This window comes from Saccostrea echinata, unplaced genomic scaffold (assembly GCF_033153115.1).
Source record: "Saccostrea echinata isolate AGI-Se365-2 ecotype Australia unplaced genomic scaffold, CSIRO_AGI_Sech_v1 ptg000057l, whole genome shotgun sequence".
NCBI lineage: Eukaryota > Metazoa > Mollusca > Bivalvia > Ostreida > Ostreidae > Saccostrea > Saccostrea echinata.
Window position 1 is genome coordinate 6548629 of NW_026889806.1, and position 61422 is coordinate 6610050.

Consider the following 61422-nt stretch of genomic DNA (forward strand, 5'->3'; position numbering starts at 1 on the left):
AGCTATTGACAAATAAGTTGATGATACGATGATATTAACAGTCCCGTCTAAAGTCTACATTTCTCAAATTCTATGGTCGATAAAATGACCTTGTTAGCAAATACAATCTATTGTTAAGTCGAATATTTAAAACTAATGTTTTTCATACAAATTGTTAAGCCATTATTTTCACACTGAATTGTCTACAGATTTTTCCGTGTACCCGATCATGATAAGGAGCGCACGGCGGTTGTGAGCGGTCGACAGGGGATGCTTACTCCTCCATGGCACCTTATCAAACCTCTGATGTTATTAGAGGTCTGTGTTTCCTCTCCTCACAATTTGTATACTATTATTGCGATTGACTTTTGAGCTTGATAACTATTCTTATCTGACGTGTCATCCAAGCACCCATACCCTTGCCGTAGGATAAAAGAGCGTAAATTTCCATTCCTACCTTTTATATATATATATATATATATATATATATATATATATATATATATATATATATATATATATATATATATATATATATATATATATCAATGGCAGGGTTGAGAGATATTACCAAATCAAGAGACACCAAATTCAAGGAATGAATTCATTCTAATGATTTTCATTTTTTTTTTTTTTTTTTTGTTATCAAAAAACAACAATATCACAGACTTATATGGAGAAGTTATATAGCTAGGTTTTCAATAAATAGACCTAATTAAAATATAACTAAAACGTAGTAGAGAAAACAGTCACCGTGTACTACTAGTATATTTTTCCAAATAAGTATGTAGAAATTATTTTAGAAGTTCAAATGGTGTTAAAATGTTAATCTAAATGAAATAATTATTTTGGTGGGAAAACGTTGTTTTCGAAATCTCCAAGCATATTACCGGGCGGGCGATAACTTCCGCACACAAAAACGGTACAGCCGTCTGCAGACTTCGCCTTACCGAACCCGACTTCTGTGGTTCCCTTCCAAACAACTTGAGTAAAATGACCTGAAAGAAACCAAATTGTTGATATATATTTCATTTTTTCTCAGTCTGGAATGTCATGTGAACGGCAACACAATCATGTTACCAATGCTAGTAATATATCTCTACTACAATCAACATTTTGAAGGTGTACCTGGCAGCGATTTTGAAAGTAGGGCGGCAAATTATACTTCTGACTCAAATTTATATTGGTTTTGTATATGAATTTATGTTTTAAAACCTTAAACAATCTCTTCTCGTACTGTGGCTCTGATTTCTTTGTAACTCCGTGTAAGTTTAATGGCTCGGATCTTAGAAGTTTATTATATCAATTTATTCTCAGTGAGGGATTACAACTAACCAATTTTACAGTAAAAGTTCCTAATGTGCTACATGTAGCCATTAAGTTATTTATTCCTTTTTACATTAAATCAATATATTTAATGAAATGTTTAAGAAAAAGGACCTAGGATTTGGTGACAATCAATGAAAGAATAAATGCATTTTCTGTTTCCTATTGGGTTCCATTCAATTTCTCTAATCTCTTGTACAGTTATTCTGATTTAGTGTTTTTAAATTCTAAATGACCTTGTTTGAAGAATTGAAGCTATTTTAACCTAAGTGTTATTCTTTAATTAAATATTATCCAAAAAGTCATTACAGTGGGGAGTTTAAATTCTCTTGTTCAACACGTCCATTTACTAAAATACAGAACTTTACACGTTTGGTTTTGCAGACTTGAATATCGATTATCCATTTTGAGGGCTTGTTAAGGTCTTCCGTTTCCAACGGAAGACCTTCTACTGATTGTGATGATTAAGCTTATTAAGGTCTTCCGTTTCCAACGGAAGACCTTCTACTGATTCTGATGGTTAAGATTATTCTTATTATTCTTTTTTTTTTCCCTAGACGCCAACTTTGAAGCTTCATATCTTCCTCATTTCTGAACGGATTTTGTTCAAATTTTCAGAGTTTTTAGACTTTGCAAAACACTCTTAGAATACTGTAATACAATTCGGAAATTACCTTCTGTTCACGAGTTATTCCCCTTTGATTGAAATTTTTATGCCTCTTGTTTCCAGACAAAGGCTCTGAGACTGTAATAACTGGAGCACAAAACCCTTTGAAATTGAAAAGAAGAAGCATTGAAGTTGTGCACATCGGTTTTTGTTTTTTGATTTTTGCATTAAAAAGGGCGCTAGAGAGGGGTCAAAAGTTAGAACGCGGAAAAGAGCAAAAATTTTGACATATTTTCCTTTATATCTTTAAAACTAGAAATATTTTGTTAAAACATGTAGAATAAAAGTTGTGCATAATAGCAAGAGCTTTCATTTGATATCATTTAAAAGGGGCTGGCCCCTAAAATTAGGGATCTAGGGCCCTTGAAAGTTTTCGCTTTATAACTCAAAAACGGTAAATATTTCGATATGGCTTTTGGAATTAAAGTTGTTCTTTAACACCTTATTGATCTCATACAAATGTTGTTTTGTTCGAGTATTGCGTAATATGTCGTAAAATGTAGGTAAAAAGCAGGTCCCGTAAACAGGTAAGCGTTTTCATTCGGCAAGTAAATCGGAACTCTTCATGTGTATAACTTCAACAAACTTGCAATAAATTATATACCCTACTGTATTTAATGCTAATTTTCTTCTAAATAAGGTTTTAAACGTGTTCTGTGGTTCACTCATAAATTATTCTTTACAACTTTCTTTTCTTTTTTAATTTAGATTTAAAGGGAACACGTCTTCAAATAAAGGAAGGAATTAAATGTATCTATATAACTATATAAGTAATATTAAACTTTAAGCATCGAATAATTAATGATCATTAACAGTACGCATTTCTCCATGCTCACCTAAATGTTTTTAGTTATGTAACACAACCCGCGATCCCACGTTGCCGAGGTCACCATCGACCAGCCACCTGCGGTCATAAACCATGTAAACAAAACAAATATCTGTGAAGACTGTGATCACGTTTTAAATCCATCGTGTAGAAACAACAACTAATGAAACATTGTGTTTTTTAAATTTATATTGAATCTTTAAGATAACTTAATCTCATCTTTGATTTAATCTTAATTTCAAACACTAGTGCATAAAATCATTTCGAATTTTAATCGCTTTTACCGGCCTGTTCACTGTCGACACAGCAATACGATTTAAAAAAAAAAAAAAAAAAAAAAAAAAAAAAAATTTATTTCTCTGTCCCGTGTAATTGCATCTTTGATTTAGTCTTAATTTCAAACACTAGTGCATAAAATCATTTCGAATTTTAATCGCTTTTACCGGCCTGTTCACTGTCGACACAGAAATACGATTTAAAAAAACAAACAAACAATTTATTTCTCTGTCCCGTGTAATTGTATTCTATTTCAATTGTAATTGAAAAGGTGCTAAGGCAAATAATTGCAATTAGTGATGGAAGTATTAAGTATTAATACTTGTGTAAAGTATAATTTTTACTATCAGTCTCTTAATTGTTTCTTCATTTAATTTTTCATTAAATATTAAACTACATGTATATACATCAAATAATACTTTTAAACATACAATAATTCACGCCTTCTTACAGCACAGTTTACATTCTGCTCTGTCGCTTTGTAACCCAGTCTTCGTGCACACGTGGCCGCAGAGAGCCGGGGTCATATCGGTATTAAAATACATTGTGTACTCATAGCGATTAATGGAAAATTGGGTTTGAAATCATTTCGAATCTTACATATTATTTTATTTTACTCTATCTCACGCTTATTTTTATCAATCCTTACCGCCCGTGCATTTATTCATTTCAAGTTTTACGCATTTTAATTGCCGACTTAACCATTAAGTTTGCAACAATTTATTTTTCTGTCTCGTGTTTTAAACTGCATGTACACATGCATGATAATTGTAAGTGGAGGTGACTTTTTCAATTCTCGGCATCCTCACATGTGATTTCGGAACCTTAATTGACATTGTGAGGATGAATTCTCGGGAAAATCGAAAAGTTTTACGGATACATACATACATACATACATACATACATGCATGCAAGTACAGAACATGCTCTTTTTATAAGCACGATCATGAATTCGAATGTACAAGTGTACATGTATATGCAAGAGCGCCCCAAATGTACGCATATCGAGTGTTTAAAATACAGAGAAATACAAAATCCCCGGTCTCTGTTTTACATTATCTTTGCAACAAAATATTGGTTAATCTGAAATCAATTTTATTGATCTATAGCTTATTTTGAAGTAAATTATCGGTCCACTGAGTTGATAATGAGTTGTTTTTATAACGAGTACATTTAGAGTATTCCGAATCACTTTTTACATTTTGACGGTAAACGATTTTATTAACAAGTTTATAAATGGTTGGTTGGTATTAAAGGAAAGCCAATTCAATGAAAAATCAAATCTACATTACACGGCGAGTCTATCTACGATACAGCGGCCTTGACAGGGGTTATATTTACATCACCTTTTTAGTGTATTGCAGGTCACTTCCGGGTATTTCGAATCACCTGGTAAATGGCTAAAAACAGTCAGATAACAACATTATAATTAATGAATTAGTTGGTATTGTTTACCAAAAGTATCAAAAAATAAAAAGAATTATTTTCTTGTTGAATGTTGTTGGTTTTTTTATTAAGTTATTAAAGCCCCCCCCCCCTTCTGTAGACAACACTATAAAACAGCGTTCTCAGAGGCGGATCATGCAGAAAAGCAAACACCAACAGAATATTTACTTTCTGAAATTACCTGATTGTAAATTGTTGTCCTGTAAATATAATCATGATAATTATGTAATTTTTTTTTACCTATGTGATTTTTTTTAATGCAAATAATTAACATTGAACTGTCATAATTCTACGAGTAGGCTACCAAATAATGATATAATGATGATAAAAAAAAATTGTGAAAAGAAATTAAACCAACTCATGTTTAGATTTCATGATTATCAAGAATGACGTATATCACTGCATACGTGTACTCGTACATATCAACATTGATCAACACTGATCAAGTGTATACCGGGACCCGGGATAGTCTTATTATAGCTCTTGCTTTGTCAAATCATTACTTTCATACCCCTTGCATTTAAGAAAAACAATGTTATAAAAAAAAATAATAATCTGACATATAACAAGTATACATGTAGCGTGTGCAATTTATTTGGCTAGGGGCATGTACACACGTGGTTCGAAACTATAGGGGGCTACAAATGCGGCCATAACTAGTATATTTTTGAGTTGTTATAAAAAAACAAATAATACTCACAAAAACTTATAAAATTGCCGTTCTATCGATACCTTATATGCCATGTTTCATCCACCAACAACGCCTAGACATCGATGAGAAATACCATGCAACGTTTCCTTCGAAAAGGGTAGGAAGTTAATGAATTAAAATAATTAATTCTTTTAGTTAACGCATTATGTTTACCTCTTTATTTGTTGTATGCAATAAGTATAGACCTTACTAATAATGACTGTTTGGTTGTCACACCTGTGCAGGTGTCGTGCGAGGTACAGCGGTAAGGTAAATTACCGAGAGTCGCGATATGCGGGGTGATTCGGAATACCCTAAATGATCTAACATGGGCCCACATAATACGACTAAATTCGTTTCATGAATGAACTGGTTCTTAACAAATATATGTACAGTATACAATATCTTTTCTTTAGATCTGTTTGTTTATTATTTTCAACCACAATCTGCAGTTATATCACCGAGCAAAATTAACATTTTTGAAATAAATAACTCTTTAAATATATTTTACTAAATTTGGACATTTATCTGTTAAATTCTCTGTCTATTATCATTATGTGTCTATTATTTAGTTGATTGAATCTCATTCTCTTTGAAACAGGATTAAGACATTCCAATTGACTTTAAGTGACGTGTCAAAAGAATTGATACTCGTTAGGTGTAAATGCCTCAGGACCTGTTAATCTAATATCAATAACTTTGTTTATATAATTATTTAGCAATGTCTTTTATGTCCATTCCATCAAAGAAACACACCTGTCTATCAATTAACTCAGCTAGTGTCATAATTCAATTATTGTTTACTCTCTATCTTACAAAAAGCTATGTCCATTATACCTTCTTTAGTTTGGAGGCCCGATGCTCTACCGGCCACATCCAACTCGGTTAAGACTATTGTTGAAATTTATGATGATTGTTATTTACCATCGTCTATAATAAATTTGGAAACCTAATTTTACCAGTTCTTGGACTTTATATTGGAAGACCATAAGGAATACGGCACCTTTCTCGTTTGCATTGTATTACGGCCCCATAGCGCCGCTACTGTATTACCCGCCAACATTCCTTCTTCCCCGTTTACGCTAAAACAACGGATATAGTCCAGGAATTACTTTTATAACTTTATAACCAAAATCTAACTGGTTATAGTTACACGAAATCCATGCACAACGGCGTGTGCATGGATTTCGATCAAATCAATCAAAATCACTCGATATATTGTGAACTCAGTCTGGTGTTACGGCAGCATTTCCGAAGTGATTCAAAATATTCTATCGGCTAATTCTAATTTTTCGCGTTGAATAATAATAATTTGGAACAAAGTTGGAATTAAGGCTGGAGCTGCATGCTGTGAATTTATCACACCTGCAGTCTGCAGTCTATGTATATGAAGCATCTGTTGAGTAATGAATCAGAGAGCATAATATGCGGAACAAGTTTGATTGAGATTTTTACTTTTCCTTTAAGATAAAATGATTAATAACATAATTTATGCATCTAATAGATACATATCAATGTACATGTGTAGCTTTTTAAAAACAAGAATCTGTAATTGAAAATGTGAAAGTGAAGAGTTTAGGTAATAGTTCTTAACCAAAATTTAATGACAGTTCATTCCTTCCTAGTCTCTATATAACTTTTAATTACGGCCGTGCCCTCTCCCCTTCAATTGATGTCTTATACATGCTTTTAAATTCTGTTTATGTATCAAGAAATTTCCACAGGTACTTGTGGACAGGACCCCCCCCCCCCCAAATTCAACCCCGATGTTTGTTGGACATTTTTTTCCACAAATTATATTTATTTCACTTATTCATCATGTGTACCATAGGAAAAAATCGAGTACAAGTACCTGTGGAAATTTCTATTTGCCCCCCTCCCTCCAAAAAAAATGAAATTGCTTTCTACGGGCTTGACAAAAGGTACTTGTGGACAGACCCCCCCCCCCCCGATATTCAACCCCGGGGCTTGTTGGACATTTTTTCCACAAATTATATTTATTGCACTTACTCATCATGTGTACCATATGAAAAAATCGTGAAAACCCCATTTGATAATCGTTCCACACAAAAAATGCCTCACTGTGTATAGTTAAAACATTAATTTTTCATATTTCTTGATGAAATTAACATTAAAAAAAGCAACACAAAATTAATACCGGATTACATATCACTTGAATTTATCATAAAGCAGAAAATCTGTTCTGCGGGCTTCAAGGCCAGCTCAGGAACCTAAAGATGTCTTCATTTTCCAAGTCCAGTACAGAACGTAAAATAAATGAAATAAATCACACGATCACTGGGATGAACTCAAAGAAAGAAGACTCTTGAGGAAAAGATATTTTGATTCGACTTATAGACTGAAATAAACCGATATTCTCTTTTTGCCACTCTTTCCTGGTGCCCTGGGACTCTGAATGTAGGATCAGTATTTTTTTCACAGGTCCGTTGTACGGATTGTACCGGGGGGGGGGGGGGGGGAGACCTTCTGAAAATAGTCTTTTGCTGTAGTTTTAATATGTAAATTTTGATTTAGTTGCTGCTTGCACCCTCCCCACTCTTTGTTTCTCTATGGTCATACATAGGCGAATCCCAGCAAAAATGTAATGACCCCCCCCCCCTCCAACACACACTTTCTTTTAAATATGTATTGCGATAGGACTTAAAATAGGAAAACATTTTCTGCATATCTCTACATCGAAAAATATAAAACAAATATTTTTTTTTATATTTTCTTTTTAAAACAACATAGATAATTATGCATAGCTAATTAGATACTGAATTAAATATTTATCTTTGCAGACAATATGCTCTGGGTTATAGAACATGATGTGAAAGCGTATCGTAATGCACCTTGTAATCCTTTGGATTTTCAGATTTAAGGCCAATGCGAAAACCCAAAGACGCCGACCATTTTTTTTATGCTACTGTAATCGAAGATCCGGGGGGCAAACAGTTTTTGTCCTGTCCACCTGTATATTTGTCTGTTAGACTGTGTTAGCCTCTTTGTCCGCAAAAAACTATGCCCATAAAATTTGATTGGTTGGAACTACTGCTTTCATATTTCTTATGTGTATTCCTAGTAACAAGGACTTCCTTCAGGTACCAACATATTTGACCTCTTGACCTTGAACTTGGAGTTTGATCCTCTTTCGCAAAATTTTACCAAACTATAACCTTGGCCAAAACATTTGAACAGTTGGTGCTATGGCTTTTATACTTCACATCTGTATCCCTTGTGATAAGTCTCCTCCTTGGGTATAAATATGTTTGACCATTTGACCTTGATCTTGGAGTTTGACCAACTTTTAAACAGCTTTAGCCTTGACAATAACTTTTGAATGACTAGTACTAGGGCTTTTATATTACATAGGTAATTTTCTTGTGACAAGGCCTGTCATTGTATACCTTTAATTTTGACCATTTTACCATGACCTTTGAGTATGTCCTACTTTTGAAAAACTTTAACCTTGGTTTTAACTTTTGAACAGTTGGTGCTAAGGCTTTTTTAAAACCATATGTGTATTCCTTGTAACAATTAAGACCTTCCCTCAAGTACAAACAATTATGATCCCTTGACCTTGGAGTTTGACCTTTTAAAGAAATTAACCTTGGCAATAACTTTTAAACTGTTACTGCTATACTAGTATATATTTCACAGTATATTCTTTGTTCAAGACCTTTATTTGGGTAATAACATTTTTTTTATCTTTTGATCTTGACCATGGAGTTTGACTTGCATTTGAGAAACTTTAACTTTTGCCATAAGATGCCATATGGGGGCATCAGTGTTTCAAAAATCACACGTTGTTCAGTATCCAAATCGGGCATAAAACATTTACAATGATCCTTTAAAGCAGTGAGTTGAACCTAATAAATTACGACTATAGAAATTATGATAATTTATTTCGATGTATGGTCTAAAAAAACGTTTATTATACCTCTGTGAAAACTAGCTTACAAGTGAAAAATCACTAGTAAAATAGAATTTGATTGGCCGAGAAAGTCACGTGTCCATCATGTTTGCCCTGCAACAAAACGTCGTGTTTCACGATTGTGACGTCACAATTAAACGAGTGAGGAGTTAGATTGTTTATAGCGACGCTGCTAACTTCGTTCGCGCGGTAACAACAACTAAAAATTCACCCCAAAAAATCACCTTAATTAATGGAATTGCATACAGATAGTAGATTAAACGTTCTTTGTTAAAATGTTTGCACTTTTCAAAATTCGTTTATGGAAGTACAGCTAACATACGTCATGAGACGTCACAGTCTAGACGTTCCAAATGTCTCGTGCTGTTTGAAGAGGCGGATCTTAAAATTAAGTGAACAATGCACTCGCCCAACGGTCGCACCGTCAACATATTATCGTTGATTGATTGTGTCGATTTAAATGTGTAAAAATGTAATGGTGTTTGAATGTTACTGGTGTGATCACACAAACTTGTCACGTAGGAATTTTTTTTAATGAAACGAGGCTATTGGTGTACCTGTAACTTACATCTCTTTCATATCGTTCTCATCAAATGCATGTTTGCTTTATTCATTGGATCTCCTTTGTAATTCCTGCATTTTGGTTAATTCGGTATTATAAACAATTTATTGCATAATAGAGACATAAAGATTTCTTCGCAAATGAAAAATCATATTTCCCTCGGGCGTTGCCTTCGGGGAGTATGATTTTTCATGGGCGAAGAAATCTTCATGTTACCCTCGCGGAATATGATTTTTCATGGGCGAAGAAATCTTCATGTCTCCCTCACTATCATGCAATAAATGCAAACTGTGAACTTGTCAAGTCCGAAACACACAAAAGGGTATCGCTGATATCATACAGAGTGTATCATTGCCTTGATCAGGCACATAGGAAACAAATTCAGTTTTTTTTTTTTTTTTTGGGGGGGGGGGGGAGGGGGCACAGCCATACATTTTCAGTTGACAGTTGAGGGGGCACTACTACCATAAATTTCCTGACAAGCAAATAAAAAAGGTCACCAACTACCAAATATTCCTTGACAAGCAAAAAAAAAAGAAGGTTATCAGACGTTTTTATTGAGGTGGCACAAGCTATAGTATCTATGTCTACTATTGTAATCTATATATCGGCAAAATTATTGGGGGGCACGCCCCCCTCGGTTCCTACGGCCATGCTGATTAAATTTAGGGTCACTAAGGAAAGAATGTTTTGACTGGATGAATGGTCTGAAAGAACATGTGTTAACTTGTCGAGTCGGTTACACATAGATGGGGTTTTCTTATAACCAGAGTGTGTCATGGTTTGATGCAAGGTCATTTGAACGAGTTCAAGGTCATCAACGGAGAAACAACATTCCTTAACTGTCTTTCTACTGGTGAGACATTGCAAGTTGATACCCCTTACAAGATTGCTTATATCCTTAGAATGTGGCATGACCTTGACTCAAGGTCACTTCTTCCTGTTCGCAGCTCCAACGGAAGACCTACTCGTTGCTTTGCAACGAGCTCTGCTCTAGTTCTTATTATTCTTTTTTTTTTCCTAGACGCCAACTTTGACGCTTCATATCTTCCTCATTTTTAAACAGATTTTGTTCAAATTTTCAGAGATTTAGACTTTACAAAACACTGTCAGAATACCGTAATACAATTCGGAAATTACCTTCTGTTCACGAGTTATTCCCCTTTGATTGAATTTTGCATGCCTCCGATTTCCAGACAAAGGCTCAGAAATGGTTATAATTGGAGCACAAAACCCTTTGAAATTGAAAAGAGGAAGCATTGAAGTTGTGCACATCGGTTTTTGTTTTTTTTTATTTTTGCATTAAAAATGGCACTAGAGAGGGGTCAAAAGTTAGAACGCGGAAAACAGCAAAAAATTTGACATATTTTCCTTTATATCTTGAAAACTAGAAATATTTTGTTAAGACATGTAGAACAAAAGTTGTGCATAATTGCAAGGGCTTTCATATTATACTACTTAAAAGGGGCTGGCCCCTATGATTAGGGATCTTGGGCCCTTAAAAGTTTTTGCTTTATAGCTCAAAAACGGTAAATATTTCGATCTGGATCTTGGGAACAAAATTGTTCTTTTACACCTTTTTGATCTAATGAAAATGTTGTTTTGTTCGAGTATACCATGGGTATTGCGTAATACGTATTAGAAAGCAGGCCAGGTAAACAGGTAACGTTTTTCATTCGGCAAGGAAATCAGACCTCTTCATGTGTATAACTTAAACAGACTTGCTATCAATAATATACCCTGCGGTATTTAATGTTAATTTTCTTTTTAATAAGGTTTAAAACGTGGTTTATTGTTCACTATTAAATTATTTATTACAACTAGTCTTTCTTTTCTTCTTTTTTAAATTAGGTTAATAGTGTTCAAAAGTGGAGAATATTAAATCTATCTTTCTACGTTTATTATTACAACAAACTTTGTAAGTGATTTTAAACTGTATGCATTGAATAATTCACGATCATTAGCTGTATGCATATTACGGTCTCCATGTTCAGCTCGATGTTTAGTTATGTAACCCGACGCACGAATCCCACGCTGTTGATCGAGGTCACCAGTGTACTAGCCACCTGTGGCCATAAACAAAGCTAGTATTTGTAATCGCATATAATGTCAATTTTGTTCAAAGAGCTATTAATTAATGGAAAGTTATGTTTTTAATTATATCGAATCAGTAAGATTACTTTACCGATCTTTTATAATCTTAATTCCAAACACTGATGCATAAAAATCATTTTGAATTTTAATCGCTGTTTTTGTCTGTTCACGCAACAATACATTTAAAAAAAGTATTGCTCTATCCCGTGTTGTTGTATTTTAATTCATCTGCAATTGTAATTGAATGGGGGTAAATAATTGTAATTACTACGCATGCTACGCACATATTATTTTTACCAACACTCTTGTGAATGTCCATTTATTATTTATAGAATTAAATAAACATTAACATAAATAAAAATTCCTTCAAATATACATGTACTATAATTCAAGTCTTTGTAATATAGCAAACAGTTTCATCCATCTCTGCCGCTTTGTGTCTTTAAGTATTGTAGTCCAGTCCTCGTTTACATACACGTGGCCACAGAGAGCCGCGGGCACCTCGATGTTGAAATACATTGTGTACTCTGATAGTTGCTCTACACCGCACAAACAACTAACGTGTACATGCAGTGTAGTAATTGGCAAAGATTGTTTGAAAAATATAAACTCGCATGTGTTCGCTACGAAGCATTCATTTTAAAATTTTATTTACACGTAGATACCTTAAAAGAACAAAATAAAGTAAATGTATAACACCTAGAACAATGTTTAAAAATTAAAATACAAATATCGTGTGCTCGGAAGGGAAGATGGCTTGAAAGGGTGTGTCTGTGAATGCTTAGATCTAGCAACACACTTCGCAAAGTTAAGCATACTTGCGTCCAAATCCTTTAAAAGTGGGGGCAATCCCCAATCCTCGCACCCCTCCTTTTTGAATCTAAAAATATATACCATACTGAGAGTTGTATATAGAGCGGGAATGTTATTTTATTAGTCCTTAAAGGCACAACTTAAGAAATGACTTATAATTTTTTTTTTAGATAAGATTGTTTCGCGATACAGCTGTGATAAATCTTAGGAACTTCTAAAGTTATAACTTATAGGCATATCTTAAGATAACTTAGGAAACGTTTTTGAAAAAGGCATGTCAAGCATTCAGTCAGATCTATTACGACGTCCATATTACCATATAAGAGAATGAAATTTTGTTTTGTATATAAAGTGGTTATTACAAATATGCGTGTTACAAAAATGTATGTTGAAATCTCCAAAAGCTATCGAATTATTTGCATACGTGTACTCGTACATATGAACATTGATCAACACTGATCAAGTGTATACCGGGACCCGGGATAGTCTTATTATAGCTCTTGCTTTGTCAAATCATTACTTTCATACCCCTTGCATTTAAGAAAAACAATGTTATAAAAAAAAATAATAATCTGACATATAACAAGTATACATGTAGCGTGTGCAAGTTATTTGGCTAGGGGCATGTACACACGTGGTTCGAAACTGTAGGGGGCTACAAATGCGGCCATAACTAGTATATTTTTGAGGTGTTATAAAAAACAAATAATACTCACAAAAGCTTATAAAATTGCCGTTCTATCGATACCTTATATGCCATGTTTCATCCACCAACAACGCCACGACATCGATGAGAAATACGTTTCTACACGGGCATTTTCTTCGAAAAGGATAGGAAGTTAATGAATTAAAATAATTAATTCTTTTAGTTAACGCATTATGTTTACCTCTTTATTTGTTGTATGCAATAAGCATAGACCTTACTAATAATGACTGTTTGGTTGTCACACCTGTGCATGTGTCGTGCGAGGTACAGCGGTAAGGTAAATTACCGAGAGTCGCGATGTGCTGGGTGATTCGGAATACCCTAAATGACTGTGGTCCATTGAATTTCTACTAGTAAATCAACCTGTCAAATCTAACATGGGCCCACATAATACGACTAAATTCGTTTCATGAATGAACTGGTTCTTAACAAATATATTTACAGTATACAATATCTTTTCTTTAGATCTGTTTGTTTATTATTTTCAACCACAATCTGCAGTACATGTATAGTTACACGAAATCCATGCAAAACGGCGCTACACCTGTCAATCAAAATCACTCGATATATTGTGAACTCAGTCTGGTGTTACGGCAGCATTTCCGAAGTGATTCAAAATATTCTATCGGCTAATTCTAATTTTTCGCGTTGAATAATAATATTTTGGAACAAAGTTGGAATTAAGGCTGGAGCTGCATGCTGTGAATTTATCACACCTGCAGTCTGCAGTCTTCCCTTCTTACATGTATATGAAGCATCTGTTGAGTAACGAATCAGAGAGCATAATATGCGGAACAAGTTTGATTGAGATTTTTACTTTTTCTTTAAGATAAAATGATTAATAACATAATTTATGCATCTAATATATACATATAAATGTACATGTATAGCTTTTTAAAAACAAGAATCTGTAATTGAAAATGTGAAAGTGAAGAGTTTAGGTAATAGTTCTTAACCAAAATTTAATGACAGTTCATTCTTTCCTAGTCTCCATATAACTTTTAATTACGGCCGTGCCCTCTCCCCATCAAAAGATGTCTAATACATGCTTTTAAATTCTGTTTATGTATCAAGAAATTTCCACAGGTACTTGTGGACAGGATCCCCCCCCCCCCAAATTCAACCCCAATGTTTGTTGGACATTTTTTTCCACAAGTTATATTTATTACACTTATTCATCATGTGTACCATAGGAAAAAATCGAGTACAAGTACCTGTGGAAATTTCTATTTGCCCCCCCCCCCTTTCCCAAAAAACTGAAATTGTTTTCTACGGGCTTGACAACAGGTACTTGTGGACAGACACCCCCTCCCCCCCGATATTCAACCCCGGGGCTTGTTGGACATTTTTTCCACAAATTATATTTATTGCACTTACTCATCATGTGTACCATATGAAAAAATCGTGAAAACCCCAAAATAATCGTTCCACACAAAAAATGCCTCACTATGTATAGTTAAAACATTAATTTTTCATATTTCTTGATGAAATTAACATTAATAAAATCAACACAAAATTATTACCGAATTACATATCACTTGAATTTATCATAAAGCAGAAAATCTGTTCTGTGGGCTTCAAGGCCAGCTCAGGAACCTAAAGATGTCCTCATTTTCCAAGTCCAGTACAGAACGTAAATTAAATGAAATAAATCACACGATCACTGGGAAGAACTCAAAAAAAGAAGACTCTTGAGAAAAAGATATTTTGATTCGACTTATAGACTGAAATAAACCGATATTCTCTTTTTGCCACTCTTTCCTGGTGCCCTGGGACTCTGAAAGTAGAATCAGTATTTTTCTCACAGGTCCGTTGTACGGATTGTACGGGGGGGGGGGGGGCAGACCTTCTGAAAATAGTCTTTTGTTGTAGTTTTAATATGTAAATTTTGATTTAGTTGCTGCTTGCACCCTCCCCACTCTTTGTTTCTCTATGGTCATACATAGGCGAATCCCAGCAAAAATGTAATGACCCCCCCTCCAACACACATTTTTTTTTGTTGAAAATGTGTATTTCGATAGGACTTAAAATTGGAAAACATTTTCTGTATATCTCTACATCGAAAAATATAAAACAAATATTTTTTTTTAATATTTCCTTTATAAAACAACATAGATAATTATGCATAGCTAATTAGATACTGAATTAAATATTTATCTTTGCAGACAATATGCTCTGGGTTATAGAACATGATGTGAAAGCGTATCGTAATGCACCTTGTAATCCTTTGGATTTTCAGATTTAAGGCCAATGCGAAAACCCAAAGACGCCGATATTTTATTATGCTACTGTAATCGAAGATCCGGGGGGCATACAGTTTTTGTCCTGTCCACCTGTCTATTTGTCTGTTAGACTGTGTTAGCCTCTTTGTCCGCAAAAACTTTAACTATGCCCATAAAATTTGATTGGTTGGAACTACTGCTTTCATATTTCTTATGTGTATTCCTAGTAACAAGGACTTCCTTCAGGTACCAACATAATTGACCTCTTGACCTTGAACTTGGAGTTTGATCCTCTTTCGCAAAATTTTACCAAACTATAACCTTGGCCAAAACTTTTGAACAGTTGGTGCTATGGCTTTTATACTTCACATCTGTATCCCTTGTGATAAGTCTCCTCCTTGGGTATAAATATGTTTGACCATTTGACCTTGACCTTGGAGTTTGACCAACTTTTAAACAACTTTAGCCTTGACAATAACTTTTGAATGACTAGTACTAGGGCTTTTATATTACATAGGTAATTTTCTTGTGACAAGGCCTGTCATTGTATACCTTTAATTTTGACCATTTTACCTTGACCTTTGAGTATGTCCTACTTTTGAAAAACTTTAACCTTGGTTTTAACTTTTGAACAGTTGGTGCTAAGGCTTTTTTAATACCACATGTGTATTCCTTGTAACAATTAAGACCTTCCCTCAAGTACAAACAATTATGCTCCCTTGACCTTGGAGTTTGACCTTTTAAAGAAATTAACCTTGGCCATAACTTTTAAACTGTTGCTGCTGTGGCTTTCATACTAGTATATATTTCACAGTATATTCTTTGTTCAAGACCTTTATTTGGGTAATAACATTTTTCTTTATCTTTTGATCTTGACCATGGAGTTTGACTTGCATTTGAGAAACTTTTAACTTTTGCCATAAGATGCCATATGGGGGCATCAGTGTTTCAAAAATCACACGTTGTTCAGTATCCAAATCGGGCATAAAACATTTACAATGATCCTTTAAAGCAGTGAGTTGAACCTAATAAATTACGACTATAGAAATTATGATAATTTATTTCGATGTATGGTCTAAAAAAACGTTTATTATACCTCTGTGAAAACTAGCTTACAAGTGAAAAATCACTAGTAAAATAGAATTTGATTGGCCGAGAAAGTCACGTGTCCACGTGTTTCACGATTGTGACGTCACAATTAAACGAGTGAGGAGTTAGATTGTTTATAGCGACGCTGCTAACTTCGTTCGCGCGGTAACAACAACTAAAAATTCACTCCAAAAAATCACCTTAATTAATGGAATTGCATACAGATAGTAGATTAAACGTTCTTTGTTAAAATGTTTGCACTTTTCAACATTCGTTTATGGAAATACAGCTAACATACGTCATGAGACGTCACAGTCTAGACGTTCCAAATGTCTCGTGCTGTTTGAAGAGGCGGATCTTAAAATTAAGTGAACAATGAACGGTCGCACCGTCAACATAATATCGTTGATTGATTGTGTCGATTTAAATGTGTAAAAATGTAATGGTGTTTGAATGTTACTGGTGTGATCACACAAACTTGTCACGTAGGAATTTTTTTAATGAAACGAGGCTATTGGTGTACCTGTAACTTACATCTCTTTCATATCGTTCTCATCAAATGCATGTTTGCTTTATTCATTGGATCTCCTTTGTAATTCCTGCATTTTGGTTAATTCGGTATTATAAACAATTTATTGCATAATAGTGAGGGAGACATAAAGATTTCTTCGCAAATGAAAAATCATATTTCTCTCGGGCGTTGCCTTCGGGGAGTATGATTTTTCATGGGCGAAGAAATCTTCATGCTGCCCTCGGGGAATATGATTTTTTATGGGCGAAGAAATCTTCATGTCTCCCTCACTATCATGCAATAAATGCAAACTGTGAACTTGTCAATTCCGAAACACACAAAAGGGTATCGCTGATATCATACAGAGTGTATCATTGCCTTGATCAGGCCCATAGGAAGCAAATTCAGGTTTTTTTTTTGGGGGGGGGAGGGGGGCACAGCCATACATTTTCAGTTGACAGTTGAGGGGGCACTACTACCATAAATTTCCTGACAAGCAAAAAAAAAAAGGTCACCAACTACCAAAAATTCCTTGACAAGCAAAAAAAAAAAGGTTATCAGACGTTTTTATTGAGGTGGCACAAGCTATAGTATCTATGTCTACTATAGTAATCTATATATCGGCAAAATTATTGGGGGGCACGCCCCCCCCCCTCCCTCGATTCCTACGGCCATGTTGATTAAATTTAGGGTCACTAAGGAAAGAATGTTTTGACTGGATGAATGGTCTGAAAGAACATATGTTAACTTGTCGAGTCGGTAACACATAGATGGGGTTTGCTTATAACCAGAGTGTGTCATGGTTTGATGCAAGGTCATTTGAACGAGTTCAAGGTCATCAACGGAGAAACAACATTCCTTAACTGTCTTTCTACTGGTGAGACATTGCAAGTTGATACCCCTTACAAGATTGCTTATAACCTTAGAATGTGGCATGACTTTGACTCAAGGTCACTTCTTCCTGTTCGCAGCTCCAACGGAAGACCTACTCGTTGCTTTGCAACGAGCTCTGCTCTAGTTTTTCGTATTTTTGAAATTAATATAAGACTCCAAGGCTTCCCTTGAAGGGGGCAAACAATGCAACCATACTAAACTTGAGAAGGGGGATAGATGGACAGACACACAAGCAAACATTACTTGTAAATGTTAATCTACGAATGAGGAAGGGTCTGTCAGAATTTACCTTTTCTATGCTGATATTGGTAGGTGGGGTGGGGTCTGTCAGAATTTACCTGTTCTATGCTGATTGTGGTAGGTTTGGGAGGGTTCTCTCAGAATCTAGCTGTTCTATAATGATCGTGTAGGTGGGGGAGGAGTCAGTCAGAATTTACCTGTTCTAGACTGATCTGATCGTGGTAGGTGGGGGAGAGGTCAGTCAGAATTTACTTTTTCTAGGCTGATCTTGATGGGGGAGGGAGAGTCTATCAGATTTACCTGTTCCAGGCTTGTGGTTGTACGTATGGGGCAGGGGGGGGGGGGTCAGAATTTACCTATTCCAGGTGGTGGTTGTGATGAGGGGGAATCTGTTGGAATTTGCCTTTTCTATACTGGTTGTTGTTGGGGAGGGGGAGTAACAATTTACCTGCTCCAGACAGATACTTGTAGGGGAGGGTAGTCAGAATGTACCTGTTCCGCGCTGGTGGTTTTGAGTATTATGGAGGGATAGTCTGTCAGATTTATCTGTTCCAGGCTTGTGGTTGGATCTATGAGGGAGGGTTGAGGGGGAGTAAGAATTTACCTGTTCCAGGCTGGTGGTTATGGTGATGGGAACTCTGACAGAATTAATATTGGTTATGGGGGAGGGGAGTCTGAGTTTGCCTGTTCCATGCTGGTGGTTATGGGATGGGGACTCTGACAAAATTAACAAGTTTCAGACTTGTGGTTATGGGAGAGGGGAGTCAGAATGTACTTGATCCAGACTGGTGGTTATTGGAGAGGGGAGTCATTTTCCTGTTCCAGGCTGGTGGTTGTGTGGAAGCCGGAGTCAGAAATGTCAGAATTTACCTGTTCCAGGCTGGTGGTCCTTGCTGAAGTTGTGGTCTTTTATTTCACTGTACCAGGAATCCGTAAAATCTTTCCCTGAAAAATTCAAAAAACGGAAATGAACCTTTGAAATGTAAATAGTATTTGAACAAGATGCCACAATTTATCACTACTGAAACAGATACGATAAAGGTTAAAAGCTTACAGGGGGATGCGCATGTAAAGAAATTGATTATCATGGGGAAAAGGCTTAATTTTTAAAGTTCCTGTTTTCCTGTTATTTTGGGGATTTTTCTTATGTTATAATACACCGGTATAAATGTATTATAGAATTGCTCTTGGTCACGTTTCTTTAATATCAAGTTACAATGCAAACAGCATTTTTTAAAAGAAAATAAAGCAAATTTGAATAAAAGCTAATCTACCAAACATTTGACTTCCTACAATGAGAATAGGTCATTGTGATCTACGCCGTAAAAGCAGAACTGGTATTTGGTGACAGTATCATCTTTTTGGTTTGATATATCCGGATTCTAGTTATAAGTATTAGGCGCATTCTTCTTTTTGTTGAATGAGTATGAAATTACAGCTAACAGTTTACTTTTTAAAAAAATCTAACTTAAGGATTTGAGTTCTGAAAATATTTGCACCACCCCCCACCCCCAGCCCCACCCGAGCCCGCACTTTTGATTTGATTTAAAATGTTTTGTTTTCTTTTACATGTATTTACATAATGATTGAGAAATGATAATATGTTGTACGCATTCATGTATATATTTCTCTTTGGATAACTGCCCGTTTAGACTCGCATGTAATTGGGTTTTGCAACATACGCATTTGAAACATGAGTACATTTTTAATGTTTCCCCACTAAAACAGTTCCAATATATCTAGTAACATACTCTAATGCAAGAAAGTTGTAATCCTTGTGTATTTTCATAATTATATAAAATTTGGTCATCATCTCAAACAATTTTCACGCAAGTATTTTAATTATAAGTTGTTTAACACTGGCTTTTGGATATAGTTACAGCCCTCGATAAAACAGAGTGTCGTGCAATAGTGTATTAATATTGCCTTAATTTATAATTGATAAGTCCTTGAACTAAACTAATTTACATTGTCAACATTTATAAAAGTTTTTCATGTTATAAAATATGTGAACAAATCGATGACATGAATTTTGCCGACAGTTTTGTATTCGTGATGGGAACACCTGAGATTCTCGGGGGACATGACACAGGTGACGACGTTATATTGATAGAATACCTGCGTAGTCAGTGGGTATGGAGGAACCAGTGTAAGCAATGTTTTCTCCTAGCCTTCCTCCATTCAGGGTGCAATTGCTGTGACTTAAGCTGCCTTTATTGGCCATATGTTCCGCCCATTTTTGTGCATAATCTTGAAGATCCTACGATGAAATTTAATTTTAAGGAAAACATCTAAAGATGTGAAGGATCTTTTTTCACAGTGGGTATATTAAAGGAAATATGTTTTTCTTACAAAGTTACATCATAATCCTTCCTGTTAGAACGACAATGGCTGAGTCGAAAGCATGACTTTATTTTCTTAGATGTTACAAGTGTTCAAATTAACACACATTTAAAATGCAAAACACTCTCACGTAAACATGACTGTAGATTAAATTAATGATTTAAAACATATGTTGACATTAAATTTAAATCAAGGGAAAGGTTTTATTCATTCATGTATTTCAAGTAAAAACTCTGGAAACAGAAGATAAGAGACAAAAATCTACCTTTGCTAGCTTGACGGGTGGTACGCCATGTTTGGCTCGTAACTCGTTGTGCCGCTTCAAAGCTTCTTCGTTACATTGATCCAGATCCTGACAGACATATCAAAAATAATAATGTTTTTCCTGCATTTTTCATTTTGAGGTATCAAAAAAAATTGCTCACATTTTAAGAAATGAACAATATTTTGACGAAGTGATTGTTACAAATACATGTAGCTTACTAAACACAATAGTAGATGTGCTACAAAGACTTTAAAATTGAATTTCAAAATCAATCGGAGTTAGGCTTGAAAAATTGCGTTTCCTGATTCATGTAGCGGGTGTGGCGGTCGACAGGGGATGCTCCCTCTACCTTGTCACCCGATCCCACCTCTAATGTTTTAAGGTCCGTTTTTGCACTGCACCCAAGAAGTATTGTTCCAATGGACTTAGACCATGATAATTGTTCGTTATCGTCAAAATTTCACCAAAACAGGAACATTCCATATGATATGACACAATGTATTTGTACAAATGTGACAGAACCTTCTCTACGGTCAAAGATACATCAAAAAATTAAAACTACACATAAAGAGGTAAAACTTACCTGTGAATCATTATTGATGGAACCAACAGAGCCAAAAATATACCAATGAAAGGAAAATCCGCCACACAGAGGAAAACAATGACTAGAAAATTATGCTATAACATATAACCCACAGAATCACAATATTCATAAATCAGCAAAACACGAATCGTCTATCAGTATCAGCAGAAGACAAGTACCGAAGCTGGGAAAGATTCTTTCCAGTGCAAAATTGTCTTCTAGTATCCAGATATATGTGAAAAAGTGTGGTGACCCCCGTTGTTGAACTTGTAAAATTATATAGAAAAGACAGACAAATAACACTGAAAAACAGACAAATTGTAAGACCAAATGCAAAAATGAATTGCAAATCTTCGAATTTGATTCACTGTGCAATATGCCCTTACTGTGGCTAGAATTACATTGGACAGACTAATAAACATAGCCTCAGAGTAAGGGTTAAATTAAAAGTCAATAAAGGACAAAACTATCAGACCCACCCCCTTGTTCGTCTTTCTTTCTTATCTTGATTACAACACTTCCGGTCCGATTTTCTGTTTTTGCACATATAAATTTTATCTGATCGCTATCTCATAGACGACTCAACATTGGGTCTTTAACTTTCGAAGATGATAAATCCGGCGTCACTTTCGTTGCTTACCAAAAATAGTAATGAGACTTAATTTTCTGTTTAATTTACAGTGAAACATATTTAATCCAGATATTCTGTATTCCAAAATCTTGCCTTATACTATGTAAACTTTAAGTTCCTTAGAGTGAATTCAATTCTTCAGGAGTATTGTACAACAACATATTCGAGAAGTGCTGTAAATCAGATGTGGATACTTAAAGATTCCAAGGAATTTTAGGAAAATTTGAAATCACAAAATTTTACCAAAATTAATAGCATAAAAACTTACGACTTTTCAACTCTGTATACAACCATTCCCCGCGATAAATTAAAGTCCAGGCTTTTTGACATCATAGACAGCTTCTTTTTCAGGAAAAATGGAACGTATAAATTTACTTACCTTGTCATTTGCAAAATTATTTTGTTAAAAACATTCTGATTGTACACACAAATATTCTGAAGTTAATATTAAAAAGATGCAGAATTTATTCAAAATCTTATTCATAAGAAAAAGAAATCTCTTGCTAAATTTTCTCGTGTAAATATTTGAATTGTTTATATACAATTAATATTTTTCTCTGTATCTGTTCAAAAAAAAAATCCAACTAGTTACCAACGTACCTTTAATTATTTATCAACATTTTCAGATGTATATCAAGGTCTGTTATCTAATAAACTACTTTTCGACCAAATCCTTTAAAACTGTAATTCAATTTTAGCTGTTTTCAATTTCCAGTCAGGTCAGCATCAATATTTGATATTGAAACAACGTTGAAATGACAATATCATTGCTTCAACATTCAAACACATTCAATTCAAGATTGAATGATTCAACGCTTAAATACCTGCTTGTCTGTCTGATAACATTCTCTCTCACTATAATTACCTTCTTTCTGCTCATGATGTCAGTATAAATCCAAATTTAAGTCTGGTCCTTGCTTGGTTCTTAGTGCAGTATTTCTTTTTGTTATCGACTTTTTAAGGCAAACCTTTTTTTTATACCTTTTAGCACTTGGTTCCTGGAATTCGAGTATTTCAGAGAAAAATGCATATTTAAAAAGTTCTTCGAATTCGGGTATTTCAGAGAGAGAAAAAAACCAGCATGTAAATTCGTGTACTTCTTTATCTTTCATCTTTAATCGAAAACAAAAAATTATAACTTCAATGAAAACATGGTTTTCAAATTTCTTTTTAAATAAAAAAAGAATTTTAAATGAAGTGTAAACGTCCTTTAAACATAATTGCAAATTCACTATTTATAACTCTTTGTATCTAATGTTTGAAGTCCTTATTTTGAACAGACAAATTGTTTTTACATTGTAACGCTCTCTTTAAAGTTTATGGACGTAAAGCTTGTCAGTGACACATTGTAATATAATCCAACAAACATATGAAATTGAAGATAACAAATAGTAATCATGCTCAAAGTCCAATCAAAAAGTACAGATTGTGAGCAGACCGAAACCAGACCTCTGAAAACTATTAATAATTCCGCTATTGTGTAAAATGGAAATTTACCGACGCATGAAGTACTAGTATTTTGAAACAGATGAAGATAACGAATACTGATCGATCTCAAAAAAATATATAAGCAAAACCTTAACTTAATTCATTTCTTTTAAAAAACAAAACAGAGACAATGATTCAAAACTATAACCCGCTAACCATAAACTTAAAACATTATTTTTTTATTTATTGACAATTAATCCCGCATTGTAGAAAGGGAAGATAAAGAAACAATATTAAACTACAGTGATTCTTGTCAGTGTGAAGAAACGGATAAGCATAAAGTGCGCTACCCTAGTCCAGGATGACGACAGGCAAGTATGCTTCAGATTTACCGTTCTGGAATGCAATTCACTTTTGAATTGCGAATTGCGAACTGCGAACTGCGTTCCAAAATCTGATTACCCAGATTTACGCGTTAAATATATTGAAGTTTTCTATCATTGATTCGTAAATACTTTTGTGACTATGTACTGGGCTGTTTTACAAGCTTGCTCGAAAAATTTACTTAAATTGCGCTTATTTGTAAAGAAAACGTATATCGAAGTTTTGCTTCAGATTAGAGTGAAGTTTATGAACCGCTTATTAACGATTAGCATGACTATGATTAACTTATTGTTAAACATTAAATTTAAATCTGAATAGTTTTGAATCTGTAACTAATTAAAACAATTGATTAAGCTGGAAAAGGCTTTGTTTTGTTATTTGGTATTTCCCTCTCGACCAACGATAGATTTGTTAACATTTTTATCCACCATTCAAAATTTTGCTTTTTAAATCATGTATTGTTGTAAATGAAAACACGGCAGACGACTGACTGCATAATTAAATTATTATTTGGTTAAGCATAGACTTTTTATAATACTGTTTTTCATTTGTTAAGCTTTTGAAATATTGTTATGATGTTTTGTTCACTATAAATTTTATAATTGTTTATATTTCTTTACAGCGTAAAAAAATGTAAAATTCCTCGTGATGTTTTATTTCGGCCTACTTGTGCCTATCCAGATATTGGTTAACATTAGCCAATATCCTCGGTCAACTAACTGACCAGTCCCATGTACGAGGGGTGAATAAAACGTTCGACATTTAGCACACATATAGTCATACACATGTTCTATATATAGCAGATGTTACGTAATGTTTTGCTCAATGTTTTTGACGTCAAAATGTGAAAATGACGTCAATATGTAGGTGACTTATGACAAATAATGAATGAATCAGTTCAAAAGTGGGGGAGGGCACTCTCCCCCCAAAAAAACTTTTTTAAAAAACTGACCTAAAGTGGGGGGGGGGGGCAACTTCCCAAAATTATCTGACAAGCAAAAAAAAAGCTAATTTACTGTCCAAATCCTGGAATTTGCCGGTAAGACTCGGAAAAATCTTTTAGCTTTTGTGAACAGAACGCTACGGAGCATGTCACGTGACCGCCTGTATCACGTGATTCGCGCATTGGCAGAACGGTGATAGATGTGCATTTAAATTGGAGAGAACTACGGTAAACATGACGAACACTGAAACCTAATTTCATTTCTTTTATGGAAGTAATGCAATTAGTTCGCAAACTTTTGTAGTCACGAGTGTCATGATCTTATATAACTATAATGTAATAAAGTATGACATGTTGATGCCTTGCATTCTTATGGTTGAAAAATAAAATTTTCCTTTTAAGTCAGTCCCTCTTGTTGCATTTTCTTCTGTGCGATTGTGTTTTGTAGACTTCCGAATCTCGAAGAGACTTGAAGACAACCTATTTTATTTGAGAAAATTCCAAAGATGTCATTTTTTTTCTACACTGTAGTCATTTAACGGCGATTTGTGTTTTAATATAAAGAACTCGGTGTTTTTATATACTCCTCCGGTCAAACTGAAGGACTTGTTAATTTTCTTTTTTTCTTTTTTTGATTGATTGATTTATTGATTGATTATAAAGTCTTTTTATAGATCCACCTGAACTCTTGCTTTTGGATGTGGAAGTAACCATTTTGTAAATTTCAATTTCAACCACTTCCGGTCAAACTGAAGGACTTGTTAATTTTTTTTTCAATTTTTTTTATTGATTGATTGATTATAAAGTCTTTATATAGATCCACCTGATCCCTTGCTCTTGGATGTGGAAGTAACCATTTTGTAAATTTCAATTTCAACCAAAAATATATAATTAATTTACAATTAATCGTAAGGTATGGCAGATAGAGAGATATTTCCAGAAACAAAGACACCAAATCTAAGGAATATAATAATTCTATTGATTGTTTTTTCTTTTATTGTTAAAAAACAACATTATCACAGACTTATATGGAGAAGATATACATGTATATATGTACACGAAAAGGTTTTCAATAAATAGAACTTAATTAAAAGTATAAATAAAATGGTTAAAATGACCATCAATATCCATTACTAGTAAATAAATTTTCCGAATCCATATATAATCATGCTCAAATTATTAGGAACATTCAAATGGTGTTACTTTGTTATTCTAAATAAATATCTATTTTGGTGCGAAAACATTGTTTTTGAAATCTCCGAGCATATTTCCGGCCGGGCGATAACTCCCGCACACAAACACGGAACAGCCATTGGCAGACTTTGCTTTACCGAACCCGACTTCTGTGGTGCCCTTCCATACAACTTGAGTAAAATGACCTGAAAGAAACCAAAATGCTATTGATTTTTTCCTCATTCTGGATGGCATGTGAAGAATTTATGTAACAAATTCAAGAAATACGTATTACATTTTGATATTTCAATCACAATGTGTTCTTCGACTTATTCGTGGCAGTTATTTTGAAAGTGTGGCGGGTAGGTAGCAAAAGTTGGTAAAAAATGATTCTGACTTATACTTCTGACTGACTAAGATTTACACAGGTTTTATATATGAATTTATAAATTTTAACAAGAGGCCCAAGGACCTTAACGGTCCCCAGATTATAATGCAACGATCCATAGATCAAAACAAAATAAAGCTGATAAATGAAGCTATGTTGCCCAAAAGCAAGAGAAATAGGATAATTGGGGATCAGCAAAATATTAATTTAGTACTCAGTAACAAATATCAAAGTTGTACTTTCCCCCATTTGGTAGTATTCAAATACTGACTAAACAAAAAAATAGTTCTAGAGCACTATTAGTTAACACATTTGACTCCCCCTTACATTGGCCTCTCTTAGACTTTGAAGATTATTTAATGTACAAAGATACAGTATCTTTGTCCCATTTTCAAAGTCTACCTTTTAAATCTATCTTTCTACGCTGATGATGGATGGAGAGAGAGGGGTGTGTAAGATTTACCAATTCTAGGCTGGTGGTGGTGGGCTAAGGGGGGGGGGGGGGGGCTAAAGTAAGAATTTACCTGTTCCAGGCTGGTGGTCCTTGCTGAAGTTGTGGTCTTTAATCTCACTGTACCAGGAATCCGTAAAATCTTTCCCTAAAAAATTCAAATTATTTCAATTCTCCTTTAAAATATAAGTAGTATAAGAAGCGACAAATAATTAAAAATTCAAACAGAAAACATAAAGTTTAAAATCTTGCAGGATGATGCACATGTAAAGAAATTTATCTTCGAAGGAAAAAAGGCTTCAATTTTAAAGTTTCCGTCTTTTTGTTGGGGATTTTACTTATATGTTATAAAACACCGATACGTGTAGATCTGCATTATATAATTGCTCTTTGATCTCGTTTCTTTAATATTAAGTTACAACGAAAACAACATTTTTTAAAGAAAATAAAGTGAATTTAAATAAAAGTTAATCTACCTAGAATGTGACTTCCTACAATGAGAATAGGTCATCGTGGTCTATGCCGTAAGAGCAAATCAGGTATCTGGTGACAATTGCCTACTTTTTGGATATCTATATAATTCTATTTATCAAGATAAGGCTCAATTGACCGCGAAATTACAGCTTAAAGTTTATAAGGTACACAACGTATTTTATTTAACAATTCATTTTTAGTTCTAAAAAATTGGTTTCCCCTCCCCCAACCCCATACTTGGATTTGATATAAAATGTTTTGTATTCTTTTATATGTTTTTACGTAATGGTATGAGAAATTGTATGAAGTATGCATTCCGTACATTTATATATTTCTCATTGGAAAAGGAACATTTTGACTCGCTTTTACAATTGGTTATTATAAAACACGCATCTAAAAATATGTACATGTTTAATGTTTCCCACTAAACAGTTCCATTAGATCTAGTAACATACCCTAATGCACAACAGTTGCAAACCTGGTGTATTTTCAAAATTATATTAAAGGACAAGTGCACTTTAGCAACGCTTAATGGGCCCTTTTTCAGTGCCGTTTTACTTTTGAATATATTACCAAATTGTTCTTTTTTGGTAATAGTTAAACACAAGTGGATATTTCTAATTAAAATCACGTTAAAACATCACCTAAATCAGCATGGATTTGAAACAAATGAAGATTTTTAAATGCCTATAGCTACCCCAAATCCGGAAAAGTCGTACCGAACCTATTTTGAGTTTCGTTTATTTAAATCAAGGGGAGGAGGCATTTAAATCGAACACTTGAACAATCTGATGGTGGATCATTGACGGGCGCGTTTGCCGAATGATACTTCTTGCGTTATTTTACTTGAGAAAAAAAACGAATGAAGTTGTATAGATGCCTGTAGCCATAGTGATCTAACTAAGAAATTTGCACGCTTGCATTTGAAATAATACAATAAGTATTACCATTAGTTCCTTTAAATTTTAAAATGAAAAAAGTGTATTTAGGTGGTTTTCAATACATGTACCAGTACCATTGTCTTACATGAATGTTAAAAATGTTTTACGTTTTTATGTATAATGACATTTTAACGACACTAAACTCTCCTAACCCTCCCGTGTTCCTAAAACCAAATACATACAAACTTCTCTATGCGGCACGACTTCGATATAATGATACAAAACGTGGCTATCTTTTACAGTGAGCACCTTTGAGGAATGTTTACCTGGGTAGAACTCACGTGACTACCGATATTTTAAATAATTTATTCCATGGGTGGGTTCAACATAGGTCATACAGGTAAATAGCTCTCGCTTGCTATAGGAAAAACATTGAACTTTTCATATATTTTTAATGTTTTAAGTACAAGCCTAATCTTGTACAAATTTCCTACTTTCACACAAGTTTTATAAATGTATAATGCGTTTTTTGTTATTTGCACAAGTTTGTACAACGTTAGGCTGACAGTAAACAAAAGCTTTGAAATGAATGACCGTCCTCGATTTACTATAGAAAATCACGAATATTTATGTCGGCTGACCCCTAGTACATTGTATGGCTTTGCTCTTTGTATAAGCATGAATTTCAGCGCTAAAATTTGTTGAATCTTATGGTTTAGATATCAATTAATGATCTGAGATGAAAAATTATGCTTAATTTGATTCTTCATTTTTTCACATTTTACCGGGGCCCATAAATGCACTCGTTCTTTGGTCATTTTAACAAAGAATCTTATTATCAAAGTATTTTACCTATTAGTTGTTTTATACTGGCTTTTGGGTTAAGTTACAATCCTCGATAAAACAATGAGTGTCGTGCAATTTAGTGTGTTAATAATTGCCTTTATTTATTATTGATAAGTCCAGAACTAAGCTAGTATGCACAGTCAACATTCATAGAAGTTTTTCATGCTACCCAGAATCAATAATTTGAACAAATCGATGACATGAATTTTGCCGACAGTTTTGTATTCGTGATGGGAACACCTGAGATTCTCGGGGGACATGACACAGGTGACGACGTTATATTGGTAGAATACCTGCGTAGTCAGTGGGTCTTGAGGAACCAGTGAAGGCCACATTCTCTCCTAGTCTTCCTCCATTAAGCATACAATCGCTGTGACTCAAACTGCCACTTTTGGCCATATGTTCCGCCCATTTTTGTGCATAATCTTGAAGATCCTACGGCGAAAGTCAATTTTAAAGAAAACATAGATCTACAAAGGTGTTTGAGTCTTGTTCACAGTGGGTATATTAAAGGAAATATGTTTTTTTCTTGCAAAGTCGGATCACAATCCTTCTGATTAGAACTATATCGGCTGAGTTAAAAGTTTTTCTCAATTTTCTTAGATGTTAATAAAAGTGGTTATATTAACAAAGACTCACACATCTGCATGAAATCTAAATTAAATAAATAAATCTTAGATATATGTTGACACTAAATCTGGATCTAGGGAACGATTTCATTCATATACTAAGTCAAAAATCGAGAAACGGAATGTAAGAGACACAAGTCTACCCTAGCTAGCTTGACAGGTGGTACGCCATGTTTGGCTCGTAACTCGTTGTGCCTTTTCAAAGCGTCTTCATTACATTGATCCAGGTCCTGGTTGCTCTTCGGTGCTGACGATGCTGAACTATCATTGCCTATTGCATTTGATGCAGAAGAGGACGGCTGAAATGTCAACAATGTTGATGCTTATTATGCATTTTGTCATCTGGTAGAAAAATTTCTTCACATTTTAAGAATTAAACTATGTTTTAACAAATTGCAGTTTGAAAAGCAATAAGAGATCAATATATAGGTTCGAAGGAGGACTGGGTTTCTTGATAGGGGGATACTTGAGTACTAGTCACAATTTTATTTTCATTGTGGATTAATTTTCGCTGTTTCACACGAAGACAAAGCAGTGTAGTATAATACTGAAGTGAGAAAAATTTTAATTAGCAAAATCAGAAAAGAAACGCGAATTCAAAATAAATAAAAATGCATGTTCGCTGTTTTGAAATCTCGAAAATAATCGTGAGCGAATTCAAACCATAAAACATTTAAACAAAAACACTGATAATTTACATGTTACATTAACAGTGCAATTTACTGTTATTTCAAAATGCATTGTAAAAAGCAGGGCTTTTCGATTTCAATTTTGTCAAGATTATAATCAAGATTATCGACTTACTGCCACTTGTCTTGTGGATTTGTTGACGGATTCCTGGGGACCCCCGTCCTCTCCAGAGACCGTCTCCGTGACGGTGGTTTCCTCACGTCCGTCTGGGTACGTAATAGTCTCCTCCACTACAGTGGTTGTTATCGTTTTTCCATTCACGATCTCTGTCTTTGTAGATTTTTTAGTCGATTTTCTCATTTTTATTTTTGTAAAATTATTAATCCAAATAAAAGTCTAGTACCTTGTATGGCTGTTCACGTCAATTTTTCTTTCTGTAAGCGATTGTTTTCCAGGACAAACGCTTTAAATACCTTCAGTTCTGTGAATCCCTGGACTTGGATATTTCGGTAAAATGACATGGCGTGTAAATACGTGTAGGGGATATTTGAATTATTCAATTTAACTTTTTAAATACCTAATCCTAGTACTTATTTCCGTATTGTGTTTATGTATACTCAAATACAATGAACAAAAATTGGGTCAATTAAAATATACAATGGATTTCGAAGAATTACTGCAGACTTGGGATAAATATATAGAGGTATTTCATATAAATCCAGTGATATTTTTATTTTTAAAAAAAATCCTGCTGTTTTAAAATATGGTATAGATACGTTATCTTAATGTCAATGCCACTATGAGAAGAAACGTGTCATTTTTCCAGTTTAATAAAATTAGAGCTAAATTTAGCGTCATCATTTTTTTATCTATGTAATAATGTGTAATCGAAATGAGAATGTTTCATGTAAGTGATAAACATTATATTGTTTGTTTTTCATGTGACTTACGTGTTGTTTAATTATGTAGAAAATCAGTAGACTGTGCTTTGTTTTAAACTCTTGTAAAACAAAAATGATTGTTACAGTTTCCGTGAAAACAAGCAAATTCAAACAATAGTGCTCCCCTGCTTTCGGTGTCTTAGCAGATGGGATGCCATTATTTATGGCATATTGTAACTGTCTTGTCTAACTTCAAGGTCAAGGGGTCAAAAATCATAGTAACATAGTATATTTGAAAAGATCTTGCCACAGGTAATGTACATGTCAAATATGAAAGCCATATCCCTTCTTAATCAAAAGTTATCAGCAAAGATTAGATTTTTGAAAAGTAGTTTAAATTCAAGGTCAAGGGGTCAAAAACCATAGCAATTTAGAAAGGTCTTGCCATAGGTAATGTACCTGTGTATAAGGAAAGCCCTACCTTTTCTCATTCAAATTTTATAACCAAAAATGTTTTGAAAAGTAGGTCAAACTTCAAGGTCACAGGGTCAAACATTAGCATATTTGGAAAGATCTTGTCACAGGTAATGTGCATGCGAAATATGAAATCCCTATCATTTCTTAATCAAAAGATATAAGCAAAGATTAATATTTGATAAGTAGGTCAAACTTCAAGGTCACGGGGTCAAAAGTCATTGTATATTTAAAAAGGTCTTGTCACAGGTAATATGCTTGTTTAATATGAAAGCCCTATCTCTTCTCATTCAAAATTGATGACCAATGTAATGTTAAAATTTTTGAAAAGTAGGTCAAATTTGAAGGTTAAGGTCACGGGTCAAAAATCATAGTATATTTAGAAAGGTCTTGTTACAGGTAATGTACATGTGAAATATGAAATATGAATATGAAGGTTTTTACCAAGATTAGATTTTTTTGTGACAGACGGACAGACTGACAGACGAATGAGATTCAATGTCCCCTCGCTTTCGCGACAATAAAAGGGGCGGATCCTTTTCAATTGTTTTCAAATAGAAAAGAAAGTATCAGACAAACACAAAAGGAATGCAAATGTAACCAATTATTTTTGGTCGATTTATAGACTGATAACGCCTAAAAATATATAACCAAGATGAAATATATTTCTACAATGTTTATTTCTTGAGTGTCAATTATTTAATGTATAATAAAAGTTGACATATATAGACAAAAGATAATAAACAATGATGCTCTGCATGCTATTCAGCATAAATATGATGACCACATATAGGACATAATGAGGCGTCGTCACATAATGAAGATTGATGCAATTTATAAATAAAGACAACATATTAACCTTGACCTTACATGTACATGTCATATTATACTTAATTTAAACAATGTACATGTGTAAAGTAAATAAATTAATTAATTAAGAATCAAAAAAGGGGAAACAAACTTAATTAGAAGAGATCACAGCCATGAAAAGGTATACAATTTATGAAGAGCTTTATTTCTTGATAGTGTTAAGCCTATTGTAGTCATGATAAGAATTTGTTTTGTCATAATAAATTTGGATAAGGTTTAATAATTATGATACAACTATAATTATCTTGCGACAAAGCCACTAAAAGTGTGGAATTTTTCAGACAGGTTATTACGTAATGTCCTACCCTTTTAAAAGTCTGTAGACCATACGTTTGTCTGTGACAAGTTTATACTTATTCAAGAACAGCAAGTGTTTCTTGGAAATATGATTCAACAAATAGATCATTCTTCCTGCAAATCCCCTTTTGTGCAACGTGACAAAAGCCATAATAATGGACGTTAACCGAGTTAACAAGCATACCAGTGATTTATTGAATTAAATAAATGCCTTTTAAAGTTCTTTTTCAAAATATATATTATACTCTTTCATGGAAAATAATTGTAATAACGATATGTATCGGGTAATATAAAGAAGTTCAGTGAACAAATCCTTTTATTTTACCTTAACAAAAAGGATTGGAGTCGCGAGAATAATAAAGGAAGAGATAAATATCAAGAAATATTTACCTTTGTCTATTGTCTATAGACCATTTATATTCACTTAACAAAGAGAAAGGTGCCTGACAGGACAGAAATATGCAAATTTTTTTTTGTAATTTGTAATTCTCCAAAATATTTTTATATCCATATTTAGAAGATAATGTTGTACTACAGTAGTATTTAAGAAAACCATTATATTCAAAGTAAGAATACCTATTACTAAGAATATCAGCGCATGATTTATAGATAGGTACATTTATAGTAACATAAAAAGAAAAGATAGAAAATGTAAAGTATGTATATCAGATGAGATGAAGGATAAAATATCACTTTGCACCAATATTTCCTCGATATGGACGAACTAAGAATTAAATATATTAAGAGTTATTATTTTTTTAAAAAAAAAACATCATTGTTGAAATTAGCACAGTTACTGAGTTCTACAAATACAAAAGAATTAATAATGTTATCTGCATTTTTCTCATCAATTAACGAAATATGAAGATAACGAGCAGTATTTAATCTCGAAAGTCCAATGAAACGATACAAATTTTGGAGCAGAGTAAACACGGACCTCAAACTTTAGAGGTGGGATCAGGTGCCATAGAGGAGTGAGCATCCCTTGCCGACCGGTCACACCCGCCGTGTGCTCCTTGTCATGATCGAGAAAAATCCGTAGACAGTTCAGTGTATAAGTAATGGCCTAACAATAAGTATGAAAAACGTCAGTCAGCATTTGACTCAATGATGGGTTGTATGTGCTGACAAGGTCATTGCATCAACCGTAAAACTTGCGAAATGATGACTTCAAACGAGACTGTCGATATCCTTGTTTCATCAACTTGTTTGTCAATAATTTGCCTCGTTTTAGAAATTGTTCATACGTAGAGCATGCTCTTGCGTATCGAATCAACTGAGAGATATAAATTCCATATGCAGGTAATGTTTAGGGTATATTGCTACATAAGTAAGGGAAGTTGAGGATTGATAAGTTGAAGTCATCACGTTTATCGTAAAGCTTTGTTGTTAGGTTACCATTAACGTCTTTTTCTAGTAAAATATCTAAATTAAGAAATGATGTATGAAAGAGTGTACAATAAGAAATGATAAATCTGTAAATACTATTGTTTATGTAATTGCTAATGTTTAGTATATACTACTCATATCCTGTACAAATCTTGGGTATAAATATTTATGTACATATTTTGTATAACTATGGAATGTAATGTAAAAATGTAGCAAGAAGAACCCATAGAGAATGCCATATATATTTAATTGTGTATTAAAGTACAAAACACTGATTGTATCAGATAGGCTCTTGGACCATAAAACGTAAATGAGCTCACTTTTGATCTCAGTCCTACTTTTCCACTATTTATTCCTTTTGTAAAAGTGAAACAGAGATCAAAAGTGAGCTCATCTAAGTTTTATGGCCCCGGAGCCAGAAGTTGAGTCCAAGTTCCAAACGTGTAAAATTTTGGATAAACAAATGGTATGCAATTAAATGATATACATGTAGTATGTAGAAGGAGTTCCTCATATCAAATGCGCCGAGTGAATCTATTAATTGTAATAGGTAGTTTCCATTTAAATTTGGTAGTTGGCGAAAGGGGGTTATATTAGCCTATACCTCTTTCCTAAAGTAAAATCTACAATATCACTAGAGCTTGCACTATTTGTAATTAGGTAATCAATAGTACTCATACCATTTGCACCATTAAAAGTTCGGGGAGCTTATGTAATACCCATTTCCAATGCATATAAATGTATTACTTCTCTCTCTCTCTCTCTCTCTCTCTCTCTCTCTCTCTCTCTCTCTCTCTCTCTCTCTGACACCGACCAATAGAGTTCAAGCTGGCCAATATACCAACATATATGAACAAATATCTGATATGTGTGACGAATTAGACTTGATTGCAATTGTGTTTACCAATCCAGTTAAAATATTGAAACAACTTTCTTTAAGCTGACTTTAAATATCCCGTTGCCTTTTTGATAAGAAATTCTAAATAAATGCTAAATAGATTCCAGCATTCTTTATATAAACTGTCTAATCCGACACCAATGCAACCTGTTAATTTTGTATTTCGATTGATTTATTTGCCTGGCACATTTAAATGTTTTGTTTGTTTTTTTTAACTAATCCTGTTTCCCTTTGACCATAGTACAGCATTATGTAGCTCAATGGTTTAAAGACACTTATCATAAAAGACCTGGAGTTGAAGAGAAGAACAAATAAATGTTAATCATATTAGTGGATAGTCAGAAATATTCATTGTAATGAGAAAATGCAATTTTATATATATGATACATTGAATCGTAGAAGAAGAGAACAGCTAGAGATATGTGTTTGTAAAAAAAAAAAAAAAAAATGAATAACGTTTACTAGACATGATGTTATGTAATACATATAATTGTCGTTAAATCAGAATTCGTACAGAGAGATGAGTCAAGGTTATAATGATTTATAACGAGATATATGGATATGGCATACTTAAAGTGCCATAAAGACGAGTGAAGGTTATAAAGAATTGTGTCGATACTTTTTAGGGATATTGGAATAAGAAGTATAAACACGGGTTTAAAATGACAGCCCCTGACAATCGCGCAATATGTAACATGAATATATGTGAATTATGAAAAAAAAAATTAAAACTCACTTTGAAATCAGTACAAGGTTTATATTTACGTTGTATCTAATGTTCAACATGACTGTTTTTGCCACTTTGTTTTTTTTTTAACTTATTGTTACACATATAAATGGCACATATCACAATCTACCTGTTACGTAATACATATAATATACAATGTACATATCCTTTTACCGAAATTTTAAAGATCTTAATCTTACTATCTACAGAAATAAAAAGTTTTATTTGGACAATATTTTATTGTATCATGTGACAGAAATGGCCCCGCCGACATTGAAGTTATATATATTTAAAAATCTAAGAATGTGAAAATTACAAAGGATGGAAAACAAAAAAGGAAACGGGTATCAAATGACTGCTTTTGTCAGTTTTCGATACCATTACTAAATATCTACAAACAGATTAGAAAAAATAAAAAGAGAAAGAGAATTATGAAAAATGTACAGTCTTAGGGACAAACCTCTGGTGAGAATAAATCCATTAACGTTTAACTCGGCATGAAATTCAAATGAAACTCAGACTTGATTTTTAAGTCAGTATAAGAGTACACACTAAAACTCAGCTGATCACCGACAAGCAAAGCAAACAAACAAAATCCGGAAGACAGTATATAATTAGAAAATGTGGAAGTCTACGGGTAATAACTTCTGTGTAAAGAGGTCATTCGACTAAAACTCTGACTTGACCTGTGCGTCATCTATATATATTTACATTCAGTGTAATTTTCTTTATGAAATTCATCAGAAAAACGTTAAACGCGAAACCTTTTCACCGCGCGGTAGAATATATAGTAGGTACTATATGCATATTGTTTTGACTCAATTTAATAAAAAAAAATAAAAAATAAAAAAAAATACAGCTACTCTGTTAAATTAAATTACTTGGTTAAAATACAACTGTGCGTTTAAAATTAATTTTTCTTTTTTCTTTTTTCTCACAATGTTCATTTGCGTTATTTAACTTTCCAACGTCACAAGCGGCTCTTACGTTTATTAAGCAAACCAGTTCTGAAAGGCGCTAAATTCGTAATAAAGATTAACGAAATAAACAAATATGAAGAGAGAAAATTAGAGAATGTAAATATAAGCATTAAATATAAATGAAATGTGGAGATAACAAAGTGATCATTAAATTCTTGCAATACAAATTATGAGCAGAGCCAACACGGACCTCTGAAAACAGAGGTGGGATCAGGTCCATGAAGGAGTAAGCATCCCCTGTCGACCGGTTACACCAGCCATGTGCTCCTTGTCATGATCGGGTAAACATAAAAAAAATCCTTATTCAATTCAGTGTGAAAATAATGACCTAACAATTTGTTTGAAAGACATCAAGCAACATTCGATCTAGCGACAGATTGTAAACAAGGTCATTAAGAATTATCTCCCTCTTGTATAGCTCTGATCCTTCGGCGTATTTGGCTCCAGTCATCCTTCTTTCAGCTCTTCAAAGTCGTTTTTATTTGAATATTTTGGTTTTCCAACGTCTCGGTTTGAGCATCACTGAAGAGACATCAAAATTGGTACCGTATATGATTTACATCATTGTATCGACCATAGAATTTGCAAAAAAGTTGACCATGCACGAGAATGTTGGTATCCTTGTGTATTCAACTTATTTTCAGTAGCCTGCCTCGGTATGGGAAATGTTCTCACATGGAACATGCCTTTTAGATTTTTGATTGATTATATGTTGTTTTACGTCCTATTAGAGTTTTTTTTTTCATTCATATAGACCCACATACCAGCGAAGGTTTCTTTCGACAATGGCTGTTGAGAAAAGAGGGATTTTATCATTGCCGACGCCTACCGTTACACCGGGCTTCGGTTTATATGGTCTCGCCCGAAAGACCAACAACTTTCACTTCGAAGTGCCGAGCGCTTAGCGAAGGAACAGTAGCAACAGTCATGTTGAACATTAGATACAATGTAAAACTAGTTAATTTCATTTTTTTCACACAAGAAAATTTCTATTTAAGATCGCCTAATCACCGAAAAACGCATGTTTTTATGTATTGTCTCCGCATAGAAATCCACTTTTAAAATAAGCATGGTCACTTCACTGAGCTTAAAACTGTTTTTTAAAAAGTCCCTACCAAGAAGAAGAAAATAAGGGCTTATGTGAAAACTGAGGTTCATTACCACAATCGCTGAAGAACCCAAATGAAAATAGAGTTTTGTTACCTGGAAAGACTAGCCTTTCACGCAGTACGGTGTTCACAGGTGGATTAGAAAATTCAAAAGTGGAAAGGGGGACTAAAACTTCGCAGTCGAACTTTTCGATTGAGATCTGTAGAGACACTAAAAAATATCGATCCTGTGAGCAACATGACATCTGAAAAGCCAGATTTCGTGTGAGAGACGTTGCTAAGACACTAAACACAAAACATTTCATCGTCACAACAGTTGATTGAGATCTGACTTAAAAATATTTCTGTCAAATGAGTGCATTATTTCCTCACAGATGCCTACAAGGAAACACGCGTTAAACGTGTCAAGGGTCTATTAAAATAAAAACAATTTCACAAAAAAAATTAACAAAAAAGGTATGGTAAACCTGCGTGATGGGTGACGAAACATGGGCGCATTGTTTCTAGTTCAAATGGAAGGTAAATGATAAAATGTGGAAACAGATAGGAAGCTGTCGTCCTTATACAAAGAGCAAAGAGAAGCCATAGTTCCAAACACGTCTTACACGAGTTTTCCTTTTACTCGAGATATCCAGCAATACTTATACCTACACACAAAGGAATGACCATCAATGGTAGCTTTTATGCTAAAATTGTATCAAGAAATGATAATTAGAATTTCTGTAAGTATTGTTAAAATACCGGTACCCATGGTGATTTTCTTGTAGGTGACAACGCTGCTTCAAATAGGCATAGAGTTGTGTAGGAATATTTGAAGAAAGGCTTAGCCATCCTCCGTATTTGCTACTTCTTAGTCATTGTGACAATTGTTTTAATTTCAAAAACAACAGAAAACCATTAAAGGAAGACGCTACTATATTAGATCTGTCGCGGGGAGCGCTATCCATCAGTGTCTCATGGGTTCCCCCCAAAGAAATATGCCGAGTTGTTCCGGTTATAGATAAAGAGACTTGAGACATGTGTAAAGGTTAACAGGGAATACTTTGAAGGATTAGATTTATTAAGGAACTGTGTCACAGGCAGTACGAGTGGTCGCCACACAATAGGAAAACAAGGACTAAGTTCTTTGAATGAATCACATTTTATTGGCTTTGTTCATATGTAAAATTTCAAAATGAAACGTTGTTTGGATTGAATGGCTTCCTGGACCAAATGGGATCTACAAAATTATTGTAAATTACATACATTATAACATTTGTATCTAAAATATACTAAGTGGATTCGTGCTTGTGCATATCATAACATTTACTGTATACTTTACATTTTCTGCATACTGCATTTTACTGCATATACTCTAGCATTTTACTGCATACTGCATTTTACTGCAAAAACTCGGGCATTTTACTGCATACTGCATTTTACTGCATACTCCACAAAATATACGAAATATTTGCGTACTATACACACGTACTTTACACCATACATTATAGCTACTACACACTTTAATATACTTGTATGCTAGTAGAATAATACTTGAAATGATATCAATGCACACATTACTCAATCACATAATTTACATCAAAATTAAGAACTAAGGTCCTTGGCCATTTCAGGAAACTGTATAAGATAAAAACCTTTAAATTAATAAAACAAACTTACCGCAGAAGAGATGTGAAAGTCTGGTCAATACTTTATCTTTATAAAGAATAATACTGTAAATACTCGAGCAACCCAAGTCCGTCCGTCTGCTCTACTCAATTGCTACACCCAAACGTGTTCTTATCGTGGGATAAACCGAATCAACGTAGGAATGAATATGAGTATTGTTTATTGTAATTTTGTATATACATTGTATATCTAATGTAAATCATATACGGTACCAATTTTGATGCACCAGATGCGCATTTCGACAAATTATGTCTCTTCAGTGCTGCTCATGTTGAAAGGTTGGAAATCCAAAATATTTAAATAAAAAAGACTTTGAAGAGCTGAAAAAGTGCCAAAGACTGGAACCAAATCTGTCGAAGGATCAGAGCTATGCATGAGGGAGATAATCCTTAATTTTGAAATAAATTTCTAAATTTTGCCACAGCAATTGAATATATATCCGTATATAAATGTCGAATTGAATGTCACAGCAAGACATTGATTCTTTTCATGTAGAAGATTTTGAATGTATTTTGCTTCATACGAATACAAAATTATGCAGGTCTGCTAATAACAGGGCACAATTAGTTCCTTGAGAATTCCTACAGAATTGTTGAAGACCTGGTCTCCGAAAACAACAAAGATATTGTCAATCATATTTTTAATATCAGCCTCGGAGTACTTGTGTGTAGAATCAGAAATGTAATTATGCAGATGACCAAGGACAAGGTATTCAAATTTACGAGTTCTATTTTTATTGAAGAAGCAATTGTCTATGACGTCAGAAAGTCTGATCTATTATAAACAGAAAAACCAAAAATCAGCTCATCATCTATACACTACAAAAACTTTGTTTAGGATATGAGCAAAGAATAGAATTCGTATTTTACTAGAAAAATGATAAAGGAAAATTTGTAAACTATTATCTTCTTTAGAACAGCTCACTACAATTTACAGAATTTAAGTCTATTTAAACATAGACCTTAAGGGATAAGATGGGGACGATAAAATCATCTTAACTTTACAGGATCATATAAGTACTTTTTTATTTATCGAAATAAAATCAATGCATCGTTATCTCAAATTGTTATGCAACATATCCACATAGACTATATACGTTCTCAAAGAAGATGGGCGTGTTTGGCGTGTGATCTGCAGGTATAAGGCGTAAGAAACATTTGTAGTTTAAATGTCTACGATTTGGTCGGCTGACCACAGCTGGACACTCATGTACATGTACTTTACAAAGTTACGCGTATGGGAAAATTATGGGAAAGTTACATTTAGTTTGAAATACTTTGTCAAATTTAATATATCAGTCCGCTTATCTTAATAATTACTACATGTTAAACTTAGTAACGCTTCACATAAATAATAAACACCTATAGGGTATAGTTAAATGCAATTACAAGTACATGGGTATATTAAAGTATCAGTAGGTTGGAAGAATTGCTTTCGCTTTCGGTGCAACAGAAGCAGAATTTATCTATTTGAAAATAAATTAGTACATAAAATTAAACTGACAAAAGAATTGATTGTTTGTACTAAAAAAAAATAATAACGCTCCATGCGAGGATCGAACCAAAACTATATCTCTTTCGTTGCACTGGACGGTTAACGCATACTACTGAGCTATCACCGCTACAAATACAAAATGGTTTTTAAAGCGACAATGAAGCACCGAATTTACACATTGGAATTTTTTTGGAAAAAGTTCATTTTTTATCGTCTCTGGGTCTCCTCTCCATTTTTTAAAAAATGTTTGTTAGTTTCTTTGAATAAAAATGCATACAAATAACGTTTCAAAACCATGGAGAGATGACCCAGAGATAGCAAATTTTTAGAAAAACGTGTTTAAAAATGTAACATTTTGTACGAAATGACTCATCTAGCCAATTTTCAAGTTCTTTTTTAGCAAATCAAAATACAATATCGGGAAAATATTTCCCTTTCCTATTTCACAGGAACCCGATACATCAAAAGAATGCTAAAATTTCATGTGACAGATCAATAAAATTTTCACTTTTCAATTGCGCCCAGATTCCTGCCGAATACCAATCAAAAGCGCCCTCGTTCTTTGTTTAAATCATAACCCGGAAGTAGGCATACAGCACTTTTTACATCAGAATTTGATCTTCACGATCAACAATTTGTAAAAAATAAAATACAATCTTTCTCCAGTACATTGTTTGTAAATAAATAAAACCGTTGAGCTGGATTTTTTTAAAGTTTGGATTCACAATAAAAAGGGGCGTAACTACATTTTATACGACACACAAACCTTACCATGAATCTTGTGAAGTTATAGCTCATGCATCTCTTGTTTTCTAGTCCTTTTCGCTTTGGATCCTTTTGACATCATTATTAACTGTTCCTAGGTTTCTAACTGAAGAAAAGCTAGACGTGAAATTCTGACTTAGACGAAATCGAGATTTGGGGGGGGGGGGGGGGGTATTCAGTACGGATACATTAAGATAAAGAAATCGATCATACTCATTACAAAAAAAGATTCAAGTTTATTCAAATCGTGATCCTTGAAGTCAGGTTAGGTTTACAATATGGGGTTAAATTTATATAGAGGAATAAGGTAAGAAAAATTCAGGGTGTTTTATTCTAAAATTTGTTTGACTCGAGGTCCCGTCAAAGAATCTAAATAATCTTCTCTATAAATTCAGGGACTGTTTCAAGCAATATTAACCAAACTATCCGTTGGTAAAAATTCAAGTTTTTTCCCTAAAAAAAAGGTCAGACCCTTTTCTTTTCAGAAGTTTAAAAGACTGAAATGTAATTTTGAAGAATTTCATCCTTCGAAAGTGAACTGTGAATATAAAGTAGATTTTCAGATCAAGAATTAAAACCAAGTTCTTCTAAAATACGGTTGTAATGATGAGCCTTACAAACAAACTATATTGTTATAAGCCTTATCAGCTGGAACCATAACATATTGTTCATGTAGTGTCTCTAATTCTTTTATTACTTCCAGTTTAGTGAAAACGGAAGGATAGATGGTTCGCATATTGCCTTTTTAGCTTTCTAACACGATTCTTTAATATATTACTAAAACACTTTTACTTTCTAATACGATTTTTTAAAATTAATATATTTCTGAAACACTTAGTCTGTTCTCTTAAAATGTTCAGGTCTTCCCCTTTATATTTCCCACATCGTCCGGTATAATCCTCGATAGAATTCATGAATAGAATAGAATAGAAATGTATTAAAAATATAGCAGAATAGAAATCTTTTGTCGCCAATTGAAAGATCGGGGCTCCTTGTATTTAGGACCTTTTCAAGTGATTGCTTTTAGATCGTTATTTTCAACTATATTTACATCACAAATAATGACGTGTTCTGGGTTAGGGTTTTGGGGACTGTGTTTTCTTCGGTTTCAATTTGAATGCTTAATTAGACTTTATTAGACTTTTGAGTGTGATTACTATTTTTTTTTTCATGTTTACTATTTGAAACGAGTACATGTTAACGTACGTCTAACTAATGTTAGCAGTATGCTTACTATATTTTTGAAACATTTCTTCGTCATATTTTTCAAAATATGTTGAAAATTTGTCTTATTTAACGAAAACGTATGCTGTAATTTTCATGTAAGGCATATATTCAATACGCGTTGATAACATATGCTTAAATTTCTTTGGTAACCATAATATGCTGAGCATATGTGATACATGTTGCTAGTTTTATGATAAACATTCATTACAAAATTTAATTCTTTTTACCTACCCAGCCATTTTACCCTTGATTTTTATACGTTGCATATTAGTGCCATATTTTTGTGTTTTAATACACATTTCATGACTATAAATTCTCAGACTCGGGATTTTAATTCAATCTCCCTGTTTTATTGTAGGTCTGGGTCAGGAAATAATTACTAGTAATTATTTCTAGCAAACAAATAATTGATTTGTATTTGTAACAAATTATTTTGAATACAATGTATTAGTAAAATCTATAAATCTTTCACTTATATGTCTACACAATTTCTTAAAACTAATATATACAGAATTCTTCTTAATTGTCCTCTTCTATCTCATACATTCCGTCAATCATTTCTTTTAACCATTTACCTAATTTTAAATACCTTTTTTGCAATTTTGATATGGATGCTGGTGGCGTAATTCACCCTTGGTGCCAGGTTGACGTATATATCTTGTTTGTTAAATCTTTTTTTTTAAATATGATGACACATGCATTATCATATATTAAATTAAACTTGGTTGTAATTGAATAATCTTTCCGCTGTTTTAATACGAATATCTATTTGCAATTTTGCCAAAGTACAAAATAAGACGTGACTTTTAAAAGGTGGACAATCTCCGGTACACGAGTCCTTTTTTTTCAAAGCTAAAAATGGCGCTATTCTTACGTGACCGAATACAGGGTGTCTATTTGATTATTTTTTGTCGCTGGCAAAAAATTTTCTGTTATTGTAATATTTTAATCTGAAAAAGTGTCCATATGAGCATTTGCCAGAAAATTGATGAATTGCCCATTTGAATTTCGGAATTAACACAAACTGCTTCATTAAAAAATATTTGATACAGTCGATATATACACTATGCTTTTATAGAAAACCTGGTAATTAAAAACTGAAAATATCTTTACTGGTTTTAATATTAAGTAATCTTACAGATTTATTTTCATCAAATAATGTTCAAAATTTAACTTCTATTTCTAGCCTATATATGTAAAACAGTTATTCGGAATTTGTAACAGAATATCACCATTTCATGAGACATAGGAATACCTTTCGATAGTTGATTGGATTTCTTCCATATAAATTCATCAACTCGACTGATTTTGTTTAAAAGCATATACATTTTCTCCTGACATTATGGACTTATTTTTCCCGAAAATGTAGAATGCGGTACGATACCATACCGGTATTTTTGAAACGATACGTTATTTTTAACGACACGTACTATACCTTGATGAATGAGAATGAGGGTTCATTTTATAAATTAAATGTGCTTTACCAATCACCAACCTTTCAATGTTATAATCTAATGTGGGCCTATAAACTATGTTTATATTTCAATCTTTTAATAAATGATCAACAAAACAAATAAATTGAATCTCAAACAAATTAATTTGACTAGATTTATAATCACAAGTATACATGTACACAACCAATCTCTACCCAGAGTTATCGTTCCCGCTACGCTCCACTGTGTTGTAGCGAAGCGTAATACGCCCTCTAGTGAGAGATTGGTACACAACCTCGCTTCACCCGGTTGCCAGGACTCATTTTGTTTGGTCGCACTAAACGACGAAACATTAGAAAATGCATATCACATTTTGGCGACATTTTGCCTTTTTTTAATTTACATTTATCATCAGTTATTATTAATAAAAAATATGAATGTATTTTAATTTATTTTTTAAATGTATGTATTGATTAACTTCGAATATCGGCAGTCGAAAGCAAGACTGTCACATCCATTTCGTAAATTAGCCTACCCTTTCAATGCGCGGAGAATTCGATTTTATCGAGTCTTGAATGGTTTTTTTTAATCATTATGAATGTATTAAAATGTTTTAAAGATTAAGAAATGCCAATATAAGTACCGTTATGAAATGAAACGGTATTTTTGAAGTAACTATTTGGTATAGCAGTGGTACCGATTACCGGTATCCAACCCTAATTGGTATGTAGAGACCTCTGTCAATCATTTGAAATCACAACGTAAAGCAGGATTATCCTTATCAGAGAGTAGAATGAAAGTTCATTACCGGTAATTAATTCCTATTATTTTTATCACCAAGGAAATTTGACATATATTGTCATAGAAAGACGACCTAAAAGAGGCCGAATTATGCTAATAACTCCAAATATGATGCAAACTAGATATATGTGTATCACAGGCCTTTGGATCGCTTAAATCCGACTTTAAAAAATCGGGGTGTATATAAAAAGATAAAGGTATGGAACTCCTTTCATAGGGTACCCACTTTCGCTAATAAAATACTTTTAAATCGAATGCTCTAGAGTTTTACTTTCTATTGCTATCTATTCATACATAATCACTCTACATTACTACCAAAGTTCACTCCGAAATTCCATGTACTTCCCGAGATATGGTGAAATCAATTCCAAAATTGACCTACTTTTTTTTACTCGACATTAGCTTGGGCCCTGGTTATCCACATGTATACAGACGGTGTTTGAACTGCAGCGAACAGCTGCATAGTATTTGCACAATCTTTCAACATTTTAAAGTTGATTTTTTACCCCAGATCGTAAGGTTAAGTCCGTAATAATTACTTTCGCGAAAAAAAAAAAATTAGAAAACGTTTGCTTCAACAACTTCACAGCCATGTTGTTTATAAATGTAAAAAGAACTATGATTGAACGAAAATTTCCCGGAATGCATAATATACCTTTTGATTTTTTAAAAATTATACCGCTGAAATGTTGTTGGTAATTTAATAAGACCATATGATCAAATCAGATAAAATTTTGTAGAGACTGAGTGCTAAAAAACAAATATTCAGAGAGTATAGAATAAATTCCGGGAAGAATTCGTCCCGTCGTTCCCGCTTTACAATTAGTGTGACTATTCAGAGGCCCAAGCTAATGTCGAGTAAAAAAATAAGGCCAATTTTGGAATATGATTTCAGCATATCTCGGGAAGTATACGGAATTTCGGAAAGAACTTTTGTAGTAACGTAGATTGTTTATATGTGAATAGATGTGAATAGAAAGTAGAGTTTTAGATCATTTGATTTAAAAGTATTTTATTGGCGAATGTGGGTACTGAAAGGAGTTCCATACCTTTATTTTTTTTAACACCTTAATTTTTTTAAAGCGATCTAAGGGCCTGTGATGTGTATAGAAATACCAAAATATAACACCTTGATTTTCAATATTGATAATGAAAAATGAGAGCAAATGAATAATTTAGCGTGTATAAAATCTCATCAGATTAATTCGAAAAATCAATAAATGTTACTATATTTCCTCGTCATTTAAGTTTTACCTTAAAATTTTCTACCATATACACTTCCATCTGAAGTTTGAATCATCTCTGAAAGTGTGAGTATAGTGCACTTGAATAATGCTTTGTCTTTGTTCATTTGACATAATTATCAAAACCACATTAAAAATTGTACTTAGAACTAATCATAGGTAAAATAAAATCCCTTATAACGCCGATTTCAAAATCAGAATCGATCTTTTTTCACAGCATACACAGATGTCGTAGGAAGCTGATAAAATTGGAATAAAATGTTAGAAATTCATCGATTGATTCTTTTTCGTTAAACTTTTTTAACTCTGCAAACATTTTGAAATACGTTTGAGATTCAAATTCGTAAAATGTGAATTTGGTAAATAAACTTTTCACTAAGGATAATTTACACAAAATAAGCGACGTATTTTTTCACGAGAGTACACTTGATACCTTTACTAATACCAATATCTTTACAAGTACATTTGAACTAAGATTCTACACGGAACAGTAGCCTACAGATTTTAGAGCACACCATTTTAGATAAATGCGATATTATTCAGAAATAACTTGAAAGCTTGAGGTTCATCGATACTCAGATAAGTGAGATAACTTTAACTAGGATTTCCTATTCTTTGACTTTCTTTGTTGGGAGTGACATGTCATCTGTCGATTTTAAACAGTAATTACGTAAAAGTTCTTTGAAAACGCAAAGTTCTTTCTGTCAAATTTTGCCCTGCAAGGTATGCTGATAATGTGTGCATATTAATCATAAACTAGATTTCTTTTGAATAATCATCAGCGAAAGAAATATTTTCCATGAGTGAGCAAAGGTTTCTTATCCTTAGATATCCTGATGTGAAAGTAAAAATGGCATGTATGTTTCAGAGATTAAACAACAAAGTTCCATCATAAACCATTTTTTAGCTTACAATTGGTAATTAACTTATTTGTATCAAATTTATTCTTGATATTGATGCATGAATAAAACCAGAGGAAATTCAAACTATATATGATATAAATATGATTAAGCTTGCTGAGATACGCGTTACTTATCTTTATTAAATTAAAGATATTGTACTGATAACTAGGACAAATACAGAGGAAAAAAGATATTTCCAGCAAATTTTCTCTGTCTTCATTCAAACATGAACATCAAGAAACGGCAATTAAATGTGTACGAGGGTCGTTCAATAAGTAATGCAACATACAGTTTATCATAATAAATGTAGAAGCAATTACTAGTAAAAAATTTTTCACAGTCGAGAAGTACTATTCAAAATCTCACAATCACCAAAAACCGCATGCTTTTTCCTACTCTCTTCGCAAAGAAATTCATTTTTAAAGTATGCATGGTCACTTCACTGAGCCGAAAAATTGTTTAAAAATGGTCTCCTTTTATAAAGATGAAAATGAGGGCGTATGTATATTTCGTTACAAAATTCGCTGAAGAACCAATATGAAAGATATGTTTTTGACATCTGGAAAGACAAGCCTTTAAACTTTACAGTATTCAGATGGATTAAGAAATCCAAAAAAGGAAATGTAGTGTTACAAGATTCGTTGCAGTTGAAATGGATGATCAAAATCTGTAGATACACCAAAAAATGTCGATGGTGTGACCAACTTGATGACTGTAAATGCCAGATTTACAGTGAAAGAAAATGCTAAGACACTAAACAGTTCATCATCACAGTTTATAGATTTCTGACAAAGGTAAAATGAATCTAAAAATATTTCTTTATCATAGGGGTGCCTTATTTCTTTACAGATGCCTAAGAGGAAAAAATACGATTAATGTGCCAATGGTATAGTAAAAAAAATAGACATCATTACAAAAAAAGGTAACGTTTAACTTGGGTTATGGGTGTTAAAACATTGGTACATTTTTAACAGCCAAAAAGGAAGAACACTAAAAGAAAGTGGAACCAGAGAGAAAGCTGTCGTCTTATTATTGCAAAGAAAAGCCAGAGCTCCAAACATTTCTTATGCAGGTTTTCTCTTTAGTCAAGAGGTCCGTTAATATATGAACCTACGCCTAAAGAATGAAAATCATTGGTTGTTTTATGTTAAAACTGCACTGAGTAAAGTTCAGCAATTTGTTTGTGGGGGAAGTTCAAATACCAGTCCCCAGGGTTAATTTTCTTGTATCTTACAACGCTGCTGCAAATAAGCATAAGTTAACATCTTTAACGAAATTTTGAAGAAAGAACGTTTACAGAGCTTAGCCATCCGGCGTATTCGCTAAATCTCAGTCATTATGAGATTTTTTAATTCCAAAAACTCAAGAAAACAAACAAAAGACGACTTTACAATTTAATGTACGTCATTAAGAATGCTATTCATCAGTGTCGTTTTGGACATCCCTAAAGATGAGCATGCCGAGGTGCTCTGGTCATGTGTTTAAAAACTTTAGACGTGTATTAAGGTTAACAGGAAATACTTTGAGTAATTAAAAATATAAAGAATCTGCTTCTTGTGCTTCTCTTATTTTAAGATCGCATTTTGAACGATCCTCGTACAGTACTTGTCAAAATGATGATATCTAAATTCTAAACAAGCTAAACACTACACTTGACATTTTCTGCCACAGGATGTCTAACATGGGTGGGAACTTCTGTATTGAGTGTTATTGTCGCATGATTGAACAGAGAAAGTATAGTGTCGGACACATCAAACATTATCGGTGAGAGTAGAACCGTTTTATATGGTGATATAACAGAGCTTCAAGAACACAATGAACATAAATCATAGAAAAATTGTACAATCTGATGAAATCAATGGACAACACTATGAATGCCAAAATTAACCAGATAAATACAAATAACGAACAAAAATTCTAAAAATAGAAAGCAAACTGCAAAAAGTTGATGAAATCTGTGAAAAGTGACGATTTAGATACCCTTCAATTAGATGGTTGAAATTGAGAGTAAAATTAACTTTACTTGATCAGTTTAAACAAATTCGGACGTTCAAAATTTATCAAAGACTTTAGACTATAGAATATACAAAGATGAACTAAAATTCGAAAATTATTAAGAATTTCTGTCCAGAAAAGGTGCGATTAATTTTTGTAAATTTCGTACTTGTAATCATCATTTACCGATTGAAATTAGACATTGGCTAAATGAACCAAGAAAAACTAGATCAATAAAACAAAATCAATAACATCAAAACGTCCGACTTTTCAACACTTTATACAACCATTCCCCACGATAAATTGAAGTCCAGGCTTTTTGACATCATAGACAGCTGCTTTTTCAATAAAAATGGAACTCGTAAATAAATTTACCTTGTCAGTGGTCATTTGCAAAATTATTTTGTTAAAAAGCGTTCTGATTGCAAACACAAGTACTCTGAAGTTGACATTAAAAGATGCTTCAGTTTCTGATTGACAATATCTATGTAGTTTTTGGAGATCAGGTCTTCCAACAAGCTGTTGGAATTCCCATGGGTACCAATTGCGCCCCGTTATTAGCAGACCTATTTTTGTATTCATATAAATCAGAATTTATTCAAAAACTTCTACATTAGAAGAAGAAACACTTGCTTTGGCCTTCAACTCGACATTTCGATATATCGACGTTGTATTATCAATTAACAATAGTTACTTTCATTCATATGTCGACATTATATATCCCGATGAACTTGGAATAAAAGATACCACAGAGTCTGACACATCCGTTTAATATTTGGGTATTTTACTAGAAAAGACGTTAATGGTAACCTAACAACAAGGCTTTATGATATAAAACGTGATGACTTCCCTTACTTATGCAGCAATATACCCTAATCACCTGCATATGGGGTTTATATCTCTCAGTTGATTCAATATGCAAAAGCATGCTCATCGTATGAACAATTTCTCAAACGAAGTAAGTTATTGACAAACAAGTTGATGAAACAAGAATATCAACAGCCTCGTTGAAAGTCATCATTTCGTAAGTTATATGGTCGATACAATGACCTTGTCAGTAAATACAATCTATCATTAAGTTATATGCTGACTGACGTTTTTCATACTTATTGTTAGGTCATTATTTACACACTGAATTTTTTTCCCCGATATTTCCCGATAATGACAAGGAGCACACGACGGGTGTGACCTATCGACAGGGGATGCTAGCTCCTCCATGGTACCTGATCCCACCTCTCTGTTGTTTTTGGAAGTCCGTGTTTGCTCTGCTCCCGATTTGTATTGTTTTAATGGACTTTAAGCTTGTTCGTTATATCCATATTTTGTATCAAGCTTGGCAAAATTGGAGTAAATTCTGAAGTATCCATGCCGGAGAAGAAAAGTTTACAACATCAAAAATACACACATTCATAGTATAAAACTCAAAGTTAATTAAATCAGTTGTATGTTCGGAACTAAATGCTAAGATGTCGGAATTGCCTTCTTACATGTCTAGACTATGAAACTGATACGATTGCAAGTTCGGATATACAAACTTAAAAGTCTGGATTTTTTAACACGATTACTCTCCATATGTATCAGCATGTTACACTTTCAACTAAGTAAGCAGCTTTGTTTTGTTTTATTTATTAATTTTTGATACATTTTATACTATCAAATGTGCACGTATCAGTACACAGGTTGTTAAAAATTCTAGTTCATGTATTTTTTTTTAAATGTTAACCAGCACAATACATTCTCACGTTTCTTTGTTTGATGTAAGCTGGGGTAGTTTAGGGTCGCTGGATGATCATGATTTCCAGAAACTGCATTGAATATTTATACAGCCGCATTGATGACGTTTTTTGACGAAGGTGCTTATTTCGTAATTATAAAGAAGACTTTAAAAACGTTGGAAGTTGTATTTCTGAAGGTGAGAATTATTCTTTTATTCAAAACAAAATGCAACCATTTCCAAATACGTAAAATCAAAAACTTTTTTCAGCATGACATAGTTCATCATAATTTTAACGGAAAAGTAATTAAACGTCAAACAATGAAAACGCATTTCAAAATAGATTGATCTATAGAAGAATAACAGTATGTTCCCCGAGATTGTTAGAGGTGACATAAAAGTATTAAAAAAAAATTGGCCTTAAAGTGATTTTCTTCATTCAAAACTAATTTTGTTTCCATTTTAGCTGAATTAGATTCAATCCTTTGAATACCCTTCATTCTGTTTCAGAAACAAATATCAAAAAAAAAAAAATGGAGAGAGAGCGTGAAAAGTTTCGCTTGAGATCATTCAGATTTTTAGCTTCATTTAAGTTGAAAATTCAATAATTTAAGTTGTTTTAATACTTCAAATAATGGCATATTCATTTTATTCAATGTATATTTTTGTGTGTATATTTAAAATAGAGATGGTTTATTTTTTTCTTCCTGAATCCCTGTGATAGATCCTCATTCATTCTTTGTCCCTCTGTAGGTATATAATCCATTCATGAAGAGACAAAGGGATTGTGTAAAAGATTGACATGTTGACGAGTCCAGTTTCTGGAATGCACCGCATTGTTTCATATGTATCAATATAAGCGATCTTTCAAGCCTTTTAAATAATTTAATGACAATATCATTTTATGCTCGGTCGATTATTTATTAAGGCAGACAACGTGCCTGTATAATTAAGTTACCTTAATTTAAAATCTTCTTCATGATCTTGATTTTAGAATCTTTTTTATATATATGCATTAACAGTAGATCAATTCTGATATATGTATTAACAGTAGATTTTGGATCTCTTGCAAAGTTGTGCATCAGAAAAAAATTTTGCATGAAGTTAATACGATATTTCTACTTGTTTGGATCTCTTTTTTATTTTAAACGTTTTATTAAAACCAATGTGGATCAATATTAAAATCAAAATTCTTCAAAATAAATTGTTTAAAAGCAATCAAGGCAAATGAAACTCAATATGTAGTATTACAACACATAAATATTTGCACTAAGTACAAATATTCAAAGAACGTGTATACATGTATTTCTTTACATGCTTTTCCTCCTTTTCATATTCTTCACTGTGTAGCTGGTGCTGACAGCTTGATTGTCCACTGTGTCTCTAATTCGTTTGTATCCCGCTCACTCGTCCTCCAACACATTTTGTAAAATTGCTTGAATATCTACACTTTTCTAACTTTACAAATAGCTGTAATTTTAATTTCTTGCCATTGCAATCAAAATAATCTCCATGATCTTCATAATTAAGATGATTTTTTTTTTTACGTTTACGCTAATACATGTATAAAATTATTTTATATTAGCCTTCTTTAGTTGTCTTCATTTAGTTTTACTTACAGGTTGGCATAAAAACACTGCAACAATTTCTTTCAGATTTATAATAAAGTATAGATATTTAAAATAGGCTGTTGATTTTGTATTAACATGAACATTAAATTGTTGTTTATTTATAAGCCAACACCATGGGATTTTTCACTGGAGTCGGGCGATTTATTGTGGTCATCCTCAATATCATATTTGTGGTAAGTAATTAGACAAACTCTCAACTGTATCTGAAAAGTTGTAATAATAGTCAAAAAATATCCACGTATTCGGGTGGTTTTCTTAAAGTTAATTAAGGAATGAAGCTTATTTTAACCTATGTTATACGATATAACAAAACTTGGGGCAGTTTACGCTTTATAAACCACGAAGCGGTTTATAAAAAAGCGTAATCTGCCCCTAGTTATGTTATATCGTATAACATAAGTTAAAATAAGCTTCATTCCAAATAATTTAATTTCAATGTAGACAATAAGGCAATTTTTCTCCAAAAATGGCTTCAAATTAAGCATATTTTAAAAGTAACGTCAAGCGGAGTAATACGTTTTTGACGTAACTCATTGTGACGTAGGCCCAATCAACTAAAATTAAATTATAAGGCGATATTAATAATTATATATAGTTAACTCTTGTGGACTGTTGTGGATTCAGTGATTTTTTTTAATACTTTACTTATTCCAAAGCCAAAGAAGAATTTCAGTAGATATATACCATTAGAGGTAGATTAATGAATTGTTTTCTTTAATCTACTTCCTTTTTACAACTTTTTACAGATTGTTTCCACGGTTATGTTGGCGTCGGGAATTGCCCTTAAATTCTTCTCAGACAACGCTTTTCTTAAAAATGCCGAGGAGCAATTCAAAAGTGGTTTAGATTCATTCAGTTCTAAAACAGGTAATTAATGCCGAGGTGCAATTCAAAGTTGCGTTCAGAGTCTCTCAGAACTTAAACAGGTATTCTGTCAAACATCGTAATTTTTTTCAGAAATCAATTTAAAAGATTCAAAGTTTGTCAGAATTGATTGGGATGGAATGTCAAAAAAGTTGTACTTTTTTATCAGGTGCAGGCATCGACACCAGTAGCTTCAGTCTCAATTCCATTTTCGGAACAGTGTCCATTGTTCTTATTGTTTTTGGAGCCTTCTTACTGGCCGTATCTTTCTTCGGTTGTTGTGGAGCTTGCTGTAAAGTACAGGTTCTACTTATCGTGGTACGTGGTGTTGGTCTTTTTTTTTAAAATCATTTATTGATAAGATTTGGAAACGGTTTTTAATCCATTGAAACAAAAAAAAATTTTATTTGAAAGCAGCGGGAGGGGGGGGGGGGGTATTTCTTTCCCAACAAGCGCTTGTTTAAGGAAATTTTCACCTCTTTGTTTTGCAGTACGCTGTTATACTGATAGTCCTGCTACTCGGACAGATAATTCTGGTGATCCTAATGTACGCCTCCCCTGTGGTAAGCAGCACTGTTGATAAATTGGAAATATTTTTTTATTTATATAATGTCTTTTACTTCTTCTGGTTATTATTTTCATTTAGTTATCGACATAGTTTTAAAATAGTGTTTTATCAGTATATTAATAATGTAGGTGAAAAACTCAGTACGAGAGGAATTAAAGGTATCCGTCAAAGATTATCAAGGAGTGAGGGGCGTAAACCTTGAGTCCATGCTCTGGAACGCCGCCATGATAGAGGTAGCTCGACGATTACGATTTAACATGAATACGCTTATGTTTCAAAAATTCTTTACAGAATATTATTAAATGTAAATGTTTAACTAATGTGCCGTTTGAGTTAAAAGGTCAAGATCTAGTAAATGACTTTAGACTGTCATTTTGTGCTAGATCCATTATGACGTCATGATTGATTTTAGCTTAATTTTTCCCGTACTTTACATCTTTAATAGAATTATGTAGAAAATGAAGTATTTTCATTGTATTCAATTTGAAATCATGTCAAAAGTAACCCTGATATCTATATTCAATTTAATATCATTTTGAAGTAGAGATTAAGAAGAAACGAAAAACCGTTTTTTGAGAGACTGTAGGCAATATTGATACATTTCTTTTATCTGAGATGGGAAAAAACTCCGAAATTTATATTTGACTTTCTTTGTTTTTCATTAAAAATTACTGTTTAAAGCACGTTTTTTCGTCTAGTTTATCAAAAAATTATGTCCCGAAACACCTTATTTTACCAAGCTATATTTGTAAAGAATCATTAAAAGAACTCGTTTCTAAGATTTGAAAAATCTGTAGGCACCTTTCATTTACTAGATCTTGACCTTAAGGTATAAACTGCGAGATGTTATTGAGTGATTTCTTCGTCTTGTCAGTATATTGGAAGCATATGGAAAAGACTCTTGTGTTATCAATTATGAAGCAAACTCATAATAATGATAATATGAGAAATGACGGTCATAATAATGATTTATGAATTGTCAGCATTTCAAAATTCAAAGAGGTTCCTCGAGTAGACCTTTTTAGTTTTTGTGTTTACGACTTTACTATTTATCTATCTATCTATCTATCTATCCACTTTGTAAACTTTCTATTATAATGGCGTTTTAAAGTGATTACATTTCTTTTGTGCTCTATATTTACTTCTGATCATTTTTAACAGTTGAAATGTTGTGGTGTAGAGGACTATAAAGATTTTGGTTTATATGCCAAAAGCTGGAACAACACTCCTGCGATGCCTGATGGTACTACTGATCCCCTCTCCACGCCTGTGGCTTGTTGTGTGACTATTCCTACATCAAAATCTGCTGCAGAAACTTGTGCCAAAGGTCCGACCTTGGATCCGACGAAGAACAATTACAATAAGGTACAATGTACTTAGTTCAAAACAAATGTTACATGTATTCTGGTTTTCATTACAATTTTTATGACAGTGTCAATGTGAAAGCCTGCTTTCTGCATAAAATGAACGTTTTACATCCTGTGAATTTCTGGCCCAAAACTTAATTATCAAAAAGTTCGTGGACTGATGCGATAAAATTAATACTATGAAGTCTGTGCTTACAAAATTTATAAGGAACATAAAACAGTTTCCTGACGTCCAACAACGTCTTGCTTCTCCCTCTACCTCATACACTTATATTGATGAGATTCCCTGGAGTTTTTGCCAGCATATTTTGCTTGTCGGAATTTAATATCCACCACACATGATCAACGTCACTTTTCGACGTGACTGACTTTTGACACCCTGACTACAAATCGGCATTAACTGTGCATCTCTCATCTCTCTGAATCTTTGTTGGCATTTAAAAACAACTACTCTGTATGTATTTTATTTCTCTCTAGCCCGTTAAACGTTTCTTAGGTCTATACCAGTTTTTCCATGGGGCGAAACTTTAAAGAATGTTGGAAAAAGAAACCCCTCCCCATTTTAGACGTCAGTTTTAAGCCCTTATTTGCTTGGACACTCCATTCAAAATTTACGATAAAATTTCACAGAACGTACAGAATGAGGAAAAGATTGCAGATATGAAGGAACACATGTGTCATAATACATACCTGAATTAACGGGATTTTTGAATGACAAATTAATACTCATATCAAAAGCGTTTTTCTCAGTTACACTCAGGTAGAAAAAACTTCATGTTCGAGGTTGCGCCGCCTAGACACACCATTGATTACAAAAATATTAACAATTTATTAAAAAATAAAACATGATTTATGATTCATTCTATTGACAGAAAAGATGATGCTAACTAAATGTGTTAAAATTCATTGATGTACCTAAAGCGGCTTTAATTTTATGGCGCTAGTCTACGAACTTTTTGATAGCCCCTCGTATTTGTTTAACATGTACATGTGTATTACATGTATACTAGTATGTTGTGTTTTTTCTTGTTCACATATGACTGTTTTCAAAAATAACAATGTCAAGAAAATATTAACTTTGTAGGGTTGCTTTGACAAAATCTGGGACATGATGTTTGAAAATCCTCTGATGCTCGGAATTGTTCTCTCTGTGGCTTTCGTAATTCAGGTACGGTATTGTGTATGCCAGTGTCAATTGACTCAGGTACGGCATTGTGTATGCCAGTGTCAATTGACTCAGGTACGGTATTGTGTATGCCAGTGTCAATTGACTCAGGTATGGTATTTTAAGTGTCAGCTAATTTACAGTATATTGTAAGTCAGTATCAGTTAATTCAGGTACAGTATTGTGTGAGTCAGTCAGCTAATTCGGGTACGGTATTATAGGTCCGTATCAGCTAATTCAGATACGATATTGTAAGTCAGTGTCAGCTAATTCAGATACGATATTGTAAGTCAGTGTCAGCTAATTCAGGTACGGTATTGTAAGTCAGTGTTAGCTAATTCAGGTACGATATTGTAAGTCAGTGTTAGCTAATTCAGGTACGGTATTGTACGCCAGTGACAGATAATTCAGGTACGATATTGTAAGTCAGTGTTAGCTAATTCAGGTACGATATTGTAAGTCAGTGTCAGCTAATTCAGGTACGGTATTGTACGCCAGTGACAGATAATTTAGGTACGATATTGTAATTCAGTGTTAGCTAATTCAGGTACGATATTGTAAGTCAGTGTCAGCTAATTCAGATACGATATTGTAAGTCAGTGTCAGCTAATTCAGGTACGGTATTGTAAGTCAGTGTTAGCTAATTCAGGTGCGATATTGTAAGTCAGTGTTAGCTAATTCAGGTACGGTATTGTACGCCAGTGACAGATAATTCAGGTACGATATTGTAAGTCAGTGTCAGCTAATTCAGATACGATATTGTAAGTCAGTGTCAGCTAATTCAGGTACGGTATTGTACACCAGTGACAGATAATTCAGGTACGATATTGTAAGTCAGTGTCAGTTAATTCAGGTACGGTATTGTACGCCAGTGACAGATAATTCAGGTATGATATTGTAAGTCAGTGTTAGCTAATTCAGGTACGGTATTGTACGCCAGTGACAGATAATTCAGGTACGATATTGTAAGTCAGTGTAGCTAATTCAGGTACGATATTGTAAGTGAGTGACAGATAATTCAGGTACGATATTGGAAGTGAGTGACAGCTAATCTAGGTATGGTATTGTATACATCAGTGTTAGATAATTCAGGTACGATATTGTAAGTGAGTGACAGATAATTCAGGTACGATATTGTAAGTGAGTGACAGCTAATCCAGGTATGGTATTGTATACATCAGTGTTAGATAATTCAGGTACGATATTGTAAGTGAGTGACAGCTCATGCTCATAATATGTATTGTTTAAATGGACTTTTGAAAATGATCACTGTTATTTTCACATTTCATTGTATATTCTTTTCTCTTCTTATCAAAGAATGCAACTCAGTATAAACTTTTTTACAAATAAACAAGCCGGGGAAAAAATAATCAACAAATACTGCTTAATTTTTCACTTCAGCTCCTACTGATTGTATTTACAATTATGATGTACAAACAAAACAAAGGTGAAAAGAACGGCAAAGGAACCAACAAAGTAAAGCCCATGCGAGGGTATATGTGAACATGGAGATGCGGTGAGGAATTAAAGAACAAAATGCTGTGTACATGATGAGAAAATTTCTTTTTTGTATTTTAAATATGACGGTCTAAAACCCCTTTATATATATTTCTTACGAATTGTGAATTTATTGAGAATTTTCATATTAATGTTGTGTATTTAGTTTTGTTTCAAGTCTGTAAGATCATTTCGATATCTTTTTTTATACATTTGTATTCATTTGTTGAAATCCTATATTAATGTTGTTTTAATAAAGATTTTCTTTGAAAACTTCCGTCGATCACTTGATGAATATAAAAAATAAAATTGAAATAAAACAGTATCCCCACTTGCATCTAAATGTATTCTCCTTCATACCTGGATATCTAGCGAATCTGTGCGCACTTGAAAAGTGAGAAATTCGATTATCAACCACATGATATTTTAGCATTGTAATAAACAGTTTCCTTTGATACAGTAAAGGGAATATTATATTTTTCCGATATTTTGTAGAGTGTATGCTCAAATACGCTAAATGATTCTGTAAAAATATTTCATTTTCAAACACATTTCATACATATCAATCTCCTCTATCTCTGGTTTATCTCTCCACGATTATGTAAAGTCAAATCATATAATTGGTGTGGACATCAGGCATTGCCTATATAAGTCCTCTCCAAGAAGGTCAAGGTTACAAAGGAATTGACAATTATCATGTGTAGTAATTTACAATGATGAAATTGTTCATAATAAATTATATTAATTTCTAATGTAAACTAGAAAATAAAGATATGAAAAAGATAAATTATACACAGGAATTATTACAGGTACCTAGCATATATTCTCATTACAATATAATGAATAGAAAAGAAAATGTGAACATATTTTATTGAGTACATCAAAAGGATTGGAACACACGTTCTATACAACTTACTAAGTTCCTCTCCTTATATATTACAATATGTTATGCAATTGAAAAGAAAAATAATACAATTAATACAAGTGAAAAAGCAATTAAATAACATATCAACTAAAGAATCTACATGTTTCGTCAATAAATTTATGGTGGATTTTTAATTTTTGTTATCAAGTTTTTTCGGAATGTTTTGATTGAGATGACTTCTCTGGCCTCTGTTTTTATTCTGACCTACTAAGATTTTGTGACAATAGTAAACCCGAATGGTGATGGACTGGAACACACTCCAGCCTATCGTCTTTAAAAAATAGCTTAGGCATAACAGAAATGTCCTTCTTACTAAAATAAACGACCTTTGTTTTGGATGGATTGAACTTAAGAAGCCACTTGTTTGACCATAGTTCCAAAATATGTAAATCATGATCCAATTTGTATTCCATATTTAATGTATTGTATGATGATTGTTGAAGGGAATTATCATCCGCAAACAATCTACACATTGAAATCATATTTTCAGCAACATCATTTATATAGATGAGAAATAATAGTGGACCTAAAACAGAACCCTGAGGTACACCTGCAAAAATATCTTGTTTTGATGATAACAGATCCTTGTACATAACTTTTTGTGACCTTTGACATAGATAACTAGAAAACCATTGAAGATCACCAGATATACCATAAGTTTTTAATTTAAAAATGAGACCTTTGTGTCATACTCTATCAAAAGCCTTTGAAAGATCACAAAAAACCATTCAACATGATTTACCATCATCTATGTTTTGAACTATACTGTGATATGTTTCTAGTAATTGATATATATTTTAATGACCAGGTAGGAATCCTGTTGGTATCGATAAAATATATCATTACTATGAAAATAATTGTACACGTGTTTAAATATTATTCTCTCCATAATTTTACTGACACAAGATAATAACGACACAGGTCTATAATTGGAAACCACAGAGGGATCATCCTTTTTGAAAAAAGGAATAACATGTGCTAATTTCAAAAAAGATGGAAGAACTTTTTTCTGACAAAGATCTATTAATTAACATAGTGAGTGCTTTAACAACAGTAAAAAGAATAGATTTTAACATTTTATGACTAATACAATCAAGGACCAATAGCTTTGTTCATGGGTAGTATTATGACCGTGCAAAATGTATATTTTGCACATATTCGTAAATATTTTCTATTTTCGGCTTGTTTATGAGTTAATATATTTTACATACGCAATCTTATGAAATTCTTCTTGATAAGGAAATGATTTAATGTAAATTAATATTTATAAAAAGTCTTAACTGTAACAATGAAATAGTAAATCAAAGCTATTAAATATTGCTTAAAGGTAAATACTTATAAGACATTGAGGACAGATGGACAATGCATTTCATGATCAAAAGAGTATTTGACACTGATTGAGTCAATACCTTTACAACAATTAACGGATTAACGCAGGTGAAGAAATGGGCGTTAACCTTTAGCGATGGTCAGTCTTGAGTAATAAAGATTGACAGTGATTGGATAGATGTAACTGATTAATTTATAATTGGACATGTCAATCAAAGTAAAATTAAATGTTTTATGAAATGTTATTAGTTGGAGAGAGAAAGAAACAGAGCTAGAGTAAAGATACATTTAGGTTAAGAAGTGTCCGTAAAAACCTTAACGTTTACCTCATTGTCATAAGGTCTGTCTGTCCGTGTATTTAATTGATATAGCGAGTTTCCCCATACATATATATTGTACGGAGTGAAGAGTAACTGATTCCCCAGATTGTTATGATATATTTTATTAACTTCAATAAATGTGGAAAATATTGTGAGTGTTGAGCTAATTCCCTAGTAATCGCCAAGGCGGAGAGACACCACAAAACGGGCGGTTATAATATTGTAATTATGTCTAATACTTCTTGTTCAACAATTTTAATGTTGCATAGTGTGTCATTACACATATAATAAATTTGTGGCAGTGTTTCTTTAGAATCATCAATAGAGGAAATCGAAGAAAAATACGAATTTAATGCTTCAGTCTTGTCTTAAACCGCCGTCATTTAATACGTATTGTATTGGTGTATTTCGTTAGATAATTTAATATTAAATGAATTTTTCAGCAACTTCCAGTATAACCTATTGTTATTCTTAATTGAGTCTTCCAAGTAGGCTTCTATATCATCGTAATAATTTGAAATCGCGTGTTTTTTTTCAAGATATTAAGAAATTTAATAAAACTT

At 33.1% G+C, this 61422-nt stretch overlaps 3 protein-coding genes across 3 annotated transcripts; 1 reads left to right on the plus strand and 2 right to left on the minus strand.

The window, feature by feature from the left end:
* Positions 1-700: 700 nt before the first annotated feature.
* LOC133174091 (Golgi-associated plant pathogenesis-related protein 1-like) lies at positions 701-22978 on the minus strand. Its single transcript, XM_061309132.1, has 5 exons — positions 22964-22978; positions 20885-20971; positions 20395-20536; positions 19147-19221; positions 701-977 (listed from the first exon to the last, which is right to left on the minus strand). The coding sequence occupies exons 1-5, from the start codon at positions 22976-22978 to the stop codon at positions 823-825; spliced, it is 474 nt and encodes a 157-aa protein (XP_061165116.1). The 3' UTR covers positions 701-822.
* A 3056-nt stretch (positions 22979-26034) lies between these two features.
* Positions 26035-30701, minus strand: LOC133174240 (Golgi-associated plant pathogenesis-related protein 1-like). Its single transcript, XM_061309318.1, has 5 exons — positions 30500-30701; positions 29839-29994; positions 29360-29501; positions 26939-27013; positions 26035-26232 (listed from the first exon to the last, which is right to left on the minus strand). The coding sequence occupies exons 1-5, from the start codon at positions 30683-30685 to the stop codon at positions 26078-26080; spliced, it is 714 nt and encodes a 237-aa protein (XP_061165302.1). The 5' UTR covers positions 30686-30701; the 3' UTR covers positions 26035-26077.
* A 22236-nt stretch (positions 30702-52937) lies between these two features.
* LOC133174092 (tetraspanin-9-like) lies at positions 52938-58367 on the plus strand. Its single transcript, XM_061309134.1, has 8 exons — positions 52938-52997; positions 53571-53691; positions 53858-54006; positions 54180-54251; positions 54385-54489; positions 55418-55621; positions 56708-56791; positions 58190-58367. Exons 1-8 carry the CDS (start codon positions 52938-52940, stop codon positions 58289-58291), a joined length of 897 nt encoding a protein of 298 aa, XP_061165118.1. The 3' UTR covers positions 58292-58367.
* The last annotated feature ends 3055 nt before the right edge of the window (positions 58368-61422 follow it).

Bases quoted from the DNA above. Each gene is read 5' to 3' on its own strand.
- LOC133174240 (XM_061309318.1), bottom strand. From the start codon at position 30,685: ATGAGAAAATCGACTAAAAAATCTACAAAGACAGAGATCGTGAATGGA. The intron at 29,502-29,838 runs GTAGACTTGTGT...CTTTCGCCGTAG, and splicing joins CACCTGTCAAGCTAGCTAGG to GATCTTCAAGATTATGCACA. The intron at 26,233-26,938 runs GTAAATTCTTAC...GGTTTCTTTCAG, and splicing joins GGACCACCAGCCTGGAACAG to GTCATTTTACTCAAGTTGTA.
- LOC133174091 (XM_061309132.1), bottom strand. The intron at 19,222-20,394 runs GTATTCTATCAA...TGAATTTTTCAG, and splicing joins CATACCCACTGACTACGCAG to GGAAAGATTTTACGGATTCC. The intron at 978-19,146 runs GTAAATTCTGAC...GGTTTCTTTCAG, and splicing joins GGACCACCAGCCTGGAACAG to GTCATTTTACTCAAGTTGTT.
- LOC133174092 (XM_061309134.1), top strand. From the start codon at position 52,938: ATGGGATTTTTCACTGGAGTCGGGCGATTTATTGTGGTCATCCTCAAT. The intron at 53,692-53,857 runs GTAATTAATGCC...CTTTTTTATCAG, and splicing joins TTCATTCAGTTCTAAAACAG to GTGCAGGCATCGACACCAGT. The intron at 54,007-54,179 runs GTACGTGGTGTT...TTTGTTTTGCAG, and splicing joins TACAGGTTCTACTTATCGTG to TACGCTGTTATACTGATAGT.